Below are 71,933 nucleotides of genomic sequence, written 5' to 3' on the forward strand. Positions count from 1 at the left end.
TTATTGTATATTTCAAAATAGCTACAAGACGGGATTTGAAATACTCCCAGCACAAAGAAATAATAAATATTGGAGGTGATGGGTATGCTGAATTCCTGATTTAATCATTACACATTATATGCATGTAGTGAAATATCACATGTACTTCATAAATATGTATAATTATTATGTATCAATTTTTTTTAATGTTAAAAAAATCCAACAACCCTGAAGTGGGTCCCCATTTCTGTAATAATAAAAGCCAAAGTCTTTCCAATGACCTCTAAGTTCCTCAGGCCTCCCAGACAGCTGCATGACTACATCTCTTACTTCCTTCAACTATGTTCAAATTATACCTTTGGCCAGGCACGGTGGCTCACGCCTGTAATCCCAGCACTTTGAGAGGCCAAGGCGAGTGGATTACCTGAGGCCAGGAGTTTGATACTAGCCTGGCCAACATGGTGAAACCCCATCTCTACCAAAAATTAGCCGGGTGTGGTGGCACAGCTACTCAGGAGGCTGTGGCACAAGATCACTTGAACCTGGGAGGCCAAGGTTGCCGTGAGCCAAGTTCTCACCACTGTACTCCAGCCTGGGTGACAGAGCAAAACTCCCTCTTATGAGGCTTACCTTGACCTATTTAACTTGCTACTCTCCAACCCCCCCTTACTCTGCTATTTTTTATTTCTGCTCTTATAACTGTTTAACATACCTATGTATGACGTATGTATCCATTTATTGTATTCATTGTTTATTATTTGTATTTCTTCTGTAGGATAAAAGATCTAGAAGAACAAGATGTATTTATGAAAACCTCCCCATGAATCTAAAACAATGTCTGGCATATTGCAAGTTCAGTAAGTTAGTGAATAACTACAGTGTCTGCCAACTAATTAAAGATTAGCAGCGGCCGGGCGCGGTGGCTCAAGCCTGTAATCCCAGCACTTTGGGAGGCCGAGACAGGCGGATCACGAGGTCAGGAGATCGAGACCATCCTGGCGAACACGGTGAAACCCAGTCTCTACCAAAAAATCCAAAAATCTAGCCGGGCGAAGGGGCGGGCGCCTGTAGGGCCAGCTACTCGGGAGGCTGAGACAGGAGAATGGCGTAAATCTGGGAGGCGGAGCTTGCAGTGAGCTGAGATCCGGCCACTGCACTCCAGCCTGGGCGACAGAGCAAGACTCCGTCTCAAAAAAAAAAAAAAAAAAAAAGATTAGCAAATATTAATATAGGAACAAGGGTGACATATATGTTGATACTAGTTATAAAGTTTTTCTCTCCATAGCATGTACTTATTTGTTAAAATACATGTATATGGAACTGTGCAGCAGGGTGAAAATTGCAGATTTTGCAGTCAGAGCTTGGGTGATTCCTGGTCTTTCACCACCTCCTATCTGTGTGATCTTGCAGAAGATTCCCAAATAGGAATACAAACACTTGTCCCATTGACCTAACAGGCTGTTGAGAAAATAAAATGAATGTGAATCATTTAGCAAAGGGAGATACACAGCATAGTTCTTTAGGAAGAGCAGGATATGAAACTTTCAGTAACACTCATTGCCTTCATGCCATTTATTCCCGAAGAGAGTTCCATGCCCTCTGTACTGCCAGTCAGATTTTAACCTTTATTTTTGCCCAGTGCTGACAGGGAGGAATCTCTGAGCTCCCTCACCCTGTTCAGGTTAATTGCCCTCTCTTTTCCTTTCCATTTTCGGAAGATGGACAGCAGGTGCTGCGTTCCCTGCTCCCTGATCTCGCTGACTCAGGCTGCCTCTTACTTTCACCAGGGATGAAAAAGGAGCACTAACAACACGTGTGTGAGCACTGGCATAGCTTTACCAGAGCTTCGGTGGACAGGATGTCTCTTCTAAAGGAGGAGATGAAGCTGCTTCTCCCAATAATGCAGAGCAAACAGTTGATTCAGGAGAACTGGGTTCACTGCCCCATAGCTCTACCAACTGAGAGACTTGGGGAAGTCCCTTCGATTTTACCAGGAAAAGGACGTCATCATCGCTATCACAGTGCCCTTTGGCCCTGGCAAAAGTTTTTGGAGGGTCAAAGTGGAAGGAGGCCCCGGTACACTGAGAGTTTGTTTTGAGGCTTTTGGTGTAGTTAACAGTGAAACAGGGGCCAGGCCCAGTGGCTCACGCCTGTAATCCCAGCACTTTGGGAGCCCGATGCGGGTGAATCACCTGAGGTTAGGAGTTCTAGACCAGTCTGACCAACATGGTGAAACCCCATCTCTGCCAGAAATACAAAATTAGCTAGGTGTGGTGGCGCATGCCTGTAATCCAGCTACTTGGGAGACTGAGGCAGGATAATCGCTTGAACCCAGGAGGCGGAAGTTGCAGTGAGCCAAGATTGTGCCATTGCACTCCAACCTGAGCAAGAGAGCAAAACTGCGTCTCAAAAAAAAAAAAAGAGAGAGAGAGAGAGTGAAAAAGGGTTGAGCGCGGCCGCTCGAGGCCGAGGCGGGTGGATCACTTGAGGTCAGGAGTTTGAGACCAGCCTGACCAACATGGTGAAACCCCGTCTCTACTGAAAACACAAAAGGGAGTGGTGGCGTGCGCCTGTAGTTCCACCTACTCGGGAGGCTGAGGCAGCAGAATCACTGGAACCCAGAAGATGGAGGTTGCAGTGAGCCAAGATCATGCCACTGCACTCCTGCCTGGGCGACAGAGTAAGACTCTGTCTCAAACAATAATAATAATAATAGCAAAAAAGAAAGCCAAAACATGCCTCAGAAACTGCCATTTAATATCTGCATTAAAAACTTATCCCTTCCATCAAATGAAAAATACCTTATAATTTATGATTGATAATACATTAACTCATAGCACACTAGAAACAAGGGATTCCTTAAAACACATATGTAAGTTTGTTGTTGTTGTTGTTATTTTTATTTTATTATCTTTAAGGTTAATTTGTTGGGTAGGGGTCAGTGAGTACTGATTGGTTGGGTTGGAGACAAGACATGTAAATTTAATTTCTGTAATGAAACGCTTTCAATCATGTCAGTTTATCTGTGCCTATAAACACACTCCTTTAGCGAAAAGTCAAGTTTATGGCCGGGCGTGGTGGCTCACGCCTGTAATCCCAGCACTTTGGGAGGCCGAGGTGCGTGGATCACCTGAGGTCTGCAGTTCAAGACCAGCAGAGACCAACATGGTGAATTCCCATCTCTACTACATATACAAATTGGCCTGGCGTGTTGGCGGGCGCCTGTAATCCCAGCTACTTGGGAGGCTGAGACAGGAGAATCGCTTGAACCCCTGGGGCGGAAGTTGCAGTGAGCCAAGATGGCGCCACTGCACTCCAGCCTGGGCAACAAGAGTGAAACTCCGTCTCAAAAAAAAGTTTACAAATAAGGTTCTCCCAGTATCCCTGGGAAGAGGGTGGATCCCGTCTATGAACGGGTTTAGATTAGTGCACTTTCCTAACCCTGTGTTTAATCAGTGGCACATCTTGGTTTTGAATTATTTAAACGTATTATTACTTAGCCACTTACATACTTATGTTGGTCACTTGCAGGTAAACTGTAGCGGCCTACAGAGACCGAAACAGAAGTCGGCTGATAACTTTTTGATAAAATTTCATTTGACCGCAGCTGGTCATTTCATTGAGGGCTTTTGTATTACAAAAGTGTGTGAATTGGCCAGGCGTGGTGACTCACGCCTGTAAATCCCAGCACTTTAGGAGGCCGAGGCGGGTGGATCACTAGACGTCAGGAGTTCGAGACCAGCCTGGCCAACATGGTGAAACTCCATCTCTAGTAAAATACAAAAATTAGCCAGGCATGGTGGTGCGCGCCTATAGTCCCAACTACTTGAGAGGTTGAAGCAGGAGAATGACTTGAGCCTTGCAGGTGGAGGTTGTAGTGAGCCGAGATCGCACCACTGCACTCCAGCCTGGTCGACAGAGCGAGACTCCCTCTTAAAAAAAAAAAAAAAAAAGGCTTACGAATTGTTTGAAGAGGCAGGAGACCACGGCAAACCTAAGTATTCCAGACATCTGGTAGCCATATGCTATCCTTGAACTTGAACTTTAGAGTGAAAGTATAAATTTGTAAGGGGAAGGCTCTGCCGCAAATCACATACCACTGGTCAATTTAAAAAAAACAAAAAACCTCAGGCCAGCAACCTAAATAATTTAGAAAGCGTCAAGAGCCTGGAAAAACCATTTTCACACACTTCTCCAGCACTAACATGGGAGCGCGTTTGCTTCACATATTCCAAACCTTTTATTCTTCCCATCAACATCAAGAGTACAAGGCGCCCTGGGAGGACAATAAGCCTAGCAAGGGCTCCAAGAGACCAGACCTTCCTACTTTCCTTGGGCAGGCGACAGGTGAGGGAGCGCTGGAAGGGTCTTACTGCTCCTTGAAGAGCTGTGCGAGAAAGAATTTCACAAGCCACTCCTCGTTAGTATAGTGGTTAGTATCCCCGCCTGTCACGCGGGAGACCGGGGTTCAATTCCCCGACGGGGAGATACAGACTTTTGTCGACCGTCATTATTTTCTGTATCCTTCAATGGCAGAACACACCTGTTAAATAAAGATAATGTGCTAAACCAGTTCCCATAAGTGCACAACCATGTCTTTTCAAAATGGTGACTTTTAAGCTTAATGCTCACCATGAAATGAAAGCCTCCCCTGAGAGAAAACGCCTTACATTGTTTGCAGGAAGAGAGGAACGTGAAAAAGAAAACGCTCTGAAGGCCTCCGCCCTTGCCTCCAGCCGCCATCTTGCGAAGACCTGCGCCGGCGTACTGGCGCCTCGCCAGATTACAACTGGAGGTGGCGAACTCAGCGCTAGGAACCTGTTGGGGGAGGGGAGAGAGGGAGGAGTCTCGCGCCTAACGGGGCGGGGGCGGGGCGGGTAAGAACGGAAATCATTTGGTAAAAAAGAGGAAGGGCCAATTTCCTTTGATCCTGGAGACCCGACTAAACGGGAAGCCCCGTTCTCCCGCCTCCCCTGGTTACGTCCTATCCTTGGTTAGAGGACTAGCAGTCCGGAAAGTTTGGACGCTGAAGGAATCATTCTCCTGGTTCCACAGATACTGGGTAGAGGGGCAGAGAGTAAATGGAAGAGAAAGGCGGGTACTCTTGGAAGAAACGCCTTTATCGGTGTCCTAAGAAACTGCGTGAGCCACAGCCCAGCAGGACCTCGTGGCGCAACGGTAGCGCGTCTGACTCCAGATCAGAAGGCTGCGTGTTCGAATCACGTCGGGGTCAAGTGGTGTTTTTGTTTTTGTTCCCATTTCTCTTATGTATTTTAAACTACCGACTCCTAGAAGCTGAGGTGTATTCCAGCCGCCAGTTTTCTTGAATGTTAGAATTTTGTCCTCTTTCAGGTGTTATGGTACTAATCCTTGGTTTGCAGGAAGATACGATTGTACTCTGTATTGAAGAGCCTCAAGCTGATGTTTTTATCATTTGGCCTTTTAAAGTGAGTTTTTGTTGTCACTTAACATGCATAATGTGTAAAGAGGTTGACTATTACTGCTGTGCATTAGTGGGTGTATCAGTCCACTAGTCTATCACAGGAAGTGTACAATATACTGTACAAGCTGTTTTTTCCAAAGTTTTAGGCTGTTTGCCTTTTGAAAGAGAGTACAATAGTGTACAATTTCTAATTTTGAATATTATACTAATCAAGTGTCTTAGCCCTTACCATGTGCCAACACTGTGAACAACCTCACAATGTGTGACTATTATCCCACTTTTACAAATGTGGCTGTGGCTCACAGGGTTAGTGACCTGCTAAGGGTCACTCAAGATTCTGAACCAGGCCGACAACTCTGGATCCCTCTTTATAAATACTTTATAATAAAGGTAGAAACAAGCAGTCGAAAGAATGTGTGATGGCTGGGCTTGGTGGCTCACACCTGTGATCCCAGCACTTTGGAAGGCCGAAGTGGGTGGATCACGAGGTCTGGAGTTCAAGACCAGCCTGGCCAACATGGTGAAACCCCATTTCTACTGAAAATACAAAAATTAGCCAGGCACGCTGGCGGGTGCCCGTAATCCCAGCTACTCAGGAGGCTGAAGCAGGAGAATTGCTTGAACCCAGGACGCAGAGGTTGCAGTGAGCCGAGATGACACCACTGCACTCTGGCTTGGGTAACACAGTGAGACTCCATCTAAAAAAAAAAAAGACATGATTAAGTAAAAATGAAGCCATTACGGTGGGTCCTAATCCAGTCTGACTGGTGTCATACTTATAAGAGGAAATTTGGACACACAGACACCAAGGATGTGTGCACACAGGGGAAAGGCCATGTGAGGACACAGCAAGAGACAAGCCATCTACAAGCCAAGGTCTAGGAAGAAGCCAACCCTGCTGGCCTCTTGATCTTAGACTGCTGGCCTCAAGATCTCTAAGAAAGTAAGTATCTGTTTACTTTTATTATGGTAGCCCTTGACAGCTTCCGTCAAGAACTACTAGTTCTGCAGAATGGCTGGAGAGGTAAATAGGAATCAGCATGCAGGACCAGTGTGCCATTCCAACTAATTTAGATTTTATTCCGAGGGCAATGCAGAACTATAATTCATGACTGAGACAATCCAACCAGCTTCACGAAGACTAAAAAATGGCCAAGAACTGTTCCTGGACCAGCATTCTGGGAATAAGTTAGAAATGCAAATTTTCAGGCCTCACTTCAGACCTACAGACTCAGAAAATTGGGTGTGGGGCACAGCAACAAACCTTCCAGGCCATTTTGATGCAAGCCAAAGTTTGAAGACCTCTGGCCTATAAAGCAAGGCAAGACTAGAGGTCCTACTTACCCCACAGGTTAAAAGGATCAAATAACATAAAATACATCAAAATGTTTTCGAAGCTGTTATACATGTCATTATTAATACTGTTATGGCTCTTTAACTGTCACTTCCCAGGTCCCAGATTCTTTCCCAAGGCTGGACATCTGTAGTTTTTTAGAATGCTCCATCTGATGACTTTCTGTAACTTTGAAAAGACTGCAAATCCAACACTTTTTAACTTAATTTTCTACACTCATGATATAGGGATGATACACGGAAAGAGTTTTATAGTAAAGGTAGAAACAAAGAGATATCAAGAGCTATGAAGTGTCAGGATTTAAACTGAAACATAGACCTGTCTAGAAAAGACAGCTCTGTGGATTTGTTCTATTTCACTAAGAAATGTCTATTTATTCTTATTTATTTATTTATTCTTCCAAGAGGACTTCTTTATTCTTCCAAGAGGACTTATCCACTACTACAGAATGCTCTGATCATTTATTTCACCTGTTTAATAGCCTAGCCTTTTTTTTTTTTTTTTTCTGAGATTATTTTAGTTACTTAAGTCCTGTGAAAGAAAAATAAATCTCGGTATTACCAGGGTCCCGATCCAGACCACAAGAGAGGGTTCTTGAACCTCACACAAGAAAGAATTCAAGGAGAGTCCATAAAATGAAAGCAAATTTATTACGTAAAAGAATAAAGAATGGCTACTCCATAGGCAGAGCAGCCCAGAGGGCTGCTGATTGCCCATTTTTGTGGTTATTTCTTTATTATATGCTAAACAAGGGGTGGATTATTCATGCCTCCCCTTTTTAGACCATATAGTGTAACCTCCTGACATTGCCATGGCATTTGTAAACTGTCATGGTGCTGATGGGAGTGTAGCAGTGAGGACAACCAGAGGTCACTCTTATCACCATCTTGGTTTTGGTGGGTTTTGGCAGGCTACTGCAACCTGTTTTACCAGCAAGGTCTTTATGACCTTTGTCTTTTTTTTTTTTTGAAACAGTCTCACTCTCGCCCAGGCTGGAGTGCAGTGGTGCAATCTCGGCTCACTGCAACCTCCACCTCCTGGGTTCAAGCAATTCTCCTGCCTCAGCCTCCCAAGTAGCTGGGACTACAGGAACGCGCCACCATGCCTGGCTAATTTTTGTATTTTTGGTAGAGACAGGGGTTCATCATGTTGGTCAGGCTGGTCTCGAACTCCTGAACTCGTGATCTGCCTGTCTAGGCCTCCCAAAGTGCTGGGATTACAGGCGTAAGCCACCGCGCCCGGCCTATGACCTGTATCTTGTGCTGACCTCCTATCTCATCTTGTGGCTTAGGATGCCTTAACTGTCTGGGAATGCAGCCCGGTAGGTCTCAGCCTCATTTTACCCACCCTCTTTTTTTTTTTTTTTTCCGCGTCGGATCCTCACTCTGTAGCTCAGGCTACAGTGCAGTGGCGCAATCTCGGCTCACTGCAACCTCCATCTCCCGGGTTCAAGAGATTCTCCTGCCTCAGCCTCCCGAGTAGCTGGGATTACAGGCATGTACCACCATGCCCAGCTAATTTTGTATTTTTAGTAGAGACGGGGTTTCTCTATGTTGATCAGGCTGGTCTCAAACTCCCGACCTCAGGTGATCCACCCACCTCGGCCTCCCAAAGTGCTGGGATTGCAGGCATGAGCCACCGTGCCTGGTCTTACCCACCCTCTTTTCGAGATGGAGGTGCTGTGGTTCAAACCCCTCTAACATCAGAACCCCAAAAATGACTAAGCCAAAGGGAAAGTCAAGCTGGAAACTGCTTAGAGCAAACCTGCCTCCCATTCTATTCCTAAAACAAGATAGCTACTAAGATAAAAAAGCTATATACCTCCCTCACAATTTGATCACAAAGAAATTCCTTGTGGACAAAGGACAGAGACTCAAAAAGTCACCCCTCTGCTCATATGAGAGAAATGCTTATCTGATTGCTTCCTTTGCCCTTTTGTTCCCTAAGTCAGACTAAGGCATAAGTGACTATTCCTATAAATATTCAGTGAAAGTCTAATCAGAAACTCAAAAGAATGCAACAATTTGTCTTTTATAGACCTGTGACCTGGAACACCCCCCCACAGAGTCCTCCAACCCCCACTTGTATTAACAGTTGTCCTGCCCTTCTGGACGGAACCAATGTACATCTTACACATATTGATTGATGTCTCACGTCTCCCTAAAATGTATAAAACCAAGCTGTGCCACACAACCTTAGGCACATATCGTCAGGACCTCCTGAGGCTATGTCATGGGTGTGTCCTTAACCTTGGCAAAATAAACTTTCTAAATTGATTGAGACCTGTCTCAGATTCTCTTGGTTTACATAGTGATGTATTCTGGACGAACTAATAAAATGGAGCTTTTGGATACGCAGAATTGAAATGCAGACCTGAATTCTGATAAGCCAAATAGTTCTCCAACTTCGCACCCCCATTTAAAAAGAAAAGTATGGTTTTAAAATCATATGTATTCATTGTGGAAATCTAGATTACAGAAGTATAAAGAAAATAATAAAAAGAAAATAAAAATCACCTGTGCCTCACTAACCAAGTACTCCACTTTGATGTATATTTAGTATTTTTTCTTTGTTTTTCTTTCTTTCTTCTTTCTTTTTTTTTCTTTTTTTTTTTTTTTTGCCTCCCCATTAGCTGGGACTACAGGAGCACGCCATCATGCCCAGCTAAATTTTTTTTTTTTTTTTTGAGACGGAGTTCCGCTCTTGTTGCCCAGGCTGGGGTGCAATGGTGAGATCTCAGCTCGCTGCAACCTCTGCCTCCCAGGTTCAAGCAGTTCTCCTGCCTCAGCCTTCCAAGTAGCTGGGATTACAGGCGCCTGCCTTTATAATTATCATATTTTTAGTAGAGACGGGGTTTTGCCACGTTGACCAGGCTGGTCTTGAACTCCTGACCTTAGGTGATCCGCCTGCCTCGGCCTCCCAAAGTGCTGAGATTACAGACGTGAGCCACTGCGCCTGGCCCCAGCTAATTTTTTGTTATTTTTAGTAGAGATAGGGGTCTCCCTATGTTGCCCAGGCTGGTTTCAAACTCCTGAGCTCAAGGGATCCTCCCACCTCAGCCTTCCAAAGTACTGGGATTATAGGCGACAGCCACCAAGCCAGCCTTATATTCCTAAATGTCAAAACATGATTTTTTTTACTACTGTGCAGTATTTTATCATATGAATATATCATAAACAACCAATTCCTTACTATTGGAGATAGAGATTTTCGATTTTTTTCACCATTATAAATGAAGCAATAAATACCTTTATAAATAAATTCCACATTTGATTATATCTTTAGAAGAAATTATCAGAAATGGCCTAAGGGAGCTAAATTTTTTTTTTTTTTTTTTTTTTTTTTTGAGACCAAGTCTCCTTCTGTTGCCCAGGCTGGAGTGCAATGGCGCAATCTCAGCTCACCGCAACCTCCGCCTCCCGGGTTCAAGCGATTTTCCTACCTCAGCCTCCCAAGTAGTTGGGATTATAGTTTCTCCTATCTCAGCCTCCCGTGTAGGTGGGATTAGAGGCACATGCCAACAAGCCTGGCTAATTTTTGTATTTTTAGTAGAGTTGGGCTTTTACCATGTTGGTCAGGTTGGTCTCAAACTCCTGACGTGATCTGCCCACTGTAATCCCAAAGTGCTGGGATTACAGGCGTGAGCCACCTTGCCCGGCCCCTTTCATTTATTTATTTATTATTAATTTTTTAAGATGGAGTCTTGATCGGTCGCCCAGGCTGGAGTGCAGTGGCATGATCTCGGCTCACTGCAACCTCTGCCTCCCCGGTTCAAGCGATTCTCCTACCTCAGCCTCCCTAGTAGCTGAGATTACAGGCGCACACCACAAGGCCCGGCTAATTTTTTTATTTGTAGAGATGGCATATCGCCATGTTGGCCAGGCTGATCTCGAACTCATGACTTCAAGTGATCCGCCCACCCCAGCTTCCCAAAGTGCTGGGATTACAAGCATGAGCCACCACACCTGGCCGAGAACTAAAAATTTTTTAAGGTTTTCAGCTTCTTAATATTTTACATCACTTAAAGTGCAACTTACCCTGCTGTTTGAGGTGACACCCTTAATTTCACAACCAATCCTCTGCAAAATGGGATAATGAAGAACAAAGTCAGTCAGCTATGTTAATAACATTAAGAACTTCAAAAAAAGAATGGAGGCAGCGATCGAGGTGATTTTGTTTGCTTTTTGTTTTTCAAGATGGAGTTTTGCTCGTGTTGTCCAGGCTGGAGTGCAATGGCACGATCATGGCTCACCACAACCTCCGCCTCCCAGGTTCAAGTGATTCTCCTGCCTCAGCCTCCTGCGTAGCTGGGATTACAGGCATAGCACCACCACGCCCGGCTAATTTTGTATTTTTAGTAGAGACAGCGTTTCCCCATGTCAGTCAGGCTGGTCTCAAACTCCTGACCTCAGGTGATCCGCCCGTCTCAGCCTCCCAAAGTGTTGGGATTACAGGCCTGAGCCACCGGGCCCAGCTCCAGATGATTTTTTTTTTTTTAAGTTATAGGAAACATTTCTGATTTAAAAAAAAAAAAAAAATTGCATCAGGCCAGACGCAGTGGCTCATGCCTGTAATCCCAGCAATTTGGGAGGCCGAGGCAGGCGGACTGCCTGAGGTCACGAGTTCGAGACCAGCCTGGTCAACATAGTGAAACTCTGTCTCTACTAAATTACAAAAACTTAGCCGGGCGTGGCAGCAGGCGCCTGTAATCCCAGCTACTCAGAAGGCTAAGGCAGAAGAATTGCTTGAACCTGGGAGGCAGAGGATACAGTGAGCTGAGATTGTGCCACTGCACTCCAGGCTGGGCAACAGAGGGACTCTGTCTCCCCCTCTCCCTAAAAATTGCATCCTCCGTGCACAGTGGCTTACGCCTGTAATCCCAGAACTTTAGGAGGCTGAGGCAGGTGTATCACCTGAGGTCAGGAGTTCAAGACCAGCCTGGTCAACATGGTGAAACCCAGCCTCTACTAAAATACAAAAAAATTAGCCGGGGGGTTAGTAGGCTCCTGTAATTCCAGCTACTCAGGAGGCTGTGGCAGGGAGAAATGCTTGAACCCAGGAGGCAGAGGTTGCAGTGAGCCAAGACTATGCCACTGCACTCCAGTCTAGTCTCTGTTGGACATTCTGACCAGTCAGAATATTAAGATTTCTCAAAACTCTCATTTCCCTGTGAAATTTTCTGAATTAAAACGACTCGGTGTTTTATTTATTTAGAGACAGGGTCTCACTCAACAGCCCAGGCTGGAGTGCAGTGATGGGATTATGGCTCACTGCAGCCTCAACCTCCCAGGCTCAAGTGATCCTCCCACCTCAGCCTCCCTAGTAGCTAGAACTACAGGTGGGCACCATGCTGGCTAAATTTTGTATTTCTTTTGTAGAGATGGGGTTTTACTGTGTTGCCTAGGCTGGTCTTAAACTCCTAGGCTCAAGGGATCTGCCTGCCTCAGCTACCCAAAGTGCTGGGATTACAGGCGTGAGCCACCATGCTTAGCCTTTGTGTTTTTCGTGTTACATTGATCAAACACTTTAAAAATTATCTTTAATGTTGAAACAAGTATTAAGGAGGTGATGGAAAGAGTCAATTCCTTGAGGAGGGCGAGAGCCAGAGTACAAGTGGTGGAATTTACTTCTGACAGGACACATCTTTCACTGAAAAAAAAAATGCAAGAGAAAATGAATGCAGATTGGAAAGTCTGACGTTGAAGCATTCCCCACAGGTGGTTTTTATTTTCTGAAGTTGAGGCAAGGTCACCAGCTAAAAATGAGAGGTGGGGAAAAAGGATGTGAAATTTGAGGAGATGTGAACACATGAATGGTTAATCCAGAGACTGGAATAGCATTGCCAGCCAGTGTTGAGTGCTCCTGAGAGGACTGAGGTCATGAATTAAAACCAGTTGGCTTGTTATATGACTGACTGACTTTTCTCCAGCAGCTTTTGCTGTTTGGATTCAAGAAATGAGAAAGTTCAGCTGGAGCATGGTTTAGTCCAAGCAAGGCTGAGATTCTTTCAAGCAAAAAAGGAGACATTGAGCTCAGAGTTGAAAATGTTTGTAAAAGAGGATGAAAAGGTCTGATCAGGAAATTTAAGTCAGGTGACTTGCAAAATGATTATATGATCGCAGAGGCAAAAGAGTTTTTTTAAGTGTTGGGGTTAATAGAGTGGAGATCTTAATTAGGTAATTGAGAGTACAATAAATTAGCTGGGAAAAAAAGGCTAGTGATTGACAATTGGGAAGCTTGAAACTGAGATTTCAACTGATGACAAGGTTCAGAATCTGAGTGACACCGAAGTGGTTAAGACGCAACAGAGGAACAAATTCTTGGAGATGAAGAGGTCAGAGGTCTAAGAGGCCAAGTGTTGGTGTTGCATGGGTCACCTACAAGGATGTTGAATTCAGATAGAATGTAGACAAGAGGGATGGTGAGGAAAACCTAGGGCAAGCAGCTCTATAATTTCTGGCAAGTGGCCAGGAGGCTCATGGATGATGGCAGTAAGGAGAGTAGAAGATGATTTGGGCAGAAGATATGAACTTCAAATATTTTTGAAGGAGAAAATTGCAGAAATAGTTTGGAAGTAGCAATCAGGACCAAAGAGACCACCCAATCTCAATAGCCTAACCTCTTAGCATTAGGGTATGCTGAATCTGTTAAGTGTAATCTCAATTTTGGAGCTCTACAGCAGTAAATCTGCAAGTAACCACCTGTAGCTAACGTCCAGGGATAAGAAAAAGATAATGAAAATGTTTTTGCCCAGGAAACATTAATTGCAGGCATCTAGTATGCAGTTCTTGCATTATACGTACTGGGTTACCAGTGATTGCAAAATCATGGTCCTTTGCTTCTCAGCTTAGTTCCCCTTCTGAAGATAAAAACATTTGCCTATGTGTCCAGGGAAGCTGTAGGGGCAAAAAACCAAGCAACTTTTACAAGGGATCATAAAAATCTACCTAACAACTTGCTAATTAAAACCTGATTTTTAATTTGCATTATTGAGCTTAGTACCATTGCTTAAATATATATGGATACTGAGATTTTTATAAATCAGTTACCTCTAGGAAAATATCACTAAAAGAAGTACCTCCTCAATTTGAACAAAAGTAAGTCGCTTAAATCATAGGAAACATTTTTAGTGAAGGCGTTTGTTTTAAATGTATTCTAACCTAACAGTGTAGAAAGCAGGCAAACAATAAAAAAATGTAATCAGTTTCTAAAACATAGTTTGGAGCTCAGATTCTGGGGAAATTATTAACACATCCTAAATCCAATGTCTCCTTTCCTTTCTAGAATCTTTAATCATACATATTCATCAGAAATACAAATATTTCTCATCAGTGATACTAATTTTCAGGCAAACATTTTAATTGCAGTCAGTACCAGGTTTTAATTTGGATCAGTAATACGGGTTTGATTAGGGTTCTAGGCCTAATTATAGGTCACTAGGCTTCCTTTAGGATTATGCAACATCTGCTATTTTAAATTGACCATTGAGGTGGTTCCCAAGGGTTCGGCTTCGTTTTGTTATCAAACGATAGGTTTAAGATTCTTACGGGTGGTGGGATCCAAAGCCAGGATGGGTTTCAACAAAAATGCAAGCGCGAATTTGTCTTGAGTCTCAACGCACTGTTCAAATAAAACAATTTAGACATGCCCCACCTACGACACTAAGAAGTGAATGGTATATTACACTTCTGTCACAAATTCAAGGGTAATCTAAAGTGCCCGATGGTAGAGATCTGGCTTCTCCCGGGTTTCTGGAACAAAAGAAGCGTTCGCGAGTAGACAGAGGGGTAACTTCCCTGCCCTCCCCCTCCGAAAGTAAATCAAATCAAGGACTATGAGTGCTTGCAGACAAGTCTCGCTTCTTTTCTTCCCCTTCATGGCTAGCGTTTGGGGAAGGCAAGGCTGCGGCTACTCTTCGGTGCTTCAGTGTCCCTGGAGGAAAAAAGGCCCAGACAAGGGTCCTCACAGCCGGCGTGGAATTCGGCCGGTTCGTAGGCAATCGACCCCAGAGACGAAAGCTGCTTCTCGAGCTGGGGGAGGGAGAGGAAACGGCGCACAAAAGCAGTACGACCCGTCCCTTATCGGCGTCTAAGGGGAAGGGTGGAGAAAACGAAAACAGAAGCGGGCCGGGCGCCTCGGCTCCCGCCCCAGCGCCTTTTAAACTGCGTTTCTACCTCCTCTCGCTCAGCGCGGCGGCTAATGGAACCCGCGCGAGCCGTCCCGCCAATCACCGCCGCGCTTCCTCCCGTCGCCCGCCAATGGCGCCGCGCGTTCTTGGGGCGTGGGCGAAGCAGGCTGCTCGCCTCCTGCCTGTAGTGTGTGGGCTGGGGTTGGTGCGGGCTTCCAGCTTGGCTGTACTTCATCCGTAGTTCGGCTCTGGGGTCTTTTGTGTCCGGGTCTGGCTTGGCTTTGTGTCCGCGACTTTTTGCTCCGGTCCGCAGCGCTCCTACTGGGCAGGAGCCGTGAGGCTCGGAGGCAGGAGCGCGGCCCCCGGCCAGGAGCGAGCGCGCCGGCGTGAGCGGCGGCGGCGAAGGCTGCGGGGAGGGGGCTTCGCAAATCCCCGAGATGCCGGAGTTCTTGGAAGACCCCTCGGTCCTGACGAAAGACAAGTTGAAGAGTGAGTTGGTCGCCAACAATGTGACGCTGCCGGCTGGGGAGCAGCGCAAAGACGTGTACGTCCAGCTCTACCTGCAGCACCTCACGGCGCGCAACCGGCCGCCGCTCGCCGCCGGCGCCAACAGCAAGGGGCCCCCGGACTTCTCCAGTGACGAGGAACGCGAGGCCACCCCGATTCTCGGCTCTGTGGCCGCCGCCGCGGGTCGGAGCCGAGCAGCCGTCGGCAGGGTAAGGACGCGGGGCCGGGGCCACAAAGGCGGGCGTTTGGCGGTTGCCGCGCGCGCTCGCCGCCGTTTGCAGCCCCTCCCTCCCGGGCGCCCCCTTGGGCCTCCCAGGTGCAGGGCTGTCCCTACGCCGCCTCGCGTTGCCCCTTCCCCGCGGGGCTACAGGCACTGGAGCGGAGAGGCCAGAAGTTGGGGCAGCGGGATTCGCGGTCTTTGACGTGTGTGTCTGGGAGGTGTGGAGTTGCGTTGGCCGCGGTTGTTTTGCACGCGGGCGACGCCGCTTCCTTGGACCACCAGCTGCCGGCAGCGGGCGTTTATACCGGGACTTCCGTGACCTTTCGAAAGCTCTGGAGGGGTGGCCCCAAAGTGCTATAGGTTCGAGCGTTTTCCCGCTTTATTAACTGAAATGACTCGCAACGGAGTCTCAGAGCGCTCCCTGGAGGGCAACTGATGACACACTAATTTCTAACCAAAATTTGAATTAAGGAAATTCCCGCCTTTTTATACTTTTGCGTATGGAGGGCTTTTTGAACCGTTTATGTTTTCTAGTTTGTCTTAATTTTTCCCAGCAACAGGACATCTTTTGGCGGGACGGCTTCACGCCGAATTAAAAGGAACATTTTAAAGCGCCTATTGTAATTTTTTAATATTTATTTATTTATTTATTTATTTTTGAGATGGAGTTTCGCTCCTGTTGCCCAGGCTGGAGTGCAATGGCGTGATCTCGGCTCACCGCCACTTCCGCCTCCCGGGTTCAAGCGATTCTCCTGCCTCAGCCTCCCGAGTAGCTGGGATTACCGGCATGCGCCGCCACGCCCGGCTAATTTTTGTATTTTAGTAAAAACGGGGTTTCTCCATGTTGGTTAGGCCGGTCTCGAACTCCTGACCTAAGGTGGTCCGCCCACCTCGGCCTCCCAAATTCTGGGATTACTGGCGTGTGCCACCGGACCCGGCCCTATAAACATATATTTGAGAATTACTCACAGTTTGGATTGCGTTTTTCTCCCTTTTTGGTTAATTTTGCTTGAGGAAAGGAAAGACTTAGGATTCAGGAAAAATTGATTGCATGACATTCTGGTGCAACAGTATTGCAATTTGGAATGTCTTGATCCTGGTTAAATCTCAAATCGGCTCCAGCAAAGCATGTTTTGTTTGAGAATAGTTTGCTTTTTTTCCTGTAGATTTTAATGTGCTTTTTGTGGGTTTTCTTATGCCTGCCGAGTTACCGGGCTTCAAGTCGTAATAGGATGCAGCTAAAACTAGTAATTGGTGTAACATAAAATGCCTTGTAAGAGACAGTGAATGTGGGATTTGGGGTTGTTGCGAGTTATCGCTAGTGTAAACCAAAATTACTCCTTCCTTCAAAGTTTAGTTTTTAAGGAACCTGTCTAATGTGTTTTCCCGGCTACTCAGGCAAAAATGAAAGACAAATGTAATAGACACATGTAAATGAAAATCTTGTCCTAGGCTTTAAAGAAGTTGAAAGTCTTAACAAACGTTCTTAAGTCCGGTGTCTGACACATAGTAGTGCCAAATATTTGTACAATAAATAAAAGACCTTTCACACCTTATTGTTTCAACATATTGTTTTGTGGAAAGCTACTTTAATTTATTAATAAACAAATTTACTTTTGAAGTAAAGAGTACCCGCTTACCCATTATGTTCCCCTGTTCTGAAAAAGAAGGTAGTATTTAAACTCTTTCAGTAGACGTTGGTTGAGGCCGGGCGCGGAGGCCTGTAATCCCAGCACTTTGGGAGGCCCACGCGGGTGGATCACCCGAGGTCAGAAGTTCTAGACCAGTCTGGCCCACATGGTGAAACCCCGTCTCTACTAAAGGAAAAAAATACAAAAATTAGCCAGGCGTGGTGGCGGGGGCCGAGGCAGGAGAATCGCTTGAACCCGGGAGTCGGAGGTTGCAGTGAATCGAGATCACGCCATCGCAGTCCAGCCTGGGGGACAGGAGCTAAACTTGTCTCAAAAAAAAAAAAATTGTTTGAAAATGAAATATTCAAATCTGCACACTTTATTTAAAAACCTAGTTCTTTTATAGAACCCTTTATCGGTCTTCCGTGCAAATGTATTAAACCGTGAAGTTTTTGGTTGTATGTTTATAATAGAATTACTGGTTATTATTTTTAGGCAGGATCTCACTCTGTCACCCAGGCCAGAGTACAGGGGTGTGATCATAGCTTACTGCAGCCTCAAGCTCCTTGGCTCACGAGAGCCTCCTGCCTCAGCTTCCCTGAGTAGCAAGGGCAATGGGGCATATGCCACTATGCCCGGCTAATTTTTTAATCTTTTTTTGTTTTTTTGTTTGTTTTGTTTGTTTTTACACAGGCTTTATGTGTTGTCCAGGCTGGTCTAGAACTCTTGGCCTCAAGCAATCCTGCCTCAGCCTTGGTTCCTATTTGTTTTGAGGACGATTTCTTTTACACAGAAACAACCGTCTCAGTTTTAATGTTTCCTATCAGCCACTTGGTAAAAGAGAGTTTATGTCCCAATCTACCTTGTGTTCTTTGGGGGTAAGAAGACCTAAATGTAAAAATTTTTTGATTAACATTATCCAGCAATTTTGAGTTACTGCCAAGTGTTCTTTTTTTTTTTTTTTTTTTTTTTTGAGACGGAGTCTCGCTCTGTCGCCCAGGCTGGAGTGCAGTGGCCGGATCTCAGCTCACTGCAAGCTCCGCCTCCCGGGTTTTTACGCCATTCTCCTGCCTCAGCCTCCCGAGTAGCTGGGACTACAAGCGCCCGCCACCTCGCCCGGCTAGTTTTTTTGTATTTTTTAGTAGATACGGGGTTTCACCGGGTTAGCCAGGATGGTCTTGATCTCCTGACCTTGTGATCCGCCCGTCTCGGCCTCCCAAAGTGCTGGGATTACAGGCTTGAGCCACCGCGCCCGGCCTACCAAGTGTTCTTAACTACTGAGTTTAAAACTTTGGGGATTTAAAAATGAATTGTGTTATTTACTCGTATGTACAACTCATGTGCTAATTGAAGTTGGTCAGCATCATGTAAATAAATGTTGAGTGAAATGAAGTAATTTTTTTTTTTTTGAGATGGAGTCTTGCTCTGTCACCCAGGCTGGAGTGCAGTGGCATGATCTCACCTCACTGCAAGCTCTGCCTTATGGGTTCACGCCATTCTCCTGCCTCAGCCTCCTGAGTAGCTGGGACTACAGGCGCCCGCCACCATGCCCGGCTAAGTTTTTTGTATTTTTAATAGAGATGGGTTTTCACTGTATTAGCCAAGATGGTCTCGATCTCCTGACCTCGTGATCTGCCCGCCTCAGCTTCCCAAAGTGCTGGGATTACAGGCATGAGCCACCACGCCCAGCCAAAATGAAGTAATTTTTGTTGTTGTTGTTTTGTTTGTTTGTTCTGAGATGGAGTCTCCATCAGGTTGGAGTACAATGGCCCGATTTCAGCTCACTGCAACCTCCGCCTCCTGGGTTCAAATGATTCTCCTGCCTCGGCCTCCTGAGTAGCTGGAATTACAGGTGTGCACTACCACACCTGGCTAACTTTTGTATTTTTAATAGAGACGGGATATTGCCATGTTGGCCAGGCTGGTCTTGAACTCCTGACCTCAGGTGATATGTCCCCCTGGACTTCCCAAAGTGCTGGGAATGCAGGGATAAGCCACAGCACCCAGCCCAGAAGTAATGTTTTTTAGAGTACCTAGTAGGTCTATTGGCATAGTAATTAAGCTTTTTATATTTCATTTAATTATTTCATCCATACAAAGAAAATTACTTCATAATTACAGGTTTAAATATCTTCTACCTGGAGTATTTAAAACTCAAGAAGTGTTTACCCTTGACTGGTCTTAATAGAAGAAAAATATCAGTAGTCAGTAGCGTCATTTTCTGTTTTAAAGTACGTTAAGTACAAGTGAGTTAGGAGTCTGGTCAATGTTTTTATCAGCCATAGGAAAAAATAATTTTGAATTTACAGGAAAAGAATCTTAGGACATTTATAATAATTTATGTATAAAGTTATTCATGTCAGATTCCTTTTATATGTACTATATTTTATGTTTTGGTCATTTTTAGCCCCGTATAAAAATAATACCAGGTCATATTTCTTTTTTTTTTCTTTCTTTCTTTTTTTTTTTTTTGTGAGATGGAGTCTCAGTCTATCACCCAGGCTGGAGTGCAGTGGCATGATCTCGGCTGTGTGCAACCTCCGCCTCTCACGTTCAAGCAGTTCTCCTGCTTCAGCCTCCTGAGTAGCTGGGATTACTTACAGGCACACACCACTACGCCTGGCTTAATTTTTTTATTTTTAGTAGAGACGGGGTTTCACCATGTTGGTCAGGCTGGTCTGGAACTCCTGACCTCGTGATCCACCTGCAAGCTCCGCCTCCCGGGTTCATGTCATTCTCCTGCCTCAGCCTCCTGAGTAGCTGGGACTACAGGCGCCCGCCACCACACCTGGCTAATTTTATGTATTTTTAGTAGAGATGGGGTTTCACCGTATTAGCCAGGATAGTCTTGATCTCCTGACCTCGTGATCTGCCCACCTCGTCCTCCCAGAGTGCTGGGATTACAGGCATGAGCCACCGCGCCCGGCCTCAGGTCATATTTCTTAAAGAATATTTACAATCTTCTACATAATGGGGTGGTAAGAAAGGAATAAAAGAATATTTATTTATTTAGAATATAGGAGAAAGCCAAATTATGTTTGAGAGTTGCAGATAAGGGAGATTTTTTTAACATTTTAAGACAAATCAAGCGTTAATGTGGATTTGGCCAAGATGAACTATTTGCATGCATGTACCTTCTATTTAATCATGGGTTTATGAGGATTTTTTTTTTATTTTAGAGACGGAGTCTCGCTCTGTCGCCCAGGTTGGACTGCAGTGGCGCGATCTCCACTCACTGCAAGCTCCGCCTCCTGGGTTTATGCCATTCTCCTGCCTCAGCCTCCGGAGTAGCTGGGACTACAGGCACCTGCCACCACGCCCAGCTAATTTTTTGTGTTTTTAGTAGAGACGGGGTTTCACCATGTTAGCCAGGATGGTCTCGATCTCCTGACCTTGTGATCCTCCCGCCTCGGCCTCCCAAAATGCTGGGATTACAGATGTGAGCCACTGTGCCCAGCCTATGGGGAATATTTTTAATTAAAAAAGAAATTGTTTCATTTCAGCCTCTACCATAGTCTCTTGGATTCACTTGGTGTAATGTGACAAAACTTTGCATGTTAAAAGTTTTGCTTTGATTTTGTTTTCTTATTTCTAAGCTTTTTATGTGTCTTGCTACCAATATTTTTATGTGTTGAAGTTATCTAGATTGTGGACACAAAAAGAAACATGTACAGAGTTGGCCGTCTGCCTTTTTGTTCTAAGAGGCAGAACATGAAGGTGTAGCTATTTGGATCTAGTGGAGCATAATATTCTTGAATGATCTGGTCTGGTGAATTATGAGTGTGTATTTGAGATGGAGTCTTGCTCTGTCATCTAGGCTGGAGTGCAGTGGCGTGATCTCGGCTCACTGCAACCTCTGCCTCCCAGGTTCAAGTGATTCTCCTGCCTCAGCCTCCTGAGTAGCTGGGATTACAGGCGTGCACCACAACGCCTAGCTAATTTTTGTGTTTTTGGTAGAGACGGTTTCACCACGTTGGTCAGGCTGGTCTCAAACTCCTTTCTGACTTTGTGATCTGCCTTCCTTAGCCTCCTAAAGTGCTGGGATTACAGGCATAAGACACCGTGCCCATCTGTGTGGTGTGATCGTAGCTCACTGCAGCCTCGAACTCCTGGGCTCAAGCCTCCGAAATAGCTGGGACTACAGGTGTATGCCACCATGCCTGACTAATTTTTAAAATTTTTATAGAGATAGTCTCACTATGTTGACCAGCCTGATCTTGAACTCCTGGCCTCGAGGGATCCTCTCGCTTAGGCCTCCCAAAGCGTTGGGATTGTAGGTGTGAGCTACTGCTCCTGGCCAGATTACGAATTATCAATAGGAAATATTTGAAGACTTGGAAAAGAACAATAAAAAGTATGCTACCAATAGGAAATGTTAATTAAATCACAAATTGACCACCACTGTATAATAAGGTGTTAAGTTTACAGACTTGTGAATCATAGAGTTATAGATTCAAATTCCAAGTCTGCCCCTTATTCATATGACACTGAACAGTGTCTTAATCTAAGATCCTCTATTTTCACCTGAAATAGAGGAATAATCTAATAGCTACTTAATCAGATTGAGGAGTACATGCCGTTGCATATGTGAAGTGTCTAGTGCTTAGTAATTAATACCTATTACAAGAAATGATTTCTGAATTTTTGTCTTTAACGTTAGGGCAATACAATGCAAAGTTACTAAAATACAATTTCAGGAAACAAGGTAGATACGTGAAAGTGACGTGTATATCATAGCATGCAGATTTCCTGAATTAGTGAAGTGCATACTTGAACCTCAGTTTTCTGAGTTGTCAGATGGAGATATTAGTATCTTATTCCATAGATTTTTTGGATTCGGTAAGTTAATGCAAAGACACTTGGAACACAACTCAGTACATGATATATAGTAAGTGCCCGATATAATCTCTTATAATGTTATGGTTCAGCATCTTTATACTAGAGGTAGAGATTAAAGGTATTACAGTAGCTCATAGGTGATAACATAGAACTGTTGGGTTTTAAAGTTGAAAAATACATTAGAGATCATCGGGTGGCGTAGTAGGTACTCACTATTTTTGAGTGAAACTCTTAAGTGATCTGCTTAAAGGAACAAAGTTTTCTGGAGGCAGAATTTAATGCAACTAATGCTTCCTTTTTCCTGACTGAAACTGCTAATCATGTGCAGCACACTGCCTCCTAATTTTTTATCCTTATTAAATCTGGGATTTATAAAATGACATCACTTTTCTGGAGCTTTTTTCCTGACAGATTAAAAATCACATGTTTGGCCGTGCATGGTGGCTCACACCTGTAATCCCAAGACTTTGGGAGGCCGAGGCAGGTGGATCACCTGAGGTCAGGAGTTTGAGACCAGCCTGGCCAACGTGGTGAAACCCTGTCTCTTCTAAAAATACAAAAATTAGCCAGGCGTGGTGGTGCGCGCTTGTAATTCCAGCTGCTTGGGAGGCTGAGGCAGGAGAACCACTTGAACCTGGGAGGTGGAGGCCATGCCACTGCACTCTAGCCTGGGCAACAGAGTGAGACTACATCTCAGAAAAAAAAAATCACATTTTTGGTTTTCATCTATCTGACTTACCTTGTGTAGGTTTGTTGGTCACTTATTTAAGATATGTTTGTTCAGCTAAAGTTTTTCATTATGTTTGAAGGAAATATAAGATAATTGATTTTCTTTCTCTTTTTCATTCGTTCGTTCGTTCATTCTTGCTTGCTTGCTTGCTTGCTTTTCTTGCTTTTCTTTCTTTCTCTGCAAAGTCTGGCCTTACCACCCAGGCTGGAGTGCAGTGATGCAATCTTGGCTCACTGCAATCTCCGCCTCCCCAGTTCAAGTGATTCTCCAGCCTCAGCCTCCCAAGTAGCTAGGACTATAGGCGTGTGCCGTCACACCTGACTAATTTTTCTATTTTTATTAGAGATGGGGTTTCACCATGTTGGCCAGGCTGGTTTCAAACTCCTGACCTCAATTGATCCTCCTTCGTCAGCCTCCCAAAGTGGTGGAATTACAGACGTGAGCTGCTGCACCCAACCGAGAATTGGTTTTCTACTTAGATTTGATAGGCCTGCTATTTCTAATAAGAAATGGATTTTCAAAAATAAATTACTTTTTCCTTCCCCGGATTTGACAAAACATTTATTGGGGACTATTCCTATATCAGTCTTCTTAGAAATTGTTAGATGCTTGGAATAAAAATATAAGGATGATAGTGCTCCTGCTTTCTGTTGCTTGCCTCAACGCTGCATCCAGATCACCTGGGCTACACATTGCAAACAGATTCTCTGGCCCTAGGTAAAGAATCAGAAATAGGTAAGACCTTTCCAAAATAGTGGTTAATAGGAGTTAAGATTTTGGGCTGGGTGCTGTGGCTCACGCATGTAATCCCAGCACTTTGGAAGGCTGAGGTGGGCAAATCACGAGCTCAGGAGTTTGAGACCAGCCTGGCCAAAATGATGAAACCCTGTCTCTGCTAAAAGTACAAAAATTAGCTGGGCGTGGTGGCGTGCACCTGTAGTCCCAGGTACTCAGGAGGCTGAAGCAGGAGAGTTGCTTGAACCTGGGAGGTGGAAGGTTGCAACGAGGCAAGATGGTGCTACTGCACTCCAGCCTGAGCGACAGAGACTCCACCTTGAAAAAGAAAAAAAAAAAGAGTTAAGATTTTTTTTGAGACAAAGTCTTGCTGTATCACTCACGCTGGAGTGCAGTGGCACGATATCGACTCACTGCAACCTCACTTGAACCTCCGCCTCCCAGGTTCAAGCAATTCGCCTGCCTCAGCTTCCCAAGTAGCTGGGATTACAGGCGTGTGCCACCATACCCAGCTAATTTTTGTATTTTTAATAGAGACAGGATTTTGCCATGTTGGCCAGGCTGATCTCGAACTCCTGACCTCAAGTGATCCACCTGCCTTGGTCCTCCAGAGTGCTGGGATTACAGGCATGAGCCACTGCACCTGGCCCAAAGAGATTTCTTGAAAACCTCTCAGGCAGGTTTGAAAAGTTGGAATTTCGCCGGACGCGGTGGCTCAAGCCTGTAATCCCAGCACTTTGGGAGGCCGAGACGGGCGCATCACGAGGTCAGGAGATCGAAACCATCCTGGCTAACACGGTGAAACCCCGTCTCTACTAAAAACTACAAAAAACTAGCCGGGCGAGGTGGCGGCGCCTGTAGTCCCAGCTACCCGGGAGGCTGAGGCAGGAGAATGGCGTAAACCCGGGAGGCGGAGCTTGCAGTGAGCTGAGATCCGGCCACAGCACTCCAGCCTGGGTGACAGAGCGAGACTCCATCTCAAAAAAAAAAAAAGTTTGAATTTCCTCTATGTTTTATTGATAGTAAATTGAACATTCTCATGGTAGTGGGGATTGTGTACAAATAATTTGAACGTGATTGATTGTTTTCCCATATTTTATTTTATTTTATTTTATTTTATTTTATTTATTTTATTTATTTTATTTTATTTTATTTTATTTTATTTTATATTTTATTTTATTTTATATTTTATTTTATTTTATTTTATTTTATTTTATTTATTTTATTTTATTTATTTTATTTTTTTATTTTATTTTTTTTATTTATTTTTCTGAGACGGAGTCTCGCTCTGTCGCCCAGGCTGGAGTGCAGTGGCCGGATCTCAGCTCACTGCAAGCTCCGCCTCCCAGGTTTACGCCATTCTCTCGCCTCAGCCTCCCAAGTAGCTGGGACTACAGGCGCCCGCCATCTCGCCCGGCTAATTTTTTTGTATTTTTTTAGTAGAGACGGGGTTTCACCGTGTTAGCCAGGATGGTCTCGATCTCCTGACCTTGTGATCCGCCCGTCTCGGCCTCCCAAAGTGCTGGGATTACAGGCTTGAGCCACCGCGCCCGACCTTTATTTTTATTTTAAGCATTATTTTAGTTTTTCTCTACTACCTGACTGCACTTTTTGGAAAATTTGAGTAAGTCAGTAACATAGGATTAAGTTTGATTAAATCTTTCTTGAAAGAAGTCTTAGAACTCTTAGACTCTAGGCAACTATTTGGATATTACGGGTGTGGGTTGCTTCCAGATTTGAGCCTGACAGGTCTAGGTCAGTGCAGTGTATGTGAATTAAAGCCTGCTCTCACTGTAACTCTTCAAGTTGACATAATTGTTCTTATGAGCAGCTATCTTTTTGGTGAGGGTTTTTTGGCTTCTGATTATAGAATGATTAGCGATTAGCAGCTTTTTAAAAAGAATTTCTCGTATCTTGCTTTATTTGAAGTATTTCAGGCCAGGCTCCATGGTTCACGCCCGTGATCCTAACACTTTGGGAGGCTGAGGCAGGCATAACATTTGAGGTCAGGAGTTAAAGACCAGTCTGGCCAACATGCTGAAACCCATCTCTACTCAAAATACAAAAGTTAGCCAGGCATGGTGGTGTACACCTGTAATCCCAGCTACTCAGGAGGCTGAGGCACTTGGACCTGGGATGCGGAGGTTGCGGTGAGCCAAGATTGCGCCACTGCACTCCAGCTTGGATAAGAGTAAGACGTGGTCTCAAAAAAAAAAAAAATTTTGAGCCTGACAATTCGAGGTCAGAACATTTTTATTTTTAAAAACAGGAATTCCAGTACGTAGCCAAATAATGCCTGATTTTTTTTCCCCCTAATATGGTTGGAAAGTGAACATTCCATACAACTTGATAATTTTAGCCTTTTTCGTAAAATTGACTTTGATGTTGCCATTGTTTAGCCGTTTTTTTGTTCGGCACTCTGATGTTTTTTTCTGTGATCACTGAGGCGTTTGTCAGGCTGTTTGCCACAGTCTTAAAAGGTATCCATTCTTTTGCTTCCTTTTTATTTGTTCAACCTTGGAAATTTATAATTTTTCCAGTAAATATTGCCTTTGTATAAATTAATTTTAAAACTTTTAAATTTTCCCTCAAAGTTTGTTTCAAGTTATTTTGACTATTTTTAGTAAACTAGTGGTACAGAAGTTAATCTGGTGACTAAACTGTGTCAAAGGTGATAATGTAACCATGAAGTCTGTCAGATTTCCTTCCTAAGTCATAAACTAGCTACTAAAAAAGCTATGTTACAAGGAGTTTACAGTCCTGTCTCCTATCCTTGGGGTGGAAATTGATTCCAGGACCCAGCCATGGATATCAAACTCGGGATGCTTTAGTAAGTCCCTTAATATAAAGTGGTGTAGTAACCTACATACATCCTCCCTTATTCTTCAGATCGTCTCTAGATTACTTATAACGCCTAACACAATGTAAGTGCTATGTAAATAATTGTTATACTGTATTTTTATTTGTATTTTTATTGCTGTATTGTCATTTTTTTCCCCCGAGTATTTTTGATCTGTGGTTGGTTGAATTCACAAATGTAGAATCCAACTGTATTCATTTGGCCTTCTTAAGTTCTCATATGCTATTTAAAGAAAATCATTTCTGTATATATATCCAAGTGTAAGCCTGTATGGTAAATTCTTAAACTTTCCTGGATTAATTTAAACTTTGAAGGATTATCAAAAAGTTAGTAAGTAGCATTCGTGATCATTTAGATGAAAATTTTTAAGCCCAGTCTGGCTTTACTTTCCAAGTTTCATGCTGATCTGTTTCCCTTGCCATTGGGGTATATGCTTTAAGAAATGAAATACAATTTTTGGTTATTTAGGCTATGTGCAGTGGCTTACACCTGTAATCCTAACACTTGTGGGAGGCTAAGGTGACCTGATCACTTGAGTCCAGGAGTTTGAGACCAGCCTGGGCAACATGGCAAAAGCCCCATCTCTACTAAAGAAAAAACCATACAAAAAGCTAGGGGTGGTGGTGCGCACCTGTAATCCCAGCTATTTGGGGGACTGAGGTGGGAGGATCACTTCGGCCTGGGGGGTGGGGGTTGCAGTGAGCGGAGATAGTGCCACTGTACTCCAGTCCGGGTAACAGAGCTAGACCCTGTATCATTTAAAAAAAAAAAAAAAAAAAGAAGGGTTCTTTAAAAGAAAGTGTTAACCAGAGTCAGTTTTACTTTTATTTGTTCTTTTGCATTTTTGATGCTATTACTACCTCTTTTAGATAGTCCAAAATGGACTATTTTAACAACAATGTCTTTAAAATTTAAGTTACTTGCTTGGCTGTGCGGTTTGTATGATTACAGTTCAGCTTAGAAAATGTTCTCCAATAATGAGTTGCTCTTAATTTAATCAAATTGCTAAGGCCTAATAGTACTATAAACCAACTTGGTGGTGAGTTTGCATGTTTATGTTATACAGATTATTATCTAGTAAGTGAACACTTTAATTCATATAGAAATGATTACTGGACTTTGTTTACAGAAAGCCACAAAAAAAACTGATAAACCCAGACAAGATGATAAAGATGATCTAGATGTAACAGAGCTCACTAATGAAGATCTTTTGGATCAGCTTGTGAAATACGGAGTGAATCCTGGTCCTATTGTAGGTAAGTGGATAAAATTTCAAATACAGTATCTTTTCTCTGAAGCAGGACCCCAAATTATTTTCTCCTTTTGCTTAGCAGTTAGTTTAGGTTCTAAGGACTGGTTTGTCATTAATCATTTGTATCAGCAGAACCTGTGTTTCTTTGACTCTAAATGAGTGAAATAAAATGAGAGGATTGAATTAGATAATCTCCAAAATTACCTCTATTGTTGAGATTGTTTTATACAGTGCTTGTATCATACTTCTTTTTGTTTTGTTTTTTGGTTTTTTGGGACGTAGTCTTGGTCTGTCACCCAGGCTGTGGAGTTCAGTGGCACAATCTCGGCTCCCTGTAAGCTCTGCCTCCCGGGTTCACGCCATTCTCCTGCCTCAGCCTCCTGAGGAGCTGGGACTACAGGCGCCCACTGCCACGCCCGGCTAATTTTTTTGTATTTTTCAGTAGAGACAGGGTTTCACCGTGTTAGCCAGGATGGTCTCCATCTCCTGACCTCGTGATCTGCCCGCCTCGGCCTCCCAAAGTGCTGGGATTACAGGCATGAGCCACCGTACCCGGCCACTTATATCGTACTTCTGCTGAGATATGGGTCTTATATGACAATTGAGGAAAATCTGAGGTAACATAGCTGGGCAGAATTGCCCAAATAAATGAGTTAGTGGCCGGGTACAGTAGCTTACGCCTGTAATCCCAATACTTTGGGAGGCCAAGGTGGGAGGATTGCTTGTGCCCAGGAGTTCAAGACCAGCATGAGCATCGTAGGGAGATCCTATCTCTGCAGAAAATTTTAAAATTAGCAGGGTGTGGTGTCACAAGTCTGTTGTTCCAGCTACTTAGGAGGCTGAGGCAGGAGGATTGCTTGAGGTGGTAGGGGGGGTCAAGGTTGCAGTGAGCCATGATGGCTACTGTACTTTGACCAGAGGCAGTGGAGCAAGACCCTGTCTCAAAAAAATAAATAAATAAAGGAAAAAAGAAAAAGTGAGTTAGTGACAGACTTCTTAATGAGGTTATTAAATTCCTAGCATAGTACCTTTTTTTTTTTTTGAGACAGGGTTCCGCTCTTGTCGCCCAGGCTAGAGTGCAATGGCATGATCTTGGCTCACTGCAACCTCTGCTTCCCAGGTTCAAGCAGTTCTCTAGCCTCAGCTTCCCGAATAGCCATGATTGCAGGTACCCACCACCACGCCCGGCTAATTTTTATATTTTTAGTAGCGATGGGGTTTCGCCATGTTGGCCAGGCTGGTCTCAAACTCCTGACCTCAGGTGATCCGCCCACCTCAGGCTCCCAAAGTGTTGGGATTACAGGCGTGAGCCACTGCGCCCAGCCCCTTTTTCATGTATCATTAAAAGTACCCTTTTGAAAGTCCTGTCTTGATTGGAATTGGATAATTATACCCTTAAAAAACAAAAACCTGGAACTAAATACACTGATTTCCATTGTTGGATTACTTTTAGGTGATGAAGATTTTGCAGTGTTGATTATGCCTTAGTTTTAAAACTCAGGATGAGAAAATTCCATTTTGATGGGTTTTTTTTTTTTGAGATAAGGTCTTGCTCTGTTGCCCATACTAGAGTGTAGTGGCGCAGTCGTGGCTTACTGCAGCCTCAATCTCCTGGGCTCAAGCAGTCCCACTTCAGCCTCTCAAGTAGCTGGGAACACAGGCACATGCCACCATTCCTGGCTAATTTTTGTATTTTTTGTAGGGATGGGGTCACACTATATTGCCTAGGCTAGTCTTGAACTCCTGGGCTCAAGTAGTCCTGCCACCTAGGCCTCCCTGAGTCCTAGGATTACAGGCATGAGCCACTGCATCTGGTCTTGATCTTCTCAGTTACATAAAATTGTGGACACTAGAGATTTGGTAGGCTTTGCTATAGGTATAGTTGCAAATAAGGATTTAGAATATTTTGTTTTAATGTATAAGATGCTTCCAAATAATCATAAGCTTATTCATATACAATTACCAACAGATATATAACACTTCTAAAAAATTTTTTTGTTTAAAGTTCTAAAAGGCCTGGGCATGGTAGTTCATGCCTGTAATCCCAACATTTAGGGAGGCCAAGGTGGTGGAATTGCTTGAGCTCAGGAGTTGAAGAGCAGCCAGAGCAACATAGTGAACCTTGTCTCTATTTTTAAAAAAATTAGCCAGGCATGGTGATGCACATTTGTAGTCCCAGCTACTCAGGAAGCAAAGGTGGGAGGATTGCTTGAGCCTACAAGTTGAAGGTTGCAATGAGCTATGATCGCACCACTGCACTGCAGCCTGGGCAACAGAGCAAGACCTTGTCTTGGAAAAAAAAAAAAGAAATTCCAAAAGGGAGACACTGAAAAATGTGTGTTATAATATCAGCCTACATTAAATTATATGTTGATATATGACCTGTTCATCTTAAAGCTATTTATATAACACTTCTGGACACATGTTGCTTTTAAAAATATCCATTGTCATTTTGCTCATCTTACAGAAGTTAAGTAAAGATACAGTTAGTGTAAGACAAAATCTACTTTGGTTTTAAAGTGTCACTGATGTTCAAATGTGTTAAGAATTTGTAATCAGTTTTGCTTTGTGATACGTGTTTTCCATAAAAGGTCATTTTAACTGCAAAGTTGTTATATTTAAATCTGATTTATAGAACTTTTCTTTTCCCCATAACTGAATACAGGCATATTAATGCCTTAGAGTTGTGGAAGTTTAATCATAATTATTTTTCATAGAGGTACAATCCGCTTATATGTGATTTTTCTATGTTGGCAAGTACTATTACGTGGTAGTAGAGAAAATACACAAGTGCAAGACCTCAGTCAAAAATAGTCATACATGGCTTTTCAGTAGATGGTCTACAGTAAGGCCTATATTAATCTACTGTGTGTTTCATGCTATTAAAAGAAATGTCGTTTCCCAAAAAACCACCTATTATAAAAACAGTGCATTATATAGTTCTGTGGAGTACAGTGGTGTGATATCAGCTCATTGCAGCCTCTACCTCCTGGGTTCAAGCAATTCTCCTGCCTCAGCCTCCTGAGTGGCTGAGATTACAGGCGCCCACCACCAGGCCCAGCTAATTTTTTGTATTTTTGGTGGAGATGGGGTTTCACCATGTTAGACAGTCTTGTCTTGAACTGCTGACCTCAGGGTGATCCACCTGCCTTGGCCTCTGGAATAGCTGGGATTACAGGCATCAGCCACCATGTCTGTCCTTTTGTTTGTTTGTTTGAGACGGTGTCTCACTTCCTCGCTGGACAGTGGTGTGATCTTGGCTCACTGCAACCTCTGCCTCCCAATTTCAAGTGATTCTCCTGTCTCAGCCTCCCAAATAGCTGGGATCACAGGCATGTGCCACCACTCCCAGCTAATTTTTGCATTTTTAGTGGAGATGCAGTTTCACTATGTTGGCCAGGCTGGTCTCGAACTCCTGACCTCAAGTGATGCACCCGCCTCGGCCTCCCAAAGTGGTGTGTTTACAGTCATGAGCCACTATGTCCGGCCACATTATATAGTATTTTTAAGAACTTGAGTTTAGAAAAAGAAAGAGTGAAAATAGCTTAAAATGTTGCTGAATATAGTGTCTGAGCTGCACCCTAAATGAAACAATACAAGTACTAAAGCAAATTCTGCCTTAATCCAGGAACAACCAGGAAGCTGTATGAGAAAAAGCTTTTGAAACTGAGGGAACAAGGAACAGAATCAAGATCTTCTACTCCTCTGCCAACAATTTCTTCTTCAGCAGAAAATACAAGGCAGAATGGAAGTAATGATTCTGACAGATATAGTGACAATGAAGAAGGTAAAATTTTAAATGATGTGTTAATCAAATGTATGTAATTTTTTCACACTCAAAATACAGTGACCATGAAGAAAGTAAAATTTAAAACAATATTGGCAAGATATACAAATTTTATTCATGTCATTAGAGTAATTCTGTAATTTGATTTAAATACTTTTTATTGAAAATTATAAGCAGCAACATAGTACAAATTCGTAATTTTCTGTCACCTGAAATTGCAAGCTAACTTTGTCTTTTTTGCTTCAAACCCATTTTTCTGAGAGAATAAAGTATTACAAGTAAAGGCAAAGTTCCTTGTACTTATCTGTACCTGTCACCTCCACAGAAGTGACTACTAATTCAATGCCCATCTTTCAAGTTTGTTTTTATATTTCACATACACATCTGTTTAATACATGGTATTATTTTATACTTTGAGAATACAAAATTTATATAAACAATATGCTAAATTTTATCACTTGCTTTTTCTTAGTCCTTTATTTTTGAAATCTAATCCGATTAGTTACATATCTGTTTATTCCTCATAATACATAGTAGCATTTAAATATGGCATATTTTCTCTATTCTCTATTGATAGGCATTTAAATTGTTTACAGTTTTTGTTCACCTGACCTGAAGGCAACTTTAAAGCAAATATTTTGACTACATTTTTAGTAGACTAGATAGTATCTTAAAATTTGATCATGATGGCCAGGCGCGGTGGCTCAAGCCTGTAATCCCAGCACTTTGGGAGGCCAAGACGGGCGGATCACGAGGTCAGGAGATCGAGACCATCCTGGCTAACACGGTGAAACCCCGTCTCTACTAAAAATACAAAAAAACTAGCCGGGCGAGGTGGCGGACGCCTGTAGTCCCAGCTACTCCGGAGGCTGAGGAAGGAGAATGGTGTGAACCCGGGAGGCGGAGCTTGCAGTGAGCTGAGATCCGGCCACTGCACTCCAGCCTGGGCGACAGAGCGAGACTCCATCTCAAAAAAAAAAAAAAAAAAAATTTGATCATGATGTTTAAATATTTTTTGAGGATAGGACGTGAAATAAATGTCCTTTAAAAATTGTAAGTACAACTTGATTTTTGTAAACTTTTAATTCATATGACTTGTGGTTATTTATTTTGATCCAAATTGTTTATATCTCAATAAGCTGTGTCTACCAGGGCAAATCTGGCAGATCAGTTCAGAATATGAAATTATAGAGTCTTTTCCTTTGACAGCACTATTTTTAGCAAAGAGGCAAAGAATAAAATCAGCTCAAACACAGGTAATGCTTAAACTTCCTGCCTCTTTTGCCTCTACAGGAAAGAAGAAAGAACACAAGAAAGTGAAGTCCACTAGGGATTTTGTTCCTTTTTCTGAACTTGGAACTACTGCCTCTGGTGGTGGATTTTTTCAGGGTATTTCTTTTCCTGAAATCTCCACCCATCCTCCTTTGGGCAGTACTGAACTACAGTCAGCTAAGAAAGTACATACTTCTAAGGGAGACCTACCTAGGGAGCCTCTTGTTGCCACAAACTTGCCTGGCAGGGGACAATTGCAGAAGTTAGCCTCTGAAAGGAATTTGTTTATTTCATGCAAGTCTAGCCATAATAGGTGTTTAGAGAAAAGTTCTTCGTCATCTTCTCAGCCTGAACACAGTGCCATGTTGGTCTCTGCTGCAGCTTCTCCTTCACTGATTAAAGAAACCACCACTGCTTGCTATAAAGACATAGTAGAAAATATTTGCGGTAGAGAAAAAAGTGGAATTCAACTGTTATGTCCTGAGAGGTCCCATATTTCAGATCAGTCGCCTCTCTCCAGTAAAAGGAAAACACTAGAAGAGTCTGAGAGCTCAAAACTAATTTCTCCGCCACTTGCCCAGGCAATCAGAGATTATGTCAATTCTCTGTTGGTCCAGGGTGGGACAGGTAGTTTGCCTGGAACTTCTAACTCTACACCCCCACTGGATGTAGAAATCATACAGAAGAGAATTGATCAATCTAAGTTTCAAGAAACTGAGTTCCTGTCTCCTCCACGAAAAGTCCCTAGACTGAGTGAGAAGTCAGTGGAGGAAAGGGATTCAGGTTCCTTTGTGGCATTTCAGAACATACCTGGATCCGAACTTTTGCCGTCTTCTTTTGCCAAAACTGTTGTCTCTCATTCACTCACTACCTTAGGTCTAGAAGTGTCTAAGCAGTCACAGCATGATAAAATAGATGCCTCAGAACTATCTTTTCCCTTCCATGAGTCTATTTTAAAAGTAATTGAAGAAGAATGGCAGCAAGTTGACAGGCAGCTGCCTTCACTGGCATGCAGATATCCAGTTTCTTCCAGGGAGGCAACACAGATATTATCAGTTCCAAAAGTAGATGATGAAATCCTAGGGTTTATTTCTGAAGCCACTCCACCAGCAGGTATTCAAGCAACCTCTACTGAGTCTTACCATAAACAGTTAGACTTAGCACTCTGTAGAGCATATGAAGCCGCAGCATCAGCATTGCAGATTGCAACCCACACTGCCTTTGTTGCTAAGGCTATGCAGGCAGACATTAGTCAAGCTGCACAGATTCTTAGCTCAGATCCTAGTCGTACCCATCAAGCACTTGGGATTCTGAGCAAAACATATGATGCAGCCTCATATATTTGTGAAGCTGCATTTGATGAAGTGAAGATGGCTGCCCATACTATGGGAAATTCCACTGTAGGTCGTCGATACCTCTGGCTGAAAGATTGCAAAATTAATTTAACTTCTAAGAATAAGCTGGCTTCCACTCCCTTTAAAGGTGGAACATTATTTGGAGGAGAAGTATGCAAAGTAATTAAAAAGTGTGGAAATAAACACTAGTAAAATTAAGAACAAAAAGACACCTATCTTTATTTCAAACTTTTATGCCAACATTTTCTTTTCTGTTAAGGTTGTTTTAGTTTCCAGATAGGGCTAATTACAAAATGTTAAGCTTCTACCCATCAAATTACAGTATAAAAGTAATTGCCTGTGTAGAACTACTTTTCTTTTTTAAAGATTTGCATAGGTAGGAAACCTGGTACAAACAATTTAAAGCTTTCTAGATCACATGTTAGTCTCCAAATTGTTTTCTATTTCCTGCTTTACGTATGCTTTTACAATTCTCCAAAACTAAGAAAATTCTAATGAGGATATAAGGAGTCTTTACTGTTTAATAGAGTAATATGCATCCTCCTTTATACCTAGGACAGATTTAAACATTTGTTACACATTCAGAACAGTGATTTTGTTCTTTTTGATATTTTTATCTCAGTATCTTTTCACGTTCCATAACTTGTCCATATTTTTGCTCATATACTTTTGTTTTTTACTCATGTCTGCAACAGCAATCATAAATAGTAGTCTAGATCAATGCAACTCAAACTACCAGTCTACGAGCTGTTACTTATCCACAGGCAAGATAAGCATGCACAATAATTTAAATCTAGAGATACTTTTTAAGTCAATGACAGGATTTATTTTTTAGCAAAATGGTATTAATAGCTAAAGCAATGTATTGATTTACACTCTGATGCAAGTAATTTATCTCTTCATTGACTGGTAGCAACCAATTCATGGACCAGTACCATGGACCACACTTTGAGAAACACTTCTTTGGATAATAGATATCCTGGGATAGTGCATGTTCACCATCTATTTTGTCAGATAATGGGGCTTTTTAAAAAATACTACCTTGCTTTCATGATACATTGTATTTTGTGGAAAGTTAAGTTTAACAATATAGAGTCTAAAAGCAAATTTAATTTGTTTAAAGCCGTAAGAAATTATACTATATCCCAGTATCTGTGTGTCTGTATAAAGCAGTGTATTATCATCTTTTCATTTCTATGATTGTAAGATAAGAGTCTAACTGCAGAGGTATTGTGGAAAATAGTAGCCTTAAGCATAATAAAATATGGTCTCTTGGGTACTCCCTCTGGCCATTACCACATTCTTAGATTATACATGTCCCTCTTTGCAACTTTCTGAGAGTAATTTTATTTGTTGTCTTCTGAAATGTACATGTATACATGTACCTATTGAGTGCTGTGTGATTTTTAAAAATGTATTACTGTAGAATGCTTCTGCAAATTCAATAAAAGTTGTTAAATTTGAACAGTGTTGTGTGGTCTCCAGAAACATGTTGTTATGTGTGCTTTATTCTTGGAGTTGCAACAAGTTAAACATTTGTATATGAACACCCCTTTTCCATTTCATCATTGAAACTCACCCTGACATTTCCGTGGTATGATTGAAAATACTCTGATTATTGTATGGTTTTTCTTCTGTTTGAGGACCATGTTTTTATTGACTGTTGGAATCTAAATTTATAAGAGGAATTGATCTGTAACCAGATACCTTATTTAATTGATTTCTTCTCCACTACTGATGGTTTTTTTACTTTGTGCTTTCTAGTTCTTAAATTGCTGGGGGTTGTATCAAACGTAGATATATTGATAGGTCCATTGATAGAAGTGTTGGGAGATAGACTTGAAATCTTAGTCCTAAATATTGAACTGTTTAAACTAACATGATAAAAATCACTATTCTTTTTTGGGAAACCTGCAACTATTAAATAGATTCTGGACTAACTAATATTAACAATGGAAAGTTAGCAAGACATATATAGATGTCTTGACCACTTTTTTGCACAGGTTCATCATAGAGTTCATGTAAAACTTTAGAATTGACTTCCTTTCTGTCTCTTTGATAAGAAAGTAATCTAACTTAAATTTTTGGTAGTAGAAGTTTTAGAAGTAATAACTGACTTTTTGCTATACCATGATAAATGTCTACAAAAAGGAGGAATTTTTTTTTTTTTTTTTTTTTGAGAGGAAGTCTCGCTCTTATCCACAAAGCTGGAGTGCAATGGCGTGATCTCGGCTCGCTGCAACCTCCCCCTCCCGGGTTCAAGCGATTCTCCTGCCTCAGCCTCCCGAGTAACTGGGATTACAGGTGCCTGCCACCACGCCTGGCTAATGTTTATATTTTTAGTAGAAACGGGGTTTCACCATGTTGGCCAGGATGGTCTTGAGCTCCTGACCTCAGGCGATCCGCCGGCCTCAGCCTTCCAAAGTGCTGGGATTACAAGCGTTAGCCACCACGCCGGGCCAGGGATGTTAACTAAAATCAGTCTTTTCAAAACCTAGATTTTCAAATGATAATGAATTTAAGACTAGGAGACTGGAATATTGAAGCCTATTAAAAAATACATATCCTTGCATTGTTAGGTTAATAATAACTATCATGGTGACAAGTAATATATAAATATTGGCTTCTCTTCAAAGAAATGTTATTTTTATTTGAAGGAATGGGATGACAAGTGACCTGTGATTGGTCGTATTCTGTGAACAAGATTCATTCTTTACCTGAGTTGTACCTAGGTTTTTTGTAACTACATCAAAAAAACTTTTATACTGTACTTACTAATGTTATGGCAGTTATCATCTATTGTTATAGAAGCTTGGTATACTATATGGCTTTTTTCATTTTTAAAATTTCCCTTCTGTGTTCCAAATTTTAATTTAGTAAGCCAACCTTTGCTGTACAGTAGTAGCGTACTGTATGGACAAAACAATGGTAACAACTATGTATTTTAAGTGGCCTTTTTCCACATCTAAATTGTTCTTAGTGAAAAGCTTTTCATGGGAGCATTTTGAATTCACTTCATGTTCAAAGCTATTAGTCCCAGATAAAGGAAAGGAGAATAGGTAGGAGGAAGTGGTTGTCAGATGAAAGGGTAAGGGAGATAAGCAAAAATGGGTTAAATAATGAAACAGTTTTCAAGACAAATTGCAGTTAAACAATTTTGGACTAGTGAGGTATTACCAGTAGACTTGTTTCTTACCTTTTAATGTGCCTAAAACCAGGGTTCCTGATTATTATTAGGATAACATCATCCTTTATTGAGTGTTTCAGAGAGTAACGGTTTCTCTAATGTTATTTCCAGACTCTAAAATAGAGCTCAAGCTTGAGAAGAGAGAACCACTAAAGGGCAGAGCAAAGACTCCGGTAACACTCAAGCAAAGAAGAGTCGAGCACAACCAGGTATCTTTAGTTTTATTTTAATCACCGTGTACAGGTATAAATAACCTCCTGACAACACTAATCCGTGTTTTAGTCTTTAGTTGTTGACACCCAGATTCCAGCACGTTCAATAAATTTAATTCTGTTGTTAAATGATACCAAAAATCTAAACTTTATGGGTTTTGTCAGTAGTGTAGCCTGCGATTACGGCAAAAGCAACTTTTTAATAAATGTCTCATTTGTGTTTGAGTCTGTGCTAAACATAGTTCAAAACCAGTTAGATGGCATTTTGAAAGAAATATTTTAAAAGGTGGAAATATCTAGACACTTTTGATATAATTTCTTTAAAAAGCAATGGAAGGGTTTTATATTTGTGTCTTTGTCTCTAGATTTTTGACTTTGATTTTATGTTTGCCTGTCTTGTCTTCTGGGATTCTTCCCTAAACTCAGAAGCTAGTCTGGTCCTAAGACTACAGTTTTCTTTCCTTATTTCAGATGAAAATTTACCTTTTCTGTTGTGGGAGAGGCATTTCAGTTTTTCAAAAGGGAAATTTAGGAAACTAAGGAGAAAATAAGCATAGGTGTAAATGAACAGAGAACAAATTATTGACTAACCTATTATTGTTTACAGAGAACAAATTATTGACTAACGTAGCATTGATTTGGCTGATGCTGTATAAGACAGCTATTCGTAGAGTCATTTTCCTTACCCTTACTATGTCTAACTGGAAGATTTGTCTAGTGGTTATCTTTTCCATCTCCTGTTTGTCACTTTTTTTGTTTGTTTGTTTGTGATGGAGTTTTGTTCTTGTCATCCAGGCTGGAGTGCAGTGGCATGATCCCAGTTCACTGCAACCTCCAACCCTGCCGGGCTCAAGCGATTCTCCTGCCACAGCCTCCCAAGTAGCTGAGATTACAGGCACGTGCCACCACGCCCAGCTAATTTTTGTATTTTTAGTAGAGGCGGGGTTTCACTGTGTTGGCCAGGCTGGTCTCGAACTCCTGACCTCAGGTAATCCACCTGCATCAGCCTCCCAAAGTGCTGGGATTACAGGCGTGAGCCACTGCGCCCAGCCTGTTTGTTGTTTTAAAATCAAATCCTTAGAGGAGTTATTCTTGATTCCTTAAGCCAAGTCTCTCTCTTCATTTGATGTGGTTGATAAGTTGAATTTCAGAACCGTTTGTTAGAAATGAGCTTTGTCACAAAAACGTACAGAGCGTTGAATAAATGAAGATTTTGTTAACATAGAACCAAATACTGGAATGCATATTTATTGCCCTTTTATGTTGTAGTCCTAACAAGTAGCTTCAGGAGCATGCTGAAGAATAAGGAAATAACAACAAGAGAACTTAGGAAAATTTGGTGAAGCACACTGAAACCGACAAGTGTGGAGAATTTTGGTCCAGAGTTTGAAGGCAAGATGATATGGTGCCAGCAAGAGCATGTGACTGATCAGATACTAGGTTAAAAGAAGGGGAGGAGACATAGTATTAAAGATGGTCTAAGGGATAATTGAGTTGGCGAATCTAAACTGAGGGGCAGAATAGTCAAAGGAGTGTAGGTTTACATGACAGGTAGAGTTAGACAGTGGCTTTATTGCAGAAAATTTAAAACATGTAGAAGAGTGGAGGAAGAGTTTAATGACCCTCCAGTCATAGATGTGCCACAGTTGTCAGGGTTTTAGCAGTCTGGTTTCATCACCCCACACCCTCCAGCTTTTTAAATTACTTTTTTTTTTTTTTTGAGACAGAGTCTCACTCTGTCGCCCAGGCTGGAGTGCAATGGCACAATCTCGGCTTACTTGCAACCTCCGCCTCCTGGGGTCAAGCAGTTTTCCTGCTTCAGCCTCCTGAGTAGCTGGGATTACAGGCTCCCACCACCATGCCTGGCTAGTTTTTGTATTTTTAGTAGAGAATGGGTTTTCACCATGTTGGCCAAGCTGGTCTCGAACTCCTGACCTCAAGTGAGCCATCTGCCTTGGCCTCCCAGATTGCTGGGATTACAGGCATGAGCCACTGCGCCCGGCCTTAAATTGCTTTTGATTTTTTTTTGTTTTGCTTTTTCCTGGAGTATATTAAAGCAATCTTTGACATGTTTCACACATTAAAAAGTCAGCATTGTAGCATATATCTCTGAAAGATAAGTGCCGTTCCCGTGACAATGCCAATATCACACCTAACAAGATTAATAATTTATTTGTGTCTAATTCATGTTTAAATTCCACTAGTTTCAGTAATGTTTCATTTATGATTATGTTGTTCAAATCAGGATCCAAACAGGATCCACATATCTGGTTTGATTTTTGGTTGTTTTTCTCTCTCAAGTCTGTAGCTATTACCACTGTAACTGTTTCTCTTCCCTCCATTTATTTGGTGAAGAAACTAGGTCATTACAGAATTTCCCAACATTCTGGATTTGTTAGGTTGCTTCTTTGTGTCATTTAATTAGCTTCTGTATTCGCTGCATTTCCTGTAGAGTGGGTTAGATCTGTAGTGAGGGTACGCAGTAGACCTTTCTGTGATAGAAATTTTTTATATATGTGCTATCCATTACAGTAGCCACTAGCTATTGAATACTTGGATGGTGACTGGTGGGGCTGAGGAACTCCCAGTTTTTCTTTGTTGTTGTTGTTGTTGTTGTTGTTGTTGTTTTGAGATGGAGTTTCACTCTTTTGCCCAGGCTGGTATGATCTCAGCTCACCACAACCTCCACCTCCCAGGTTCAAGTAATTCTCCTGCCTCAGCCTCCTGAGTAGCTGGGATTACAGGCATGTGCCACCACACCTGGCTAATTTTGTGTTTTTAGGAGAGATGGGGCTTCTCCATGTTGGTCAGGCTGGTCTCGAACTCCCGACCTCAGGTAATCCATCCGCCTCAGCCTCCCAAAGTGCTAGGATTACAGGCGTGAGCCACTGTGCCCGACTGAAACGATGTTTTAATTTTAATTAAATTTAAATGGCCTCATGTGGCTAGTGGCCTACCGTATTGGACGGCACAGATCCAGGGGGTTGGTCAGATCCACGTTCAGTTTCTTTCACAAGAATACTTAATAAATGATATTGTGGCTTTCCTGTTACATCATTTCAGGAGGTATAGAATGTCTTTCTGACGATGCTAAAATTAGTAATTGATTTAGGTGTTGAAAGCTTAATCCATCTGTCACAAAGTTCCACATTGCTCTTTCATTTAATGTTTCTAACAGTCATTGATGATGATTGCCTAGGTCTATTATTTTGAGGTTTTTTATGTATTGGATTTATGATCAGTTACAGTCATCATTCTTTTTTGATGTTCACATTGTGCCATCTCTAGCCATTAGGAATTACTAAGTTGGTTCCTGTATTTTTTAATTTCTTCCCCCATTTATCTTTGATATTTGATAGTTCCTTGTTTTCTGGAACAGTAAGACGTCCCAGGCTCGTGTATGCTTCCTGCGTCATACCTGGAATCAGCCATGTTTCCAAGGAACCCTGATCCTTTTAATAGAAAATACTATTTGGAAGCAACAATTTGGATGCTGGCATGTTCATTCCTACTGGCTGTCATTGTTTCTGGGTCTTTTTAGTAGGTAGTGCTAGGTAAATCATGAATTAATGGTGAAATTTCAAATTTTTAAATACAGGCTAATTTTGGGCATTATACTTGTATCTTTTTTATCTTATGCTGAATATCTTGGTTCTTTAAATGATATTGTTACTTACATAAGTATCACAACATGTATGTGTTTCTAAATAATACGGTATTACTAGTAACAATAAGGCTGTTAAATGCAATTTGGGGTTTTGTTTTTCTTGTCTTTAGGACATATCCCACTAGAATGTAGAGTCAAAATACTGTACTTAAAGTCACTTGAAGTAATTTTTGTCTTTGTGTCATGCAGCCACCAACTTAATAGATTTATTTTGTTCTCTAATACTAGGATTTTTTTATTTTTTATTTTTTAATTGTGTTGAGAGTATAATGTAGTTTTATATAGACAAAATAAGGTAGAGTCAGAATTCTGGCTTCTGTCCTTTTCCCTTCCATCTATAGATAACCATTTTTATTAAGTTTTGATTATATTTTGTTTCTTTTTGAAAATACAAGTAAATACATAGATTTTTATATGCTCCCCTTTTACATAATAAAATGCAGCCTGCTTTGTACATTTCCATTTTTAACCTAAACACATATCCTAGAGATCACTCCATATAAGAATGTAGCCATCTTCCTCATTGCTTTGTACTTTGCATTTTATGTGTTACATTTTATGGATGTACTGTAATTTATTTAACCACTCTCCATTTGGTGAATATTTGAGTTGTTTTCAGCTGTATGTTACTGTGAATAATGCGAGAATGAACCATAGAGCAGCATTTTGCATGTGTCATTGCATATTTTTTGCCAGTGTATCTTGGGGAAGCCTACAAGTAAAATTGCTAGGTAATTTCACCATTACATTTCTCTGCATATGAGTTGAAGCATTTTGCGTTCCCACCCACAGTGTTTGAAAGTACTGTTCTCAAATGGAGGAATATGAGGCTGGTGTTTTTGTTGTTGTTGTTGTTGTTGTTGTTTTTTAATAAAGTTAGTATGAGTAACCATATTAGTCATGTTTTACTTAAATTGATAGTGAGGCCTTTAAGATGGCTTTTACTTATCTCAGGAGCTTTAGAAATTATATATTCCCAGACCCTGATGATATTCGATTTAATTGGTTATGGTAGTTGGGGGCATTTCCTTTTTTTTTTTTTTTCTCTCCTTGATGATACTGTGCCACAAGGATTGAGAATCTCAGATTATAATACTACCTTTCCTTCTATTCAAATAGTAGGGAATTCGACTATTAAAAAGCACTTATTCTGGCCAGGCGCAGTGGCTCACGCCTATAATCCCAGCACTTCGGGAGGCCCAGGTGGGTGGATCACCTGAGGTCAGGAGACCAGCCTGGCCAACATGGCAAAACCCCGTCTCTACTAAAAATACGAAAATTCAGCTAAGCGTGCTGGTGCGTGCCTGTAATCCCAGCTACTCAGGAGAGTGAGGCAGGAGAATCGCTTGAACCTCAAGGTGGAGGTTGCGGTGAGCCGAGATTGCACCACTGTACTCTGGCCTGGGCGACAGAGCGAGATTCTGTCTCAAAAAATAAAAATAAGAAAGCAGTTACTCTGTGTATGTCTGTAATTTGTTTACAAATTTCTCTTTTGACAATAATTTTGCATTCAGCAAATATTTCCTAGTTGATAGGATAAGGAACCCAGAGATTCAGGTTGTGACTTAAAACTCTTATAATGTCAATTCCAAATATAGATAAATACAAAACAATGATTTATGAGACTATGTCTGTAACTTGTGGGGTTTTGGAAGTATTACTTCCAGCCATTTAGGCGTATTTATTGGATGACCACTCCTGTCACAGGATTAAAGTTTAAAAAAAAAAAAAAATCTGTCTTTAAATGTAATAGACACTGACTTGGACATAAAACCATTAGTAATCTAGGTTAAATATTAGCGTGAAAGCAAAAGTGACAACAGAAGCACACTCTACTATAATACTGATCATTGACCAATGTTCTCTAGTTAAAAGAATTTAAAAGAATCATCTGGTAATAGCGGCTTCAAAACTGAAAACCTTGCTACTTGGAATGTGGAATTTCGGGCCCTACCCGAGAGCTACAGAATCAGAATCTGCATTTAACAAAAGCTTCAAGTGATTGATAGGCACATTACAATTTAAGAAGAACTGATCTAATGGGTTTTAAATTAGTATATAAGAAATGCTGGATTTTTAAAATGAGGAATGATCAGTGAAACGTAGAAATTAATCTGAGACTGAGAATCTGAGACAGCTGTTTTCTATCTTTCTGTAGTGACATGGATAGCGTTGAGATTTGAAAGTGACATTAGGCTTACATATTCATTAAAGAGTGACCACAGGGTTTTTGTGGCCATCTAATTTTGTATCTGTTTCCAAGAAAAGTTTGACACCTGAGAATTTTTTAGTTCCAGTAAGCTATGTGTGGGATTATAATTTAAACTGATTCTACTAAAATGATTCTAACCATATGAAAATAATGTTTAGTCTATGCTAACAGTTACAAAAGTTTGTGTTTTTCTTCTAAAAGGAAACTGACTTATAATAGATGACTTTCTTGTAAGTCATGATCAGTCTGCTTTTTGTTTAGTCAGAGATGTAGCTCCAATACTAGAACCAAATAGCAAACAGAGTCAAAAAGGGAACCAGTGATAGTTGATGTGCTTTTTTTCCCCATCATTTTAATGATAATTTGTGAGCTACTATAAGTGGATTCTTTAGTGTATTTTACCACTTTTTAAGTGTTTTCTGATGCCTAAATATCAGTTCAATTAATACATTTAGGAATATTTTGAGGGCATAGCATTGTTTGTAAATGCTGGCATTTGGAGACTTATTTCCTGGCTTCTCAGTGTGCCAGTATGACCGTTATAAAAGTATTTGGTGTTAGAATATGACTTTTTAATGTGTTGATGCTTGAATAGAGCTATTCTCAAGCTGGAGTTACTGAAACTGAATGGACAAGTGGATCTTCAAAAGGCGGACCCCTGCAGGCATTAACTAGGGAATCTACAAGAGGGTCAAGAAGAACTCCAAGGAAAAGGGTGATGCAAGGCTTATTCCTTAGAATTGAGTTTTCAGATTGGTAGGGTTTTAGTATTATTTTATATTTATTGTTTTTGTTTTGTTTTCAAACTAACAGGTGGAAACTTCAGAACATTTTCGTATAGATGGTCCAGTAATTTCAGAGAGTACTCCCATAGCTGAAACTATAATGGCTTCAAGCAACGAATCCTTAGTAAATATGTTTCATAAACTATACAAGTGGTATTCTTTGTAAATTACCCTTTAATTGGAAATGGGGAGGTGGTGAATTTTCGCAAATCTCAAATTTACATTTTTTTTTTTTAACAATTTTAAACGGATTTTCCCCATGTAGTTCTGAATTTTAGGATTTTCCTATAATATCCAATTATGTAAAGAAATCTAATTCATTGTACAAGAAAGTATAAGGATATTTTTTGTTAAAATATTTGAAGAATGAGGCTTCACATGTGAGGCACTAAGTTGTGTTTGTAGGCACTGTTGCTTAAATCTTTACTAAGGGAAAATTTCTAATATTACAGAGATAAAATATCTTTCTTTTCTTTTTAAGTGTCTGTGTTATGTTTGGATAATTCTGAGTCTGAATAATTTGAATCTTGGCAGGTTGTCAATAGGGTGACTGGAAATTTCAAGCATGCATCTCCTATTCTGCCAATCACTGAATTCTCAGACATACCCAGAAGAGCACCAAAGAAACCATTGACAAGAGCTGAAGTAAATGAATACAATTTAGATCGATGCTATCATTGATCTTTCAAAGAGGAAATATTTCTTTTTTTTTTTGGAGTGGGAGGGAGCAGAGCTTTCTTTATTGGGTGGAGTGTGTAAATATGCATAAATTATTTTAAGGACACTTTTACTAGTGAAAACAGAAATTAACTAATATAGTATGACATGCTAATACTATCCTCTTGCCACTGTATCCCTCTTAAGTTCCAGTTTTCAAGGGAGTGGTCATTTGTGTTCTGCTTATAATATGTTCTGTTTGTCGTGGATGCAAGTTTGAAAGTGCTGCTGGGCTGTGAGGGAGGCTACACTTTATTTTGTTGGCGGGTCAGATAAGACACTTTATGATAACTTTATATGGTGCTGGAATGGGTTAACTCTTGTATAAGCTTGAAAGTACTAACTGCATGATGCATTTTAATTTGAATGAATCTTTACAAAAGGAGCTGAAACATTATTTTGTTCTGAACATAAAGGTAAACAGCAAAACAAGCTAAACATTATTTTATATTTTTTTAATTTGGGCATATTTCATTGACTATAATTTTAAAACAAATTTGCTAACGGTTCATGTTAATTGAGTATCTTCTGTATTTTATCTTTTACTACAGAATTCTTAATAAATGAAGAAAGAATATACTTTTTATTATTATTATTATTGGAAACAGAGTCTTGCTCCGTTACCCAGGCTGGAGTGCAGTGGCGTGATCTCAGCTCACTGCAACCTCTGCCTCCTGGGTTCAAGCGATTCTCCTGCCTCAGCTTCCTGAGTAGCCGGGATTACAGGTGCCTGTCACCACGCCCAGCTAATTTTTGTGTTTTTAGTAGAGACAGGGTTTCACCATGTTGGTCAGGCTGGTCTCAAACTCCTGACCTCAGGTCCACCCGCCTCAGCCTCCCAAAGTACTGGGATCATAGGTGTGAGCCACCGTGCCTGGCCCAACAATATACTTTAATAGTAAAAAACAGAAAATCAGTGAGGGAATTAGCATTGTCATGTTAGATTACTGAATTCCCCCCCCTCCCCCCCGTTATTTGAATGTGTAGCAGTTTTTCACTCCAATAACCACATATATAAGGTATCTTCAAGAAATTTGAAGAGAGCCTTAGAAGCATGTGGATACCTAGATATTAATTTAGAAATGGCAGTTGTAAAATCTGTGATAGAAGTAAGGGCATTTTGTTCTCTAAAACTTACTATTTATGTTTTAATTATTGCACGTTTACACTAAATTTTAACTTGTGGTTGTTTGTTTGTTTCTTATTAGGTGGGAGAAAAAACAGAGGAAAGAAGAGTAGAAAGGGATATTCTTAAGGAAATGTTCCCCTATGAAGCATCTACACCAACAGGAATTAGGTATTCAGATACATTGAAACAAGTACTAGCATATTCTAGTAGGGAATCTTTATTTTTAATTATTCATCGCAAAGTTACTGTACCTCTGCTCAGAATTAAGCTGTTCTTTTGGAGCCAGGTACAGTGGTACATGCCTATAGTCCCAGCTACTCAAGAGACTAAGGCAGGTGGATTGCCTGAGCCCGGAGTTCAAGACCAGTCTGGGCAACATAATGAGATTCTGTCTACTCCCTGACTCTTAAATAAATAAGTGAATGAACTGTTCTTTTGGGAGCAGTTTAATTCCCCTAAGCCCACCAGTAAATATCCTTGGAAGTTGAATGAGTTTCAAAATTGCATTGGTAAATGGAGGATTTTAAATAAATCATTTACTTACTACTTAATTTATATGTTAAAATCTAAACGAAAATCTAGTGAGAAATACTTTTTCCTCCTGAATTTCTCTTTAATAATTGAAAAGACTGTGTATATATATCTTAATTTTTAACTGAAAGAAACACAACCAAAACTGTTTTGTTTTTCCTCTTTACTCCTAAACATTAGCTTTGAAGAGCCTTTCAGAAGGCGGTTTAGTGACTATCAGTGTTCTGAATATTCTTTTCTAATAAAGGATGCATCTAACTTTTTTTTTTTTTTGAGACGGAGTCTCACTCTTGTCGCCCAGGCTGCAGTGCAGTGACACTATCTCAGCTCACTACAACCTCCACCTCCCAGGTTCAAGCAGTCCTCCCCCCTCAGCCTCCCAAGTAGCTGGAATTGCACCCACCATCATGCCTGGCTAATTTTTGTATTTTTGCAGAGACAGGGTTTCACCATGTTGGCCAGGCTGGTCTTGAACTCCTGACTTCAGGTGATCTGCCCACCTCAGCCTCCCAAAGTGCTGGGATTACAGGCGTGAGCCACCACACCTGGCCCATCTTTTAAAATAGAAAATGTGTAGAAGTTTTAAATAGGCTGACTGACCTCACTGCTTTGTATGTATCAATTTTCTCTACTGTTATCTCAGGGAATGTGCTTGGAATTAGGAGTGGCAATGACATTTTATGTTATTTCTCTAAATCATGCCTTTATCTAAAATTATTTTTCTCTTCCTCCTTTCACTCCCAACAGTGCTAGTTGCCGCAGACCAATCAAAGGGGCTGCAGGCCGACCATTAGAACTCAGTGATTTCAGGATGGAGGAGTCTTTTTCATCTAAATATGTTCCTAAGTATGTTCCCTTGGCAGATGTCAAGTCAGAAAAGACAAAAAAGGGACGCTCCATTCCCGTATGGATAAAAATTTTGCTGTTTGTTATTGTGGCAGTTTTTTTGTTTTTGGTCTACCAAGCTATGGAAACCAACCAAGTAAATCCCTTCTCTCATTTTCTTCATGTTGACCCTAGAAAATCCAACTGAATGGTATCTCTTTGGCACATTCAACTTGGTCTCCTATTTTTAATAACTGTATTGAAAAACATTTGTGTACACTTGTTGACTCCAAGAACTAAAAATAATGTGATTTTGCCTCAATAAATGTAGTATTTCATTGAAAAGCAAACAAAATATATAGGAATGGACTTCATTAAAATGTTTTTGAACTTTGGACTAGTAGGAGATCACTCTGTGCCATATGAATAATCTTTTTTAGCTCTGGAACTTTTTGTAGGCTTTATTTTTTTAATGTGAGCATCTTATTTCATTTTTGAAAAAATGTATATGTTTTTTGTGTATTTGGGAAACAAGAAGGGCGAAACATGGTAGTATAATGTGAAGCTACACATTTAAATAGAATTCTTACAGAAAAGATTTTAAGAATTATTCTCTGCTGAATAAAAACTACAAATATGTGAAACATAATGAAATTCAGTAAGAGGAAAAGTAACTCGGTTGTACTTTTTGTAACTACAACAAAGTTTGATGGTGTTTATGAGGAAAAGTACAGCAATAATCTCTTCTGTAACCTTTATTAATAGTAATATTCTTGTAGCCCTGTCATACTCACTTTTTAAGACACAGTATCATGAAAGTCCTACTTCAGTGAGACCCATTTACATACAGTAGATTTTTAGCAGAGATCCTTTAGTGTAACATACATATTTTAGAGAATTGTTAGCTGGCTATACATGTTTTGAAAAGCTGTTTGGCTAGCTATAAGGCTATAATTGGAAATTTGTATTTTTTATTTACAGCAAAACATTTATCCAGTCATCCAGTTTGCTACCAAAATACATTTTAGATAAGTGTGTGTATGTTTGTTTAGAAGTTAGAAATTGTAAACACTGGTCGTATGTTTCATTTGGATTCATTATTGCATTGTCTTGTTACCAGAAACAAAATTTTGCCAGGCTTTTTTTGCCCTATATTTCCCAGCATAATTTGATTAGAAAGTACGAAAAGGGCTGGGCGCCGTGGCTCACGCCTGTAGTCCCAGCACTTTGGGAGGCCAAGGCAGGTGGATCATGAGGTCAAGAGATCAAGACCATCCTGGCCAACATGGTGAAACCCCATCTCTACTAAAAATACAAAAAAAATAGTTGGGTGTGGTGGTGCACGCCTGTAGTCCCATCTACTAGGGAGACTGAGGCAGGAGAGTCATTTGAACCCGGGAGACGGAGGTTGCAGTGAGCCGAGATTACATCACCGCACTCCAGCCTGGCGACAGAGCGAGATTCCATCTCAACAAAAAGAAAGTACAAAAAGGAGTTGCTTTTATATTACATCAGAAGCAGTAGTTAATAAAGTTGTATACTCTGAATAAGAGATGGGCATTATGATTTTTTTTTTTTTTTTTTTTTTTTTTGAGATGGAGTCTTGCTCTTGTCACCCAGGCTGTAGTGCAGTGGCACAATCTGGACTCAGTGCAACCTCTGCCTCCCAGGTTCAAGCAAGTTTCCTGCCTCGGCAGAGTGGGGGTTTCACAATGTTGGCCAGGCTGGTCTCGAACTCCTGACCTCAAGTGATCTGCCCTCCTCGGCTTCCCAAAGTGCTGGGATTACAGGTGTGAGCCACTGTGCCCGGCCGGCATTATGATTTTGTGTACTCTTGAAATGGTTATCTTTGTGATGGTTTTTTTTTGTTTTTGTTTTTTTGTTTTTTTTTTTTTTTGCTGAAACTTACCTCATGAATAACTTGGTTATGTAAAGTAGTAGGTGATTAAAATTTCAATAGAATCAAATAAGACATAAAAATTTTAAACTGACTCATTTGAGTTTCCACTTCACAGTCATTGGCCATAAAGCACACTAAAAATGTAAGTTATTTTTAAATACATCTGAAATAAAAATACTTATTAAAAAGGAAGAAGCTGAAGATGTATATTTAGACCAGCACACAATTTTGATTTCAATTAGCCTTATTCTGATACTTAGCTTTTAGATCTTTCGTACACATTTTCATGTACTTTGCAATTGAGACCAGAAGGACTTGTAGGTCTTTCTGCAGAATGAGTGGGTCCTTGCAAAGTGAGTGGGAAACTTACTCCTAGATCAGAAATGTTTGCCTGTCTGAGTAAAAGTGTTTCTTTGAGATGAGCCATAGAAAGGGCACCTTTTACCCAACTTTTCTTTGTTTTTAAACTTTGTTTCCCATACTGTTTTCAGCCTTTTGTTTATGATTAGAAATTGTAAGAAGCTTCGTTTAGTGTTTAAAAATGTGGGAAGATAAATCAGACTTAACATGTATGTAAGATCAATTCACTTAAAAGTATGGTCCAAATAGCAAAAATAGGACCAGGTGAAACATGTAGTCATTTTTTAAAAACATGTACTTGGTCTTTTGTGTGTGTCTGTTTTATTCCATTAGAATAAATGTGTCCTTGATGTAAATGCAAAGCATTTCTTCCTGATTAAATTGTAGATGTAGACTTTACAATATAATTCAATAATAAAAAGTAATTAACCTCTAGTTTTGTCGTTGCAATAAATGGTTTTCAGATAGCATAAACTGTGATTTGTGGATAACATTTCTTATGTGGTATTATGGATTATTGTGTTTTATTTCAGTCTGTTCATATGTCTTACTTCTTATCATTATAATCAGGTTCTCATTTATTCAAAGGTAAGCAATACGTCGCAATTGTATTCACAGAATGACATTAAGAAGTGCTCCAAGGCACCTCTCCCACACTTAGTTCCTTTTTCCCACCAGTTTTACTGTCTTTAGTATTTACCTATGACCCTTATGATTGTTAGTCTTGCTTTGAGACTAAGCCAGTGTCACTGTGATACGTCATGGAGCTGTGCTCACAAGATGAAAGTGCCATTATGTCTTCGTCATTCATGTGTCCCAGAGGTGTTTCTCAAGGTGGTATAGACACCATAATTAATGAGAAAGCAAATCACATCAAAGGCTTAAAACAACAAGTTTTATTGTATGCTTACCATGTGCCTGGGTACTTTTCTGTGTGCTTAATATGTATTCACTCAATCCTCACGATAATCCTACGGAGTAGGCATTTTCGTAATCTCATTACAAATGAGGAAATTGATGGTTAGAGGTGTTAAGAAACTTCATCATGTTTGCACACAGCTGAGAAGTGATGGATCTGGTTGCATGTAATATGGCAGAGGGAACCTAAAAGACCAAACAATTCTGTTTACATGCTTTAAACCAGTTCTTCTGTGTTCAGCCCTGCTCCTTTCACAACTTTGGTGGTGCCTTTTAAGTTTCAAACTTCCGAAGCGTTCTTTTAGGTAAAGTAGCTCACTCCTACGTTTTTGTTTTTGTTTTCTTTGAGACAAGGTCTCACTTAATCTTTCTCTGTGGCTATTTAAATTTAAACCTGGCCGAGTGTGGTGGCTCACACCTGCAATCCTAGCACTTTGGGAGGCTGAGGCAGGCAGATCAGCTGAGACCAGCCTGGCCAACATGGCAAGACAATTTTTAATCTCTACTAAAAATAGAAAAATTAGCAGGGTGTGGTGGTGGGTGCCTGCAATCCCAGCTACTCTGGTAAGCTGAAGCAGAAAAATCACCCGAACCTGGGAGACGGAGGTAGCACTCCAGCCTGGGTGACAGAGTGAGACTCCATCTCAAAAAACTAATAATAATTAATAATAAATTTAAGCCTTTAATTTTGTTAATTCTTTTTCTGTTTCTTAATCTTTTTTTTTTTTTTTTTTTTTTTTTTTTTTTTTTTTTTTTTTGACAGAATCTAGCTCTGTTGCCCAGGCTGGAGTGCAGTGGCACCATCTTGGCTCACGGCACCCTCTGCCTCCCGGGTTCAAGTGACTCTCCTGTCTCTGCTTCCCGGGTTCAAGTGACTCTCCTGTCTCTGCTTCCCGAGTAGCTGGGACTACAAGTGCACCAACATGCCCAGCTAATTTTTGTATCTTTAGTAGAGACGGGGTTTCGCCATGTTGGCCAGGCTGGTCTTGAATGCCTGACCTCAGGTGATCCTCCTAAAGTGCTGGGATTACAGGCGTGAGCCACCACACCTGACCTAATTTTTTTTTTTTTTAAATCTTCCAAGCAGCTTTTTGAAGTATCTTTTGCTATCTCACTCTACCTCTTTGTCATTGTGTTAAACACTTTTTTATTCCCTTGTCAGTATTCAAGTCTCAGTAGAAAGAGGCTGTAAGCCTGTCACCTTGAATTGATGGTCACTGAGAGCTTTTCAGAATTCACGTATCATCCTTTCCACCACCGATTTGTGGAGAAAGTAGAGGAGCAGACATAGGGTTTGAGTGCAAGGGGACTCCATGTGTTCTGTTAAGTTCTCCTGATTATGGAATCATTAGTTGAACTGACAACATTTATACTATTTTTACAGTGTTTTTAAATGGATTGAAATTTATTGGTTACCAAATTTTGCCACTTAATGCAACAGACATTTGATGCTTCCTCTGTGGTAAATACAATGTGTAGTTGATGGTGCATGGGTGCAGTTTTAGAATTTTCTTTGAACTTACGTTGAGGCATTCTTTGGGGAAGTTGTTTATTTTAAAAGCATTTGACGCTTGGTGTGGTAGCGCATGCCTGTAATCCCAGCACTTTGGGAGGTGGGAGGCCGAGGTGGGCAGGTCACCTGAGGTCAGGAGTTTCAAGACCAGCCTGGCCATGGTGAAACCTTGTCTCTACTAAAAATACAAAATTTAGCTGGGTGTAGTGGCACATGCCTGCAGCCCCAGCTACTCAGAAGACTGAGGCAGGAGAATCGCTTGAACCTGGGAGGCAAAGGTTTCAGTGAGCTGAGATCGTGCCATTGCACTCTAGTCTGGGTGACAAGAGCAAAAAACTCTGTCTCAAAAATAATAGGCTGGGCGCTTTGGCTCATACCTGTAATCCCGGCACTTGGGGAGGCCGAGACTGGCGGATAACCTGAGGTCAGTTCGAGACCAGGCTGACCAATATGATGAAACCCCATCTCTACTAAAAATACAAAAATTAGCCGGCCCTGGTAATTAGAATTAGTCAGGCGTGGTGGCATGCGCCTGTAATCCCAGCTACCCAGGAGGCTGAGACAGGAGAATCGCTTGAACCCAGGAGGTAGAGGTTTTAGTGAGCCGAAATCTTGCCATTGCACTCCAACCTGGGCAGAAAGGGCAAAACTCCATCTCAAAAAATAATAATAATAAACATAATAAAATTGAAGCATATTGTCTATTAACTAATAACTTATTTAAATATTGCTATTGTTCATTATATTGAGAGAAACTAATAATGATCTTATAGTCAAAGAACTGAAAATTTGCTTATTTGGAATAAATCAAAGCTGAGTATGAAAATTCAGTCCTGACAATAGACCACTAATGACTTTATTGTCCAGAAATTAACACATTGGTCTTGTGACAGTGAATACATTTTCCTTCCTTTTGGAGGAAGGGGATGTAAGCCTTTAGCAGCTATAAATGCATTTCCAACTTATGTTTATGATGAGTTTATTGGGACATATACCCCATCATAAGTTGAGGAGCATCTGTACATGTCATATCATGATGGACCCAACAGACAATGTTGAATGGAGCTAGCCAGGAAAAAGTAGGGCGTTATTCCATTCAAAATTCTTTATGTAGAAAAGCAAAAATAGTCCATGGCAATAGAAGTCAGAATACTACTTACCTTTAGGGAGGAGTATGAGAGATTCTTGCAAGGTGATAGAAATGTTTCGTGTCTTGGCCAGGCGTGGTGGCTTTTGCCTGTATTCCCAGCTCCTGGGAGGCCAAGGCAGGAGGATCACATAAGCCCAGGAATACAAAACCAGGCTGGTCAACATAGTGAGACCCTATTTCTTTTCCTTTTTTTTTTTTTTTTTGGAGGAAAAATACAGGTGTGGTGACGCATGCCTGTAGTCCCAGCTACTCGGGAGACAACCCTATCTTTAAAAAAAAAAAAATATTTATCCAAACTGAAGCAAAGAGGAAAAGGCTAAAAGGAACCGCAACAAAGCCTCAGTAACCTGTGTGTGAGATAGTATCTAGCAGTCTTTTTTTTTTTTTTTTTTTTTTTTTTTTGAGATGAAGTTTTCACTCTTGTCACCCAGGCTGGGCGTGATCTTGGCTCACGGCAACTTCCGCCTCCCAGGTTCAAGCGATTCTCCTGCCTCAGCCTTCCGAGTAACTGGGATTGCAGGCATGCGCCTCCACTCCCGGCGAATTTTGTATTTTTAGTAGAGATGGGGTTTGTCCATGTTGGTCAGGCTGGTCTCGAACTCCTGATCTGCCCACCTTGGCCTCCCAAAGTGCTAGGATTACCAGGCGTGAGCCACTGCGCCCGGCCAATATCTAGCAGTCTTTCATAGATGCAATGGTAATACCAGGGGAGGAGAGAGAGTGCAGGGGGAAAAAAATTTCTTAAGAAATGGCTGAAAATTTACTAAGTTCGTAAAAACGATATAAGCCCAAGTATAGGACGTTCAAGTGACCCCATAACAAAGTCAAACAAGGCAACTTTAGTGAAGCTATTCAAACAATGAAAGACAACTTAGCAACTGGAGAAAACTATACACATGACATGGGTAAACAGCAATTAGTTACTACTAATTAGTGCAAGTCAGAGAGTAATGAAACATCTTTAAAGTGATGAAAGAAATACCAGTGTAGATACCCAGCAAAAATATCCTTCAAAATAAAGGTATCTTCAGGTAAAACTACAAATGGAAAAGAATACTAGATTTAAAACTGGAATTACACAAAGGAATGAAGAGTGCCAGAAATGGTAAATTCATGGCTAAAGACTTAATTGTTTTTATTTCTTTAAAAGGTAGTTTACTGTTCAATACAAAATTGTAATCTTGTATTGTGGGATATGAAATGTAAAGTACATGTCAATAAAGACAATATTGTTATCAAGTTCTTGTATGTAGATTAATATTATTTGAAGATAGACTGTGATAGGTTAAAGATGCATATTGTAAACCCTAAGGTAGCCATTAATAACAAAACAGGTAAAGCTAGTAAACCAATGGAGTACATAAAATGTAATACTAAGAAGAAGACTCAATCCAAAATAAAATGGGGAAAGAGGAAAAAACACTGGAGGGATGGGAAAAGTAGAAAATAAGTAATAAGATGGTAGTCTTAAATCCAACTATAGATGCTCCTTGATTTACATTGGGTTTATCCAGATGTTACACCATCATAAGTCAAGGGGTATATTCAACTTGTGTTGCTTTAGCAGCATCATAAAATCAAAAAATGGTAAATCGAACTATCTTCTTTTTTTTCTGAGGCGGAATCTTGCTCTGTTGCCAGGCTAGAGTGCAGTGGCACAATCTTGGCTCACTGCAGCCTCCCCATCCCGGGTTCTAGCGATTCTGCCTCATCCTCCCAAGTAGGTGGGACTACAGGCATGCACCACTACGCGCAGCTAATTTTTTGTATTTTAGTAGAGATGGGGTTTCACCATGTTGGCCAGGATGGTCTCGATCTCCTGACCTCGTGATCAGTCCGCCTCAGACTCCCAAAGAGGTGGGATTACAGGCGTGAGCCACCGCACCCTGCCTCAAACTATCTTAAATTAGGGACTGTCTATATATCATTGTATTAGAAGTGATTTCAGAAAGTTTATGAATTTGTATTGGGCCACATGAAGCCGTGGGCTGCGGGTTGGACAACTTTGGTCTAAATTAAAAGGTGGAGATTGTCAGATTGGATTTTTTAAAGTAAGATCCAACTATATGCTGTCTACAAGAAACATTTAAAATACAGAGTTACAGGTTTAAAATGAATGAAAGAGTACACCATGAAAAAACTATAATAAATCCAGAATGGTTACATTAATACCAAAGTAGACTTTAAGAAAAGGATTATTACTGTAGATTTTTAGAAAGACACTCAGGCCAGGCATGGTGGCTCACGCATGTAATCCCAGCACTTTGGGAGGCCGAGGTGGGCAGATTACGAGGTCGGGAGATCGAGACCATCCTGACTAAACACGGTGAAACCCCGTCTCTACTAAAAATACAAAAAAATTAGCCGGATGTGGTGGTGAGCGCCTGTAGTCCCAGCTACTTGGGAGGCTGAGGCAGGAGAATAGCGTGAACCCGGGAGGTGGAGCTTGCAGTGAGTTGAGAGCGCACCACTGCCCTCCAGCCTGGATGACAGAGCGAGATTCTGTCTCAAAAATTAAAATAAAAATGAAAAGACATTCATAAAGGGTCAGTTTATTAAAAAGACAAAATCCTAAATGTGTGTGCACCCAGTAACAAAACTTCCAAATACATGAAGCAAAACGTGACAGAATCAAAAGGAGAAATAGACAAATACCAAGTCTAGTTGGAGATTTCGACACACTTCTTTCAGTAACTGTTATAACAAAAATTCAGCAAGTTTATAAAAGACATTAACAATACCTTCAACTAATTTGACGTAATTGACATTTATAGAATGCTACATCCAGTGACAGCAGAATACACATTCTTCTCAAAGGCACATGGAGCATTCATAAAGATATAATTTTTGTTGGGTAATATGTCTCAATGAAGTCTCAAAAAAATTGAAACAAACTATACTTTCTCATCAGGATAGAATTAAAAGTCAACAAAAAGATACCTGGAAAATCCTCAAATATTTGGAAGTTAAATACCATAATTAAATCCATGGGCCAAAGAAATCACAAGGAAATGTATTTTGAACCAAATGATAATGCAAATAATAATGCAAATTTAATATAATTACATGTATCTGCATACACAGAAAATATTTGCATTATATAGATCTGACAACTTGTATTCAGAATATATAAAGAAAACCTAAACAATTGGCCAGGCATGGTGGCTCACGCCTGTAATCCTACCACTCTGGGAGGCCGAGGCGAGTGGATCACGAGGTCAGGAGTGTCAGACTAGCCTCGCCAATATGGTGAAACCATCTCTACTAAAAATACAAAAGTTAGCCGAGCATGGTGGCGCGCGCCTATAGTCCCAGCTACTTGGGAGGCTGAGGCAGAAGAATCACTTGAACCCGGGAGGCAGAGGTTGTAGTGGGCCGAGATTGCACCACTGCACTCCAGCCTGGGTGACAGAGCAAGACTCCATCTCGAAAAAAAAAAAAAAAAAGTCGAAAGAATTGCAAGTTTCAGCAGATATTTAACAAAATATAGGAATGGCTAATAACCACTGGTGCAACATTATTAGTATTTAGAGGAATGCAAATTAAAATTACGATGAGCTACGTACCCATTGGAATGGCTGAAATTGAAAAGCTTGACAACAAAATATTGATGAGGATGTGGAGAAGCTGGAACTCATACATTGCTGGTGGGAGTGGCCGGGTGCGGTGGCTCAAGCCTGTAATCCCAGCACTTTGGGAGGCTGAGACGGGCGGATCACTAGCTCAGGAGATCGAGACCATCCTGGCTAACATGGTGAAACCCCGTCTCTACTAAAAAATACAAAAAACTAGCCGGGCGAGGTGGCGGGCGCCTGTAGTCCCAGCTACTCGGGAGGCGGAGGCAAGAGAATGGCATGAACCCGGGAGGCGGAGCTTGCAGTGAGCTGAGATCCGGCCACTGCATTCCAGCCTGGGCGACAGAGCGAGACTCCGTCTCAAAAAAAAAACCTTGCTGGTGGGAGTGTAAAACATTTGAAAAACAGTTTGGCAATTTTTGCATATTGTTAAGCATACACTTACCATAAGATGCAGTAATTCCACTCCTAAGCATTTTCTGAAGAGAAGTGGAAACGTGTCTACAGATCTTTTATTCGTAATAGCAAAAAAAAAAAAAAAAAAAAAAAAAAAAAAAACTAGAAACAATCCAAATATCTAGCACAATAGTTAAATTCTAGTATATGCATTCAGCCAGATTTAAAAAAGAAGTATTGATACACACAACAACATATGTGAATCTCAAAAATGCTGAGAAAAAGAAGCAAGGTGTTGCCGGGCACAGTGGCTCACACCTGTAATCCCAACACTTTGGGAGTCCGAGGCGGGCCGATCACCTGAGGTCAGGGGTTTGAGACCAGCCTGGCCAACATGGTGAAACCCCGTCTCTACTAAAAATACAAAAATTAGCTGGGCATGGTGGTGTGTGTGCCTCTAATTCCATCTACTTGGGGGACTGAGGCAGGAGAATCCCTTGAACTCTTGAGGCTGAGATTGCAGTGAGCCAAGATCACGCTACTGCACTCCAGCCTGGGTGACAGAGCAAGACTTTCGTCTCAGAAAAAAAGAATAAAAAGGGGCTGGGCACAGTGGTTCACGCCTGTAACCCCAGAACTTTTGAAGGCTGAGGCAGGAGGATTGCCTGAATCCAAGAGTTCAAGACCAGCCTGGTCAACATAGCGAAACCTTATTTCTATTTAAAATATATATACTTTTTAAATGTATGAAGTTATATATATATATATATATATAATTTTTTGAGACAGAGTCTCACTCTGTTGCCCAGGCTTGAGTGCAGTGGCCGGATCTCGGCTCACTGCAACCTCTGCTTCCCAGGTTCAAGTGATTCTCTTGCCTCAGCCTCCCGAGTAGCTGGGATTACAGGCTAATGCCACCACGCCCAGCTAATTTTTGTATTTTTTAGGAGAGATGGGGTTTTGCCATGTTGGCCAGGCTGGTCTTGAACTCCTGATCTCAGGTGATCCACCCTCTTATATGTGTGTGTGTGTGTGTGTGTGTGTGTGTATGTATATGTGTATATATATATAGAGAGAGAGGGAATCAAGAGAAGTGGAAACGTGTGTGTGTGTGTATATATATATATATATATTTTTTTTTTAAGTATAAAAGGAGAGGCGACGTCCATTAGTTCACTTGACAGTGACGCCTCCCCAATGTTGTAGGAAGTAATTTTGCATGGGGGTATTTGGTTATTGTATAGCAATCGATAACACATATACAGAACACATAACAAAGACAGGATGCATGTTTTAGTTTGTATTGCCACCATTGAAAGTCTAGCAGCTTGAAACAACGCCTACTTAATATCTCAGAAGTTCTGGCTCTGCGTGGCCCCTCTAGGTTCCTCGCTTAGGGCCTGGTAGGACCAAAATCAATGATCCAGCAGAGCTGCATTGTTTACTAGCGGCTCTGGGGAAGAATTCCCATACAAACTCATTCAGGATGTTGGCAGAATTCAATTCCTCCTTGGGGTTTCCACCTGGTCCCCTCTGTCTCCAAGCCAGCAAAGGAGGATTGAGTCTTCATGCTTTGAATCTCTCTGACTTTCTCTTCTGTCTCCTTCTTCTGCTTTTAAGGGTTCATGTGATTATACTAGGCCTATCTGGGTAACTCAGAATCCTTTCCTGATTTTAACAATCACATCTATGATATAAAGTCCTTTTGTCATATAATGTAAAGCATTCACAGGATTAACACCAGCGGCTGAAGGTCATGGGAGTAGAAATTCTGCCTACTACACATGTTCCTGGAAACATTAATCAGAATTGACCATATGCTGAGCCATAAAGCAAGATCCCAAGGTTTCAAAAGAGTGCAGTAATTCATAATATGTTCTCTCAGTACAGTGGAACTGAGCTAGAAATCAATAAAGAACGATATTGATAAAATCCCCAACAGCTTGGAAATTAAGCACTGCACTTTCAAAGAACTCGTGATTCAAATAAACAATTGCAAAAGAAATTAGAAAATATTTTGTTCTGAATGATAATAAAGATACATGGGGTGTAATCAGTGATTAGAGTGAACATTATGTAGTAAAATTTGGAAAGCTTTCCATTTGAGATCAAGGATAAGACAAGGATATCCACCATCACCAGTTTTATTCAAGATTGTATTGGAATTGATAAAATAACAATGAGGCAGAAAAACATAGTCATGAGTCGCTTAACAATGGGGATTCTGAGAAATGAATCATTGTCCAAACACTGTAGAGTGTATTACACAAACTTAGATGGTACAGCCTACTACGCACTTAGCTGATATGTAGCCTATTGCTCCAAGGCTGCAAACTTGTACAGCATGTTATGGTACTGAATACTATAAGCAAATGTAACACAGTGGTAAGTATATGTGTATCATATTTAAACAGAAAAAGCATAGTAAAAATACTGTATGAAAGATTAAAAAAAAAAAAAAAGGTACACCTATGTAGGGCAGTTACCATGAATGGAGCTTGCAGGACTGGAAGTTGGTCTGAGTGAGTCAGTGAGTGAATGGTGAGTGGATGTGAAGGCCTAGGACAGTTCTGTATGCTACTGTAGACTTTATAAACACTGTGCACTAAGGCCACATTCAATTTATTTTTAAATTTTAAATTTTTAAAATTTTTTAAATTTTCTTTCTTCAATAGTAAATTAACCTTAGCTTACCAAAACTTTTTTTTTTTGAGACTCACAATCTTGGCTCACTGCAACCTCCACTTCCTGGGTTCAAGTGATTCTCCTACCTCAAAGCCTCCTGAGTAGCTGGGACTACAGGCATGCGCCACCACACCCAGCTAATTTTTGTATTTTTCTTTTCTTTTTTTTTTTTGAGACAGAGTCTCGCTCTGTCTCCCAGGCAGGAGTGCAGTGGCGCGATCTCCACTCACTGCAAGCTCCGCCTCCCGGGTTCACGCCATTCTCCTGCCTCAGCCTCCCATGTAGCTGGGACTACAGGCGCCCACCACCTCACCCAGCTAATTTTTTTTGTATTTTTAGTAGAGACGGGGTTTCACCGTGTTAGCCAGGGTGGTCTCGATCTCCTGACCTCGTGATTCGCCCGTCTTGGACTCCCAAAGTGCTGGGATTACAAGCGTGAGACACCGTGCCCGGCCTAATTTTTGTATTTTTCATAGAGACGGGGTTTCACCATTTTGGCCAGGCTGGTCTTGAACTCCTGACTTCAGGTGATCCGCCTGCCCCATCCTCCCAAAGTGCTGGGATTACAGGTGTGAGCCACTGCCCCCGGCCAACTTACCAAAACTGTTCTACTTCATAAATGTTTATTTTTTTAAACTTTTTTAATTTTTTGTGGTAACACTTAAAACACAAATACATTGTACAACTGTACAGAAATATTTTCTTTGTATCTTTATCGTATAAGCTTTGTTTCCTTTTCTTTTTAAAATCATGGTATGGGTTTGCCTTTCCTGTTATAAGCTTTTTTCACTTTTTAAACTTCTTTGTTGAAAATGAATACGTGAACACACACATTATCCTAGGCCTACACAAGGTCAACATCAATATCACTGTCTTTCACCTGCACATCTTGTCCCACTGGAAGGTCTTCAGGAGTCATAACACACATGGAGCTGTCATTTCCTGTGATAACAATGCCTTCTTCTGGATACCTCTTGAAGGACCCGTCTGAGAATGTTTTACAATTATCTTCTTTTTTTTTTTTTTTTTTTTTTTTTTTGAGACGGAGTCTTGCTCTGTCGCCAGGCTAGTGCAGTGGTGCGATCTCGGCTCACTGCAACCTCTGCCTCCCGGGTTCAAGCAGTTCTCCTGCCTCAGCGTCCCGAATAGTGGGACTACAGGCACGCACCACCATGCCCAGCTAATTTCTGTATTTTTAGCAGAGACAGAGTTTCGCCATGTTGGCCAGGATGGTCTCTATCTCTTGACTTTGTGATCCGCCCACCTCTGCCTCCCAAAGTGCTGGGATTACAGGCGTGAGCCACTACACCTGGCCTTAATTTTCTTTTAATAAGTAGAAGGAATATACTCTAATGATAAAAATTACAGTAAACACATAAACCAGTAACAGTCATTTATTATCAAATATTAAGTACTGTACATGATTTTGCTATACTCTTATATGACTGACCACACAGTAAGTTTGTCTACACCAGCATCGCCAGAAATATGTGAGTACTGAATTATGCTACAACATTATGATGGCTACAGTATCGCTAGGCAATAAGTATTTTTCAGCCTCTTTATAATCTTATGGGACCACTGTTGTACATGCGGTTCATCATTGACCAAAACATCGTTAAGCAGTACATAACTATAAAAAGAAAGCCTGGAAAGAACGCCTCCTGGGTTCATGTCATTACTCACAGATGACATAATCGTAATGCAAAAAAGCTGAAAGAATCTATAGAAGAACTATTATAATTAATAGGTTTAATTAGAAAGGTCTCTAAATATAAGATTATTACACTAAAACCAGTTGTGTTGCTGTGTCAACAAGAAACAAATAGAAAATGAAATTTTGAAAAGTATCACTTATAATAACACCAAAATGTATCAAAAAACATTAAATCTAACGATGTCAAAGACCTTTGCACTAGAAACTACAAACCATTAAGAAAAAAGTAAAATCAAAATAAATACCACATTTATAGATTGGAAGAGTTAATGTTGTAAAGATCTTATTTCTTCCCAAATTGATCTACAAATCCAATGTAATCCCAGTCAAAATTCCAGCAGATTTTTGGTGTGGAAATTAACACAACATTTTGACTTAGTTGATTCTAAAATTTAGATGGCAATGCAAGGACCAAAGAATAGCTAAGGCAAACCTAAAGAACAAACCTGTAAAATGACACTGACTGCTTGATAGCATGCCCTATTATAAAGCTGTGGCAATTTAGACACTGTGGCTTTGTTCCAACAATAGACAAAGGGGCCAGTGGAACACAACAAAGAATCCACAGACAGGCCGAAGGGTCACCTGACAGATGACAAAGTCAACACTGCACAGCAGTGGAGAAAGTCTGGTCTTTTTTGGGATGGGTCAATTGACTATCCCTGTGGAAAAACATTAAACTTGATCCCTACCTCACAATCATTTAAAAGTTACTTTTATTATTTATTTATTTATTTCTTGTTGAGATGGACTCTCGCTCTGTCAACCAAGTTGGAGTGCAATGGCATAATCTCGGCTCACTGCAACATCCGCCTCCTGGGTTCAAGTGATTCTCCTGCCTCAGCCTCCCGAGTAGCTGCAAATACAGGCGCCTGCCACCACAACCAGCTAAGTTTTGTGTTTTTAGTAGATACAAGGTTTCACCAGTTAGTCAAGCTGGTCTTGAACTCCTGACCTCAGGTGATCCCCAACCTTGGTCTCCTGAAGTACTGGGATTACAGGCGTGAGCCACCATGCCTGGCCTAAAAGTTACTTTTAAAAAAAGTTAGTTTCAGAAGTATTATCCTTAAAATTGGAAAGGTAAAGCAATAAATATTTTAGAAGAGAGCATAGGAGAAGAATATTTTCATAAATTTTGAGTAGGTAAAACTTTCTTAAATGTTTTTGAAAAGCAGTAATCATAATTAAAATAATTCATACATGGGACTATAGTAAAATTTAAAAACTTCTGTTCACTAGAAGACATCACTGAAAGAGTGGAAAGGCAAACCAAAGAGTGGAAGAAAATATTTGCTATACATGGGTCTGATAAAGCAGTCATATCAAAAATATATAAAGAACTTCTACAAACTGATCTAAAAAAAAAAAAAACTAATATAAAAGTCATCCAAAACTGAGGGATTTCACAAAACTGGATGCCTAAATGTTTGATAAATATTCAAAACATATAAAGAACTTCTACCAATAGGCTGGGCATAATGGCTCCTGCCTGTAATCCTAGTACTTTGAGAGGCAGAGGCAGGAGTATCACTTGAGCCCAGAAGTTTGAGACCAGCCTGGGCAACATACTGAGACCCCATCTGTATTTAAAAAAAAAAAAAAAAAAAAAAATTCCAACAAATAAATGAAGACACAATCTTTTGTCAAAAATGGGCAAAAGTCTTTAACAAGCAGTTCACACATAGCTAATAAACATTCAAAAGTGTATGGCATGACTGGTAAATAAACCACAGAGAGATATCGTTACACACCCATCAGCCTGCTAAAATTAAATCATGCAATAGCAAAAGAGTATGGGCGCGGTGGCTCACGCCTGTAATCCCAGCACTTCGGAAGGCCGAAGAGGGTGGATCACGAGGTCAGGAGATTGAGAACATCCTGGCTAACACGGTGAAACCCTGTCTCTACTAAAAATACAAAAAAAAAAATTATCTGGTCATGGTGGCGGGCGCCTGTTGTCCCAGCTACTGGGGAGGCTGAGGCAGGAGAATGGCGTGAACCCGGGAGGCGGAGCTTGCAGTGAGCCGAGGTCGCGCCACTGGACTTCAGCCTGGGCGACAGAGCGAGACTCCGTCTCAAAAAAAAAAATAATGATGATGCCTAGTCATATAGCCGCAACAAGGTATTCCAGTCGTTGAGTTTAAATGATTTTACAAAAAGGGTACACTAGATGTCGCTGTGAAACTCACTGTAGTTTGTAATATTTCTACTATAGGAGAGCTCTGTCAAGTAGTCTGTCATTTGTCATTAAAATGTGAGTTGCTGGCTGGACGAGGTGGCTCGCGCCTGTAATCCCAGCACTTTAGGAGGCTGAGGTGGTCGAATCACTTGAGCTCCGGAGTTCGAGATCAGCCTGGGCAACAGCGTGAAACCATGTCCCAAAAGAAAAAGTAAAAAAAAGTGTGGGCCGGGTGCAGTGGCTCACACCTGTTATCCCAGCACTTTGGGAGGCTGAGGCGGGTGGGATTGCCTGAGGTCAGGAGTTCGAGACTAGCCTGGCCAACATGGTAACTCCTCATCTCTACCAAAAGTACAAAAATTAGCTGGGCGTCGTGGCGAGCGCCTGTAATCTCAGCTACTTAGGAGGCTGAATGAAGCAGGAGAATCGCTTGAATCCAGGAGGCGGAGGTTGCAGTGAGCTGAGATTGCAGTGGGCTGAGATTGCACCATTGCACTCCAGCCTGGGCAACAGCAGCGAAACACCATCTCAAAAAAAAAAAAAAGAAAAGAAAAGAAAAGAAAATGTGAATTGCTGTTAGTTTTGGTCTTCTTTTATTATTATTATTATTTTTTTTTATTTTTTATTTTGAGACAGAATCTCGCTCTGTCGCCCAGGCTAGACTGCAGTGGCGCGATCTCGGCTTTCTGTAACCTCTGCCACCCAGGTTCAAGCGATTCTCCTGCTTCAGCCTCCAGAGTAACTGGGATTACAGGCGTGAGCCATTGCGCCTGGCAGACAAAATATTTAAAAATTAGCCAGGTGGCCGGGCGCGGTGGCTCACGCCTGTAATCCCAGCACTTTGGGGGACCGAGGCGGGTGGATCACAAGGTCAGGATATCGAGACCATCTTGGCTAACACGGTGAAACCCCGTCTCTACTAAAAATACAAAAAAAATTAGCCGGGCATTGTGGCGGGCGCCTGTAGTCCCAGCCACTCGGGAGGCTCAGGGAGGAGAATGGCGTGAACCCAGGAGGCGGAGCTTGCAGCGAGCCAAGATCGTGCCACTGCACTCCAGCCTGGGCGACAGAGCTAGACTCCGTCTCAAAAAAAAAAAATTAGCCAGGTGTAGTGGCATGTGCCTGTAGTCCCAGCTACTCGGGAGACTGAGGCAGGAGGACGGCTTGAGGCCGGGAGGTCAGGGCTGCAGTGAGCTGTGATTATACTACTGCACTCCAGACTGGGTGACAGAGTGAGACCCTGCCTCAAAACCAGAAAAAGAAAAAAGAAACAATGAAAAGTTTCCCTTTCACCTCTGACCCCCACTCTCCACTTCCCCACCCCATAGGCAATCAATGTTATTAGTTTTTGTGTGTGTATCTTTCCAGAGATACCACATGCACACACACACACACACACACACACAAATTTTACTTTTCTCTTTCATAGGTGGTATACTGTACCTACTATTTAATACCTTAAATTTTTCAGTTAACAGTGTTTGGAGACCTTTTGACGTCAGTACAAAAGGTTTCATTTTATTTATTTATATTTATTTGCAGTTCCATAGTGTTCCATGTGTGGCTGTATCATAATTTATTTAACCCTATTGATCGATTACTATATTGTTTCCAATCTGTTGTAGTTATAAGTAATGCTACAATGAATCATCTTGTACCCATATCATTTTGCACATGTGCTGTAATTGTAAGAATAGTTCCCCGAAGTTAAATAAATGGGCCAATTAGCATATGAGTTTTTTCTTTTAAGAGATAGGGTCTTGGTCAGGTGTCGTGGCTCACATCTGTAATCCCAGCACTTTGGGAGGCCGAGGCGGGTGGATCGCTAGAGCCCAAGAGTTTGAGACCAGCCTGAGAAAAACAGCAAAACCCCTTCGCTATAAAAAAAAAAAACAAAAATTAGCCGGGCATAGTTGCATGCACCTGTGCTCCCAGCTACTTGGGAGACTGAGGTGGGAGGATCACTTCAGCCCAGGAGGCAGAGGCTGCAGTGAACCATAATGACACCACTGCACTTCAACCTGGGTGACAGAGTGACACTCTATCTCAGAAAGAGAGGGAAAGAGAGAGAGAGATGAAGTCTCACTACGTTGCCCAGGTGATCTTCCCACCTCAGCCCCTGGAGTAGCTGGAACCGCAAGAAAACACCACCGTGGCTGGCTTGTGATTTTTGATAGACAGATGTTGTCTGCATAGTATGTCTTGACAGCCAGGATGCTCTTGCTGTCACTTTCTCTGCCCTCTCCACTTATAGGGGTGCGTGCGCGTGTGTGTTGTTGTTATAAACAAAAGCATCTATAACCATGTAAAGTTGTTGATGTAGTTTGGCTGTGTCCCCACCCAAATCTCTTCTCGAATTGTAGCTCCCACCATTCCCACCTGTCGTGGGAGGGACCTGGTGGGAAGTAACTGAATCCTGGGGGTGAGTCTTTCCCATGCTGTTCTTGTAATAGTGAGTTAGTCTCATGAGATCTAATAGTTTTATAAGGGGGAGTTTCCTTGCACAAGTTCTCCTTTGTCTGCCACCACTTGAGACATACCTTTCTCCTTCCACCATGACTGTGAGGCCTCCCCAGCCATGTGGAACTGTGAGTCCATTAAACATATTTTTCTTTATAAATTATCCAGCCTCAGGTATGTCTTTATCAGCATCGTGAAAACAGATTAATAGCTGTTTAATCCTAAATGGGACTGGAGCCAGCTGTATTTTTTTACCTTATGAGGTTTTTAAATTCTGGTTCTTCTCATTTTTATCTGTTATCTATCCCTCCTTTTAGCTGCCAACTGACTCGGTATCTAATAACCTCTCCTTTGATCCCTATTAATTTTTATCTTCTAAACTTTCAGTGGTTTAAAATGCTGATCTCCAAGCTTACTAGGTTTCAGTCAAGAAAAGATCAAACTATACTCACTAACATTATGATTTGTTTCTCAAAACTAGAGATCAGAATTCTACTTTTGTTTCAAATTTGTCATCTGAGTTATTCAGTCTTTTTTTTTTTTTTTTTTTTTTTTTTTTTTTTTTTGAGAGGGAGTCTCGCTCTGTCACCCCAGCTGGAGTGCAGTGGCATGATCTCAACTCGCTGCAACCTCCCCCTCCCAGGTTCAAGTGATTCTCCTGCCTCAGCTTCCCGAGTAGCTGGGATTACAGGTGCCTACCACAACACCCAACTAATTTTTGTATTTTAGTAGAGACAGGGTTTCACCATGTTGGTCAAGCTGGTCTCAACCTCCTGTCTCAACTTTGGGAGGCTGAGGCTCATACCTCAGCCTCCCAAAGTGCTGGGATTACAGGCATGAGCCACCGTGCCTGGCCTATTCATACATATACGGTCTTTGTATGTGTCTTCTTCCCAGTGAGGCTTTAATGTTGTTTTGTTAATTAACCATATAAATCTTGATGTAAGAGGACTTTAACAAAGCTGAACATAAAGAATTGAGTTTATGTATGCATTAAATCTATCAAGTGAGCATTCAAATGTTCTCTCTATAGTATGTTATTTCAGGGTCTAAATGTGTTGCTATAACATATTGCTTTGAGACAGAACTCCTATATTGCTGTGTTGGTTAAGCTATTGTTTCTCAGCTTCAAACCCACTCCTCTATAGTTTCTGACAGTTGGGCTGAGACAATGCCAAAGACTATTATAGGCTCACCAACAGGGGGTACTAAAGGAGATTGGACAGCAGGAGGAAGATGGGACTTGGCTGCTGCTCCTGTCCCAGCCCTTCACATCTTCCTCCCTTCACTCTGGCAGCAACAGTTGGTTTGTGCTTTTGTTTTTTGTTTCTTTCTTAGATGGAGTCTAGCTCTGTTGCCCAGGCTGGAGTGCAGTGGTGCGATGTTGGCTTGCTGCAACCTCTGCCTCCCAGGTTCAAGTGATTCTCTTGCCTCAGCCTCCCGAGTAGCTGGGAGTACAGGTGCCCACCACCATGCCCAGCCAATTTTTGTATTTTTAGTAGAGATGGGGTTTCACTGTGTTGGCCAGGCTGGTCTCGAACTTCTGACCTCATGATCTGCTCACCTTGGTCTCCTAAAGGGCTGGGATTAAAAGCGTGAGTCACCACGCCTGGCTTTTTTTTTTTTTTTTTTTTTTTTGAGACAAGGTCTCACTCTGTCACCCAGGTTGGAGTGCCGTGGCGCAATCTCAGCTCACCACAGCCTCTGCCTCCTGGGTTCAAGGGATTCTCCTGCCTCAGCCACCAGAGTAGCTGGAATTACAGGCACATGCCACCACGACTGAATAACTTTTTTTTTTTTTTTTGAGATGGAGAGTTTCACTCTTCTTGCCCAGGCTGGAGTGCAATGGCATGACCTCGGCTCACTGCAACCTCCATCTCCCAGGTTGAAGCAATTCTCCTGCCTCAACCTCCTAAGTAGCTGGGATTACAGGCATGTGCTAACATGCCCAGCTAATTTTATATTTTTAGTAGAGACGGGGTCATGTTCCCCAGGCTGATCTCAAACTCGTGGCCTCAGGTTATCCACCCACCTTGGCCTCCCAAAGTGCTGGGATTGCAGGCGTGAGCCACTGCACCCAGCCTATGCCATTAGATCTCAATAGAAGGGAGAAGGTTGAAATTGTGGTGTCTTGAAATAGCCCAGCTGCTAAACGACTAGAAGAGTTCTGTGATACAGCCAGTATGTTTGGGTTATTTTTACACTAGATAACCTGGAAGGGTACTTTGATATGAGCAAAAATGATAAAAGGACATTTTGGCTAGCATACCCAGCTTTTTCTAGCATTTCCAGAATCAGCCTCATTGAGTTCCTTTGGAGACAAGCTCCAGCCAGGCAGTGCCTTCTCAGAGGTTTGGGTCCTAGTTCCACAGGCAACTACCGGCTGCTAAATTCTAATAATTCCAACCTTTGTGCCTCCACCACTAGGGGTGGTAGCTCTTTCTGCAGTTATTATGTGTGCAGACTCAGTCTTCTCTTGGTGCCTTTAAACTTCTCCAATGCCCATTTAACCTATTCCCATAGGCAACACTCTGTTAAAATAATGATGTAGTTTATTTTTTTCCTGATAGAAGGATTATAGTCACAGTTTTATCAAGGAAAATAGCATAAAATGCTCTACTTAACTATATACAGTGTATTTTGAGTTAATACCTTGTTCCGAAACATTATAATTGTGTTTTTCCCATTGTCTCACTCAACAACACAACAATCAACACAGCAGACTTTTGTGACCAAATGTGGAGGATTTCTCCCCACCAAGAAACAAGCAATCAATTCTGCAGCAGACACCAGCTGAATATCCTCTAATTCAATTCCAACATCATTGACCTGGAGATAGTGCCAGATCCCATAGGTTGAGGGTTCAGTCTCCCAACCTGCCCCCATTTCAGACACCCTAGCAAGCCTGGGTCTCTGGAACTTCTGACCAACTGGCTTCAAGTTGGGGTTCCCAGAATTCCCTCTTTGGGTTCAATTAATTTGCATGTGTGACTCACAGAACTCAATGAAACATTTATTTACATTTACTGGTTTATTATAAAGGATATTACAGATAATACAGATGAAGAGCTGCATAGGGCAAGTTATGGGGGAAGGGGCATGATTAAAGCATAGACAACCATGTGATTGGACAAAAGGGGTATGCTCTAAACCCAGAAAGATTATTAGTACTATTTTTTGAGACAAGGTCTTACTCCCATTGCCCAGGCTGGAGTGCAGTGTCGCCATCTTGGCTCACTGCAACCTCCACCTCGCAGGTTCAAGCAATTCTCCTGCTACAGCTTGCTGAGTAACTGGGATTACAGGTGCACACCGCTATACCCGGCTAATTTTTGTACTTTTTGTAGAGACAGTGTTTTACCATGTTGACCAGGCTGGTCTGGAACTCCAGAGCTCAAGTGATCCACCCGCCTCGGCCTCCCAAAGTGTTGGTCCAGCAAGATTCTTCTTGGTCACTCTGTCACTCTGTGCGACATTCCTTCCTCCAGATTATGGGACAAGATCCTCTCTGGAATGATGATATTAGAGTCCCACCATGGGCAGGCAAAGGGAGGGCAGGAGATCAGAGAGATTCTCTTTATTGTAACAGGGGCTATGGGAGTGATGAGCCAGGAACCATAGATGAAAACCTATATATATGTCACGTGCCTCAGATTTTATAGGTTAGTTCTGTCGTAGTTTTAGTAAAAGTAACCACATTTGCTAAACTTGCTTCTTTTTTTTTTTTTTTTTTTTTTCGGAGTCTCACTCTGTCGCCCAGGCTGGAGTGCAGTGGCATGATCTCGGCTCACTGAAACCTCCGCCTCCAGGGTTCACGCCATTCTCCTGCCTCAGCCTCCCGAGTAGCTGGTCCTACAGGAGCCGGCCACCACGCCCGGCTAAATTTTTGTATTTTTAGTAGAGATGGGGTTTCATCGTGTTAGCCAGGATGGTCTTGAACTCCTGACCTCGTGATCCGCCCGCCTCAGCCTCCCAAAGTGCTGGGATTACAGGCGTGAGCCACCGCGCCCACCACTTCCTTTTTTTTTTCTTTTTGAGACAAAGTCTCACTGTGTCGCCCAGGCTGGAGTGCAGTGCCGTCATCTCGGCTCACTGCAGCCTCCACCTCCTGGGTTCAAGCTATTCTCCTGCCTCAGCCTCCCGAGTAGCTGGGATTACAGGCATGCGCCACCACATCTAGCTAATTTTTGTTTTGTTTTTGAAACGGAATTTCGCTCTTGTTGCCCAGGCTGGAGTACAATGGCATGATCTCAGCTCACTGCAACCTCCACCTCTGGGGTTCAAGCAATCTGCCTGCCTCAGCCTCCTGAGCAGCTGAGATTACAGGCCTGCATGCCACCACGCCCAGCTAATTTTTGTATTTTTACTAGAGACAAGTTTCACCATGTTGGCAAGGCTGGTCTCAAACTTCTGACCTCCCAAAGTGCTGGGGTTACAGGCGTGAGCCATTGCACCTGGCCTGTAATTGCTTCTTAACCTTTTAGAAAATATTGAAAACAAGGCATTTTGGAAAAGGGCCCCTAAAAAACAACTTTTGGAGGCTTCGAATACAATATAAATACTAAGGTAAACTGTAGGACAGATAAGTCTATTTTAGTCTATGACTCTGTAACATGGTGAGTGCAAAAAATGTAACTGCTCTGTAGTGACCCTTGAACTTCGAATTGGAACCATATCTCAAGTAGGTTTCTCTAAGGTAGGCTTGGCAGCATTAAATCTTTCAGAAAATATTTATAGAACACTTTGGATATACATGGCTGGCACCATAGGGGTAAAGAGTCCACTGATGAGCAAACCAGACTCTTGTAGAACTTAGGATCTTATGACTAATGTAAAGGAACTAAATGCTTTCTCAGCCTGAGTAAATGGGGCCAATTCAACCCTGCAGTTCAGAACGCCTGAAATGAATAGATTCAATAAGGTGAGTTATTCCTGAAGAAAGGATTCCTAAATTAGGAACCTAGTGCCCAGGTTCCTAAATACCATCACCCTATAAAAGGTACCAGGGCTTCTCGCAAATGACATGCCAGGGTTAGAACACGAAAAGCACAGATGAGCCAGAAATATGTTGCATCAGAAGGTAAGGAAGGCCGGGAGCCATGGCTCACACCTATAATCCCAGCACTTTGGGAGGCTGAGGCAGGAGGATCCCTTGAGCCCAGGAGTTTGAGACCAGCCTGGGCAACATAGCGAGACTCTTGTCTCTATAAACAATTTTAAAAATTAAAATTAAAAATAAATATATAAATATTTTTTAAAAGAAAGTAAAGATCTGCTCAAAAAGTGATGGGACATGTTAAAAGTACACAGGAGCCAGCCGGCAGGGGCTCCCAAATGGGATAATTTGAACATCAAAACAAAAGTAGGCTGGGCGCAGTGGCTCACACCTGTAGTCCAAACACTTTGGAAGGCTGAGGACGGCAGATCACTTGAACCCAGAAGTTCAAGAGTAGCCTGGGCAACATGGTGAAACCCCATCTCTACAAAAAATAGAAAAATAAGCTAGGTGTTGTGCCATGTAGTCCCAGCTATTTGGGAGGCTGTGATGAGAGGTTCACTTGAGCCCAGGAGTTTGAGGCTGCAGTGAGCTATGATTCCACCAGTCTGCAGCACTGCACTCCAGGTGAGACCCTCTGTCCAAAAAAACAACAACAAAAAAAGCCAACAAAACACCTAACTAGTAATGTGTTATAATCTAGATTCCAGAGTCCATATCTATACTG

At 41.5% G+C, this 71,933-nt stretch overlaps 1 protein-coding gene and 2 non-coding genes across 7 annotated transcripts; all 3 read left to right on the forward strand.

Moving 5' to 3' along the window:
• Positions 1 to 4,394: 4,394 nt before the first annotated feature.
• On the forward strand, positions 4,395 to 4,466 carry TRNAD-GUC. The gene has a single exon. It is a non-coding gene; the product is annotated as a tRNA-Asp (tRNA).
• Positions 4,467 to 5,140: 674 nt separating this feature from the next.
• TRNAW-CCA lies at positions 5,141 to 5,212 on the forward strand. Its single transcript has one exon. It is a non-coding gene; the product is annotated as a tRNA-Trp (tRNA).
• A 9,037-nt stretch (positions 5,213 to 14,249) lies between these two features.
• Positions 14,250 to 50,087, forward strand: TMPO (thymopoietin). Of its 5 annotated transcripts, XM_010355959.2 has the most exons (9): positions 14,250 to 15,620; positions 27,556 to 27,682; positions 31,307 to 31,465; positions 37,391 to 37,488; positions 43,966 to 44,085; positions 44,184 to 44,279; positions 44,690 to 44,800; positions 46,081 to 46,169; positions 47,280 to 50,087. In XM_010355959.2, exons 1-9 carry the CDS (start codon positions 15,342 to 15,344, stop codon positions 47,563 to 47,565), a joined length of 1,365 nt encoding a protein of 454 aa, XP_010354261.1. In that variant the 5' UTR covers positions 14,250 to 15,341; the 3' UTR covers positions 47,566 to 50,087. The 5 variants fall into 5 exon arrangements, with proteins under 5 accessions (XP_010354261.1, XP_030794579.1, XP_010354262.1 ...); XM_030938719.1 differs by lacking the exon at positions 43,966 to 44,085; XM_010355960.2 differs by lacking the exons at positions 43,966 to 44,085; positions 44,184 to 44,279.
• Positions 50,088 to 71,933: the final 21,846 nt, after the last annotated feature.

This window comes from Rhinopithecus roxellana, chromosome 10, assembly GCF_007565055.1.
Source record: "Rhinopithecus roxellana isolate Shanxi Qingling chromosome 10, ASM756505v1, whole genome shotgun sequence".
Taxonomy (NCBI): Eukaryota; Metazoa; Chordata; class Mammalia; order Primates; family Cercopithecidae; genus Rhinopithecus; species Rhinopithecus roxellana.

Bases quoted from the DNA above. Each gene is read 5' to 3' on its own strand.
- TMPO (XM_010355958.2), top strand. From the start codon at position 15,342: ATGCCGGAGTTCTTGGAAGACCCCTCGGTCCTGACGAAAGACAAGTTG. The intron at 27,683-31,306 runs GTAAGTGGATAA...GCCTTAATCCAG, and splicing joins GAATCCTGGTCCTATTGTAG to GAACAACCAGGAAGCTGTAT. The intron at 31,466-32,758 runs GTAAAATTTTAA...TTGCCTCTACAG, and splicing joins ATATAGTGACAATGAAGAAG to GAAAGAAGAAAGAACACAAG.